Source organism: Molossus molossus, unplaced genomic scaffold, assembly GCF_014108415.1.
Source record: "Molossus molossus isolate mMolMol1 unplaced genomic scaffold, mMolMol1.p scaffold_m16_p_8, whole genome shotgun sequence".
NCBI classification, from domain to species: domain Eukaryota; kingdom Metazoa; phylum Chordata; class Mammalia; order Chiroptera; family Molossidae; genus Molossus; species Molossus molossus.
In genome coordinates this window covers 29,443,855-29,515,943 of record NW_023425402.1, presented here as the reverse complement: position 1 = coordinate 29,515,943, position 72,089 = coordinate 29,443,855, and the positions used below count along the sequence as shown (strand labels likewise).

Genomic DNA, 72,089 nt, shown 5'->3' with positions numbered 1-72,089 from the left:
TATTCAGAAACTTTGCATTTCTAACCTGGGCTAATCACTAAGATAGGTGCTTAGTTGGAATTAATTTATAAAGTCAAGATCCTATTATGACAGTTACAGCATGGAGTGGAGGACACACGTAAATCTTGAATACCACAAAGGAGCATAAATTAACGAGGGAACTGTGGGCAGGTCTCCCTTTCTTTAATATTTTACGAAATCATAGAATATTAAAATTAGGTGGAACCTAAGGGATCATCTTACCCCAGACCTCATTTTGCACGTGAAAGAGCCAAGGTCAAGAAAATTAGGTGATTTGCCTGTAAGAAACATGTTTTCATTTAGAACTCAGGTGTTCCATCTGCTAGCTGTTTCATGACAACAGCAGTTCTCAGGAGATCCCCCAATAATTTTGAAACTGTGCGGTCAAAATTATTTTCATAATAAAAATAGGGCATTATTTGACTTTTTCACTTTCATTCTCTCCTGCATGTACAGTGGGGTTTTGCAGAGCCTGCATTCATGTGGGGTTGTGAAAACAGATATGAGATTCTTGTGGTTTTCTATTTCTAGATATTTCAAAATTTGTAAAACTTTAAATGAAGCCAAGTTTCCATTACTTCTTTTGTTGTTAATTCTCATTCGAGGATATTTCTTCCATTGCTTTTTAGATAGAGTGGAAGGGAGGGAGGGAGGAAGAGAGAGAGTAAAACATCCATGTGAGAGAGACATATAGATTGGTTGCCTCCCACATGGGCATGACTAGGGATTGACCTGCAACCCAGGTGAGTGTCCTTGACTGAGAAGTGAACCCTTGACCCTTCAGTGAGTGGGCCAATGCTCTAACCACTGAGCTGCACTGGTCAGGGCTCTATTACCATTTTTTTATATTTTGAAAAATGTAGGTATTTTTCTTTAAAAGTGTGTTATTTATGTTGACATTTACTATGTTTATTATTATTCTATTTTAAAATGTGTTAAATATTGATTGCTATAACCCACATAAATGAAAGGTTTTGTGCTTCTTAGTAATATATAAGCCCCGTACTAGTAATTAGAATGATGTAATCAGTAAGAGAAAAGAAATACAGACACCAACTGTCAAATCTGTTAAATTAGTGATGTCATAAATAATGTATTCTGTGTCTCCCGGCTGGTGTGGCTCAATGGATTGAGCACTGTTGCATGGACTGAGAGGTCCTGGTTCAATTCCTGCTCAGGGCACATGCTTGGGTTGTGGGCTCCATCCCCAGTAGGGGGCGTGCAGGAGGCCGCTAATTGATCTTTCTCTCTCCCTTTCTATCTCTAAAATTCAATGAAAACATATTTAAAAAGAAAAGTATTCTGTGGCAGTCCCCTTCTTTTCCTAAATATAGTTCTGGCTGTTTTGGAATACGGTCTAACTCATTATATGTGAGTGCAAACTCCTCATATGTCTTGGAACTCAGAATTTCATGCTTTCATGGTCATGATTGATTTCATTTGACTTCATGAAGTTTGTGCTAAATATATGAATGCTTGTAGATATATGCCAATAATTGAAATGCTAAACTAAAGTAACCTGAACTAGTTTTTTATTTTATCAACTCTGCATGATTGTCATATACTTTTTTCAAGGAGTTACATTGTTTTCTACAAGTTGCTTAATTAAGTTTATTGAAAAAGCTGATGACAGGAGAAATCCCCCTTCCATAGCAAATGAAAAAGCAAAACAAACAAACAAAAAACCATACACACACACAAAAACCACAAACCCCTCCCAAACAGAGCACAACTTCCCATTTTCTCTGCCAGTGTGTATTTCTGCTCATTAATGAATTCACTAATATTCTATTCAGCCCCACCCAAGCCTCTTCTTTTTTTCTTTCTTTCTTCAAATGATGCATTTAAAATCTCAATCCTGTAAACAGATCTACTGTTTCTTTAGAAAATTAGCTGTTTCTAGGCAGAACTGGGGAGAGGTGGGTGCTGGGTGTGTGGCGGGTACATCTGGGAGCTTTGTCATTAGCTGTTCCAGAACTACTAGGAGAGCTCACATATTACTCTTCACATTTTTTTTTTTTTCCACATTCTCTTCAATCAAGGGAGTCCGTCGCAGTCTTCTGGTTGTTTTCATCATGACTGGACACAGATGAAAGAGAAGCAAACCCATGCAGCTTCTAGAGCAAGCACATGTCTGGAGAAAGTGACAGAAAGGAGATTCCTTCTGTCACTGTTGTCAGGCCTATGTTGACCTGAAACCATAATTTTGCAATTTATGGACGTGGTGAGAAAGACCATTCTTTTCTACGGACTGATTTTTACAAATCGGTTATTCCCGTCATCCCATTGGGCATGTTCTATCCTATGTCTTTAGCAGTTAGTGCTGGAAAGACAAGAACTTTGCATCTCATACATTGTTTTATAACATATAATGTACACAAACGCGAACTAAAAACAGAGTCATTGTAGTTTTATTTTCTTCCACTGTTTCTCCTACAATGAAGGAATCGATTTAATCTTATACTTAATTTGCATCCCTTGCTCCTCCAATCCTGTTAAATAATTCATAAGAAGGCAGTAACTGAATGGTGAACAGCAAATTGTTTCCCCTTCTTGGTACTTAGTAAACTTTAGCTTGTGCAATCTGTTTGCATAAAATGAATCCCATCATTTCTTTAATCATATTAGTCACTCTTCTTTGGATCCATTCAATTAGATTACGTATTTCGATAAGAGAAGTACTTGGTTTTAACAGTCTTCCCATATGTTATCTTCGAAGAGTGGTGAGAAAGACTTGAATCTTATTCATGGCTCAATCAGTTTAACAAGTACAGGCCGGATATAGTAGGTATTGATCGCACGCTGTGAATGAGAAACTTTGAATATAGATTTATTAATGATTTACTTCCCCCCCCCTCTACATTGGTTTCTTGAAAACTGATTTTAAATAACGGTAAGACTTTTAATATAGCTCATGCTAATGTCATGGATTTAGTTATATACCATATGTCTAAGCACAACAAATGATTCTGGTAACTGCTTGTGGAGTTAGTTTATGATGCAGCTATTAGCCATGCATATATCGAACCAACCACACTGACAACATGAATAAAGCAATGAATGAACAAACTAGGAATGCAGCAAAAATTTTCCAAAAAGACATAAAATATATGCACATAAATGTGTGTAAGTAAAATAATGGACTTTATTATCCACACAATTTGTTTCTACTTTAAAACTTTTAAGAGGGGTGAAATTTAACATTTTCTGAATTCTTAATATAATAAAATTTTATGGTTAAAATTACAATTGTTCTAGAAAATTTACTTGATTTCTTGGAACTTAAATAACACATTTTTTTCAATCAATATTTTAAAGAACAAATCATAAATCACTCTGAGGAAGAAAATGTATAAACCTCATAGAAGACACAAAGCATATCAGAAGAAAGGAAATTGTGTTAGGTATAGTATTTATTCTATTTGCTGACTCTAAACAGAATACGAGGCAATGTGTTAAATAAGAATTCTACCAGGAATACAGACCCTAATGAGAAAAGATTATATAAAAAAATAAATTTACTTTTTTTCATGTATCTTCTCTAAATATTTTATACTTATTTAAAAATGGTAGATAATATGTATGGACTATATTACATACTTTTATGTAAAAATATGAAAACAGAAAGTCTGTTAAGGGAGATTACAAAGTATAAATGTATATATTTGTGGATCAAATCCCCTCTATCAGAGGTTGGCGCCCTGGTCACTGGTTAGTCTGCTGTCTGTTTTTGTAAAGAAAGTTCCATTGAAACAGCCACAGCAATTTTGTCTGTGGCTGCTGTCAGTCTACAGTGACAGAGTTACATACTTGCAATGAAGACCACGTGACTCACAAAACTTAAAATGTTTACAGTGTAACCTACACAAAAAATGTGATGATGTTCTTGGTGAAAAAAAACACAGGTTTATTATTTTAAATTAAAAACATTTAATTACAGTTGAGAGTCAATATTTTACTGGTTTCAGGTGTACAGCATAATGGTTAGACATTTATATAACTTACAAAGTGATCCTCCAATAAGTCTAGTACCCACCTGGCACCATATATAATTATTATAATATTACTGACTGTATCCCCTATGCTGTACTATACTTCTTAATCCCTTCACCTTTTTCACCCATCCTCCAACCACCCCCTCATTTGACAATCATCAACTTGTTCTCTTTTCTATGAGTTTGTTTCTGTCTTGTTTGTTCTTTTTTTTCCCTTTAGATTCCACATATAATTGAAATCATATGGTATTTGTCTTTCTCTGTCTGACTTATTTCACCTAGTATAACACTCTCTAGGTACATCCATGTTGTTATAAATGGTAAGATTTCATTCTTTTTTATATGTAACCCCTCTTCTTTTTCCAATCCTATTGATGGCCATTTAGGTTATTTCCAAAACTTGGCTATTGTAAATAACTCTGCAGTGAATATAGGGGTACATATATCTTTTTGAATTTATGTATTGCATTTCTTTGGATGAATACCCAGAAGTGGGATCGCTGGGTTATATGGTAGTTCTATTTTTGAATTTTTGAGGGACATCCATACTGTTTTTAACAGTGGCTGCAGTAATTTGCAATTCCACCAACAATGGACAAGGGTTCCCTTTTTTCAGATTTATTCTTAAATTCACATGTGCATGTTAATTATATTTCAGTAGTTTCTTTTAAACATGTCTTTACCCTCAAGAGTTTTTCTTTCTCTTTGAAAAGTTGAGAAAAAAATCAAATTAACAATTTTTTAAAAAAATGACACAAAAATATGTGCAATACATTTTCGTCTCAAATTCTCTATAAATACCATTCTAAAATTTTCCTGTCAGCTATCACTCACTTTCTACAGATGAAAAACCATCATTGCTTTTATCTGGAATCTTCAGTGTTTAGGAATACTAAATATATGATATCAAATACCATTCCTAAAAATGAAAAACCACCTGTGCCCTCCAAAAATAGATTGACAATTTGATATTTGTTGCAAGTGGTCAAATAAATTCTCCATTCAAATCAGAAAATTTTAGGCCAAGAAATAAGACCAGCCGAGTTTTCTTTAACCAGTGTGACATCAGATAGGCTCTCACAAATGCAAAGGGACAAAGGTTATTGATGTTCCCTCACGCTATTTATATATATTTATGTTTCTTAAGTGCTGCATTTTTTTTAAAAGCATGAATTACCTCTCATCTTGCCCTTCTGGTTGAGGGTGTGGACTTGGTCCAGTCTATTGGAGTTCAGATCCTTGTTTTACCTCTTACTAGCTGTGGGGCTTCAGCAAGACACTTAAGATTTCTGTGCCTCAGTTAGCCCATCTGTAAAATGGGAGTAGTAATAGTAGTAATTTATTATTATTATTATTTTTTGAGATTGAGTTAGTACCTGTAAAGCACTTACAAGTTTATCTGTATACACTAACTTCATAAGTGTCTACTATTTTATCCACTATAAAAAGGTAGCAGCAATAAATATTTGTAAATTTTGTGAAGATTTTGTTGTAATTATAAACTTTTACAAACTGGAACAGAGGAAGCAGTATGGACATTCCAGCTTTAGCTAGGCCACAGTTCCAAAGTGAAGAGATTGATACACATTGTGCTGGCCAAAGGACTTTCATTAAGAAACTCAATGAGCCAAAGAAAGAGGTATTTTTGAAAGGTTTATATTTTTTATTTGTTTCTTTTCCTAAAGTATGTTTGCTTAATAAAGACATATTACTTTCAAATTTATGATGCCAACAGAAATTTATTTGTGACGTAACATAAAACATACCAATGGACATGAGATATATGCCATTTAGATTATCACCCGCCATCCTTTATACTGGCCAGTACACAATGGAAACCAATTTTTCAAATGAGCATAGGCCTTATTATTCTAGTGTTTAGTATCTTTATTGGAATTTTTTATTTTATTTTGTATATAGACTATAAGTCTCTCTGTTTTATAGAATAAAGTATTTATAAGTCATCTAGAGTCAGGTAAAAGATACAACTTATCTTTAATTCTATTATCTTGGAGGAAATGTGATAGGAATATGGATTTCAATTTCTGAATCAGTATTTTTTTTTAGTTTTTAAATCTGTTTTATTTCATGAATGGAGAGTCACATTCTGCCTAAAAATACAATAGGTGTTTTTTTCAAGATACAAACAAAAGGAAATAAAAAGACACACTGCAGGAAGACCACCAGGAGCCTCGGAGATAACTCACAATTTCTTCTTCTTCTTCTTTTTTTTGTATGTCTATTTATTTTTTTAATTTATCTTTATTGTTGAAAGTATTGCAGCTGTCTCCTCTTTTTTCCAATTTCTTCTTAAAACACTATTTAACATTATGGGCAACATGCATGTTCATACATAAAAAAGGCTAGAATAATGGAAGGAACAAAATCCAGACAATTTCCTGACTGTTTGCTCAGAATTTCTATTGTACGTTTAACTTCCATATTCTTTTTAAAAAATGTTTTTTATTGATTTTATAGAGAGAGAGGAAGGGAGAGAGAGAGATAGAAACATCACCGTGAGAGAGAAACATCCATCGGTTGCCTCCTGCATGCCGCCCACTGGGGATCATGTGCCCTGACCGGGAATCTACCTGGGACCTCTCAGTCCATGGGATGATGCTCAATCCACTGAGCCACACTGGCTGGGCTAACTTTCTTATTCTTTATGTATTAAATGCTCCATGTGAATTATTCTTAATTGAGCCCCCCTACACTGATTCTCAATAAACCTGCAACAGGTGTAAATAGTATAAATTAGTTTCTGAAATCAGCAATGTAGTCAGAGAATATTCAAGTGTTCCGTATATAAATTGTGTGAAGGACTTTGACTTAACTTAAAAAATAATCATGAATATAAATTGTTATTTATGGGTGAAGCTGTCAGACAATAGATGTTTTCAGTCCTTTATCTCATAGAAAGAAAGCACTCATGATAGCTTCAGTGGCTGCTCTGATTGACAGGAGCATAGAGGATATCACTTGAAACCAAGCCATCATAAAAATTTGATTTAGGATGGCATACGAGACTATATGTTCTTTGGCCATACATACTTAATTCTTATAATAGAAGTGTGAGCATTTTCCCCCAGATAATAAATTTAATCTCTCTCAGACATCATTCACTCATTCAACAAAAGTATATTGATCTCTTATGAAACAGGCAGTGTTCCAGGTGCTTGTGTTACAAACAGACTCCAAACCGTCTAGAAATTTATGGTTTAGGCGGGAGATATAAAGACAGGTAAAAAAAAGAGTATAACATGGTAAGCACTATGTAAAGTTTGGTGAAAGCCAGAGGATACAGTGACTAACTGTACATTAAGAAATTAATGACATTATCAAAGAAAGAAAGAAAAATAAAATAAAAGATCAAGTAAATACAATAATGGAAAAAACTTTTTGAAGAAGGAATATAAACAATTTATTTTCCTCCTTCCACTTTCATGTTTATATGGCCATAGCTTGAAGAGTTGAAGTTCCTCACTCCGCTTCTGTCCCAAGGCAACTCCTTCTCAATTTCTTTAGCTGGATCTTTCTGTTTTAACTCAGTATCTCTAAAAAATTGTACACAGATTACTATTGTTGACATCTCACATTGAATAAATGAGGATTTAACTTTTTTCCTCTCTTTTCCCTGAATGCCCCCACACACTTTGAATTCTCCTAATCCTCCTAATAAAATAATATTGTAATTTTAATATGATGACTATTTGGTATTTACAGTATTATGACTATGTACAGCTATTCAAAATTGATCCATGTAATATTCTTATATTATTATTTTTTCTTCCCCATGTAATTTTTTGATTTCCATGGAGTTAATTGCTTTTGGTCCAGTTACTTAGTATCTTATGTATACATTACAAATTCAATCTTAATTATTCTCTGAACATTCAAACACAAGAGGTATATTATTAATTTATTTTTCTTGAAAACTCTTACTTGGGCCTCTTGGTCCTGAAAATATCTGTCAGTACTTTTAGTATTCAGCTATTCTGAGATTTTGCCATATCAATTTCCGAGGGGTTCTCTTTAATCTCTCCATGTTGGCTCTCCTGGTACTTGGATCTTTTGTTTCCCTCTGTATTGGTTTCCTATTTTTCAGAACCATATCCTTCATTACTTTTCTGAGAAAGGGTTTAGGAGTGGTATATGAAACATCTCTCTCTCTCTCTCTTTTTGTTTTTTGTTCTTCACTTGATTGATAGTTTTGACTCACTATAGAATTATGTGTTAAATATTTTCCCATAGGGTTTAGAAAACTTTTCTCATTGTCTTCCAGCCTCTAGTGTTACCATTAAGGAGTCTGAGGGCATTCAGATTCCTCATTCATTATATGGGTTAGTGTTCTAAAATTATATGAAGGCAAGTTTTGATGTGTATTAATTTTAATCTATTTAGCTAGGTATTCAGTGTATTCTCATGTTCTGGAAACTTGTGCCCTTCAATTCTGGGAAATTAATATATTTGAATATTTCCTCCTCTCTGTTTTTTCTCTCGTTTTCCTGAAACTACTATTATTCATATGTTAAATCTTCTGGACTGGTCATTTTTTTTCTTGTTTAATTCTTTATATCTCATTTTGGGTTTTTTGGATCTTCTTTTACTTATTTTTGGAAGGTCTGTGATGTACACTGCACTGATTCTTGGTTTTCCTCACTGATTATTTAGGATTCGTTCTCTGAGTTATGTTAAAAGTCTGCTACAGTTTTTTTTACCTGTTTTCTACCATTCAATTATTTTTTCTGTTGCCCCCATTTACACCTTCTTTTGGGGAACAGTCAAAAGTAAGTGCATGTGTTAAAATCTGACATCTCTCCCCAAATGGCTTCATCCACCTTTTAAAGAAAAGTTTATAAAAACAATAAAGCTCTTTTGCCGTAAACAATGAGATAAAACATTGGTTGGTTAATCAAGAAAGTCAGTTGATGATGAACAAAACAGATCTAGAGACATGGAAGTAGGGAACAGACTGACAAACCTCAGAGGGAGGGCAGGAAGAGATAAGCCAAAGAACTTATATGCATATATGCATAACCAATGGACACAGATAACAGTGTGGTGAAGAAGAGGGATGGGATCAGGGTGGAGGGTGTCAATGGGAAAAAAAGGAGGGACATCTGTAAAAATTTAATAAAAATGATAAAAAAGCTGATATAGGGATTCATAAAAAAGAGTGCACACTTTAAATGTACTATTTTAAGTTGTCATACTTTGCATTTATTAGCCAGTCTATTGACTTTGAACAATGCCTTTTTTGAGCATGCATTCATTGATTTGAATCCCATATTGTCTTTTTTGTATAAACCATTATCATAGTGCATTATATAAGAATAATACAATTTTTATTATTTTTATAGTGCAAAAACATAAAGACCATTGTAAGACAATCTGAAAGAATAAACCTTAGTAAATTTTCTTAATTTGTTATGATTGTATCATCTGAACTGAACTTTACAACGATTATTAGACATGTACTGCTATAGACAGAATCGTTTCTGAATGGAATTAGGGCCCTTATAAAAGAGACTCCAGAGACCCCCTTCACCTTTCCTGCCACATGGGTACCCAGTGAGACACGGGCTATGTGGCACCTTGACCTTAGACTTTCTCACCTCCAGAACTGTTAAGAAATACATTTCTATTGTTTATAAGATACCCCGACTATGGTATTTTTGTTATAGTAGCTCACACTGAGACATGCATCATTTTCAAATCTTTTAAAAGCATTGAGCTTAGTTTTGAAAACATAGTGAACATCTTTTTACATTACTTGACATAATATTAAATTAAACTGTTATTTGCAGTAAACAGCAACTAGGATAAATACTTTTGAAATTAGTGCTACTGATTTTTAAGAAGTATAGCAACCAGACTGGTGGGAGAATTCAGTGGAAACTTGTTAAAATAGCTAACCTTAAGGTTCCAAGTCAGGAAAGAGTCCAGTGAATATTTATAAGCCATCTAGAGTCAGGTAAAAGATACAACTTATCTTTAATTCTATTATCTTGGAGGAAATGTGTTGGGAATATGGATTTCAATTTCTGAATCAGTATTTTTTTTTAGTTTTTAAATCTGTTTTTATTTCATGAATGGAGAGTCACATTCTGCCTAAAAATACAACAGGTGATAATGAGGAGGGGCTAAAGACAATTTGAGAGGAGGTTAGGGATGATGGGGCACAGGTCCAGTGAGGATGACAGAATTGGAAGGATGCTCAGTGAGGAGGTTGTCACTGAAAATGAGCACCTTTGATTAATGATTGTGCCACTAATGTACAGAAAGAGTTTTGTGACATGAAAACTCTTCCAAATGAGAACTAAGTAAAGTCTAACAACTTAGTAACATCTAACTGTTTATCTGATTTGTTTGTCAGAAATGGACCAATCCCATGTTTTATGATACAACAGTTTTTTCCATTTCATCTCAAATATTAGAATTAGGATCCATTGTTAATTTAAAGGAGTAAGGAAAGAGGGTGTGGCTATGGATGCAAGCAACTTTTACATTGCTGTGTTTTATATAAATAATATTGATTATTGGAAATTTCAGCTGTGTTTTACTTTGTCATAATTCTATTAAATAAATAGATGAGTTAGAAGGTTTATAAACCCATCAACATTTGGATTAGGATATAATTATTAAAAATCAACTGAATGAATAGGTAAATAAGGTCAATTTAATATTTTGGTTTACAAGAGAAAAATGGAAAGCTTTTCAGATACTTAGTTTTGTGATTAAGAATAGGCAACAGAGATTCCAAAATGGTGGCAGAGTGAACGGAAGCTACACAGACCATCTCCCAAGACAAAACTGGAATTACAACTATAATAAAGAAAAATCATCAGGAAAAAGCAACAGAAAATCAGCTTATGAGGACCATATAACCAGAAACACTGAATCAATTCTGGAAGGATTGTGGAGGCATGAGAGGAGGGCTGGGAGCCATGGGCAGCAGCGGTCTTGGCTGTGAGCAGTGCCCTCAGGGTTAAAATCCCAAGCCCACTCCACAGTGCAGAGGGCCGGGACAGAGAGCTAAAATAGCCACAGCCACTCACCTTGGGCTCCGGCAGAGGGAGAATGGACTGGACTGGAACTATGAGGGGACACTCGGGATTGGGAAGGTGCTCAGAACTTTTGCTGAGTTGCAGCCACACAGGATGGTGGCTGTCTTACTCCTCCCCAGGGCTCTGCAGAGAGGCAGCAGTCCTTCCCTCGAAGATTTAACCCCACCCAGGTGGGCCATTGAAATGCAAACTGAGGCCCACTAACAACCAGCATTTGCTCACCCTCGGGAAATCCTCTTACTTTGAACACCTGAGGAAGTTTTTTCATTCAACTGAGAACCCAAGGCTCTTCAAGTAACCACCATTAATAGCCTCCAGGTAAAAAGTTAGAGGATAACTGAACCTTTCCTGGGCTTGCAAATCTACCCAGGAAAGTAAGACTTGACAGTGGTGTTTAACGTGGGTCCTCCTACACTTATCCAAACCCACTAGAGGGAGCCACAAACAACAGAACACCAACACCCACAGGGAAAATTTGGCAGGCTCCAAAACCCATGGAAATAGCCAAAAGGATGAAACAAAGAAACAACTCCCAAATGAAAGAACAAAAGACCTCTACAAAAGATGATATCAATGAAATGCAGTTAAGCAAGTTATCAGGGGTAGAATTCAGAGCCATGATCTTGAGGAAGCTCAAAAGCATGAGTAAGGACATCAACACCATGAGTAAAGATACAGAAACATTAAAAAACAACCAATTGGAAATGAAAAAACACCAAGAAGAAATGAAGAATGACATAGCAGAAACAAAGAACACATTGGAAGGACTAAACAGCAGAGTAGAGGAAGCTGAGGACTGGATCAGTGAATTAGAAGACAGAGTAGGAAAAAATCAATCAATCAATCAGAAAACCAAAAGGAAAAAACAATTAAAAAACCAGAAGACAGCTTAAGAGAACGGTGGGACAACTGGAAGCGTAATAATATTTACATCATAGAAATCCCTGAAGAAGAAGAAAATAAGCAAGGATCAGAGAATATATTTGAAGAAAGCATGACAGAAAACTTCCCTAATTTGGTGAAGAATGAAGGCATTCAAATTCAAGAAGCACAGAGAGCCCCAAGTAAGAAAAACCCAAACAGGCCCACACCAAGAGATGTAGTCATTAAAAGGCCAAAAATTAAAAACAAAGAGAAAAATCCTAAAGGCAGCAAGAGATAAGCAAACAGGTTACCTACAAAGGAACCCACATAAGGCTATCAGCTGACTTGTCAACAGAAACACTACAGACCAGAAGGGAATGGCATGAAGTAATCAAGGTCAAGAAAAACAAAAATCTGAATCCAAGACTACTCTATGCAGCAAGGCTATCATTTAAAATAGAAGGTAAAATAAAGAGCTTCCCAGACAAAAAAGGCTAAGGGAATACATTAGCAGAAAACCAGCACTGCAGGAAATGTTAAAAAGACTGCTGTGATTAGTAGAAGAAATAGGAAGAAAAATATAACCACACTAAACAAAAATGGCAATAAATAAATACATATCAATAATAACCTTAAATGTAAATGGATTGAATGCTCCGATCAAAAGACACAGAGTAGCTGATTGGATAAGAAAGCATGACTCATGTATATGTTGTTTACAAGATATCCACCTCACAACAAAAGACACACATAGGTTGAAAGTGAAGGGTTGGAAAAAAATCTTTCAAGCAAATGGAAAGGAAATAAAAGCTTGGGTAGCAATACTCATATCTCATAAAATAGATTTCAAAATGAAGGCCACAACTAGAGACAAAGAAGGGCACAACATAATATTAAAAGGATCTATCCAAAAGGAAGATATAACCTTGGTAAACATATATGCACCCAATATAGGAGCACCAAAATATATTAAAAATCTTCTGGAGGACTTCAAAGGAGAAATCGACAGCAATACAATCATAGCAGGGGACTTCAACACCCTGCTGACATCACCGAATAGATCCTCTAGACAAAAAATTAGCAAGGGAACAGAGACTCTAAATGAAGCACTAGACCAAATATATTTAATATATATCTACAGAGAATTACACTCCAAAACTACAAAATACACATTCTTCTAAAGTGCACATAGGACATTCTCAAAGATAGACCACATGTTAGAACACAAACTAAGTCTCTACAAGTTCAAGAAGACTGAAATTATATCAAGCATCTTCTGAAATCACAATGGCATGAAACTAGTAATCAATCATAACAAGAGCGTGAAAAGACATTCGAACACATGGAGGCTAAAAAGCATGTTATTAAACAATGAATGGGTTACTGAGGAGATCAAGGAAGATATTGAAAATTTCCTGGAAACCAATGAAAATGACCACAACAACACAAAATCTTTGGGATGCAGTGAAAGCAGTTAAGAGAGGGAAGTTCATAGCAATACAGGCCTACCTCAAGAAATAAGAAAAATATCTAATAGACTATCTAACCTCACAATTTAAAGAACTAGAAAACAAACAAACAAGCAAACAAACAAACAAACAAACAAACAAAACCCCAGAGCCAGCAGGAGGAAGGAAATAGTAAAGATCAGAGCAGAAATCAATGACATAGAGACCAAAAAAACAATTCAAAGTATCAATGAAACAAAGAGCTGGTTTTTCAAAAAGATAAACAAGATTGATGGATCCTTAGCTAGACTCACCAAGAAACAAAGAGAGAGAACCCAAATACATACACAAAATCAGAAGTGAAAGAGGAGAAGTAACAAGTGACACCACAGAAATACAAAGGATTGTTAATAAATACTATGAACGATTATATGGCAACAAATTCGACAATCTGAGCAAAATGAGCAAATTTGTAGAAACACATAGTCTCCCAAAACTGGACTGGGAAGAAATAGAAAGCTTGAACAGACCAATAACAACTAAGGAAATTGAAGAGGTAATCAAGACTCTCCCAGCAAACAAAAGCCCAGGCCTGGATGGCTTCACAGGGGAGTTTTACCAGTCATTCAAAGAAGAACTAACACCTGTTCTCCTCAAACTATTTCAAAAAATTCAAGAAGAAGGAAGACTTTCAATCTTGTTTTATGAGACCAGCATAATTCTAATTCCAAAACCAGAAAAAGACACTACAAAGAAAGAAAACTACATGCCAATATCCCTGATGAACATAGATGCCAAAATCCTGAAAAAAATACTAGCAAATTGAATCCAGCAATACATCAAAAAATTATTCACCATGACCAAGTGGGATTCATCTCAGGGATGCAAGGATGGTACAATATTTGCAAATCAATAAATGTGATACACCACATAAACAAAATGAAAGATAAAATCCACATGATTATATCAATATATGCTGAAAAAGCATTTGACAAAATCCAGCATCCATTTCTGATAAAATACTCAGCAATGAGGGAATAGAGGGATCATATCTCAACATAATAAAGGCCATATATGAAAGACTTATGGCCAACATTACACTCAATGGGCAAAAACTGAAAGCATTTTCCTTAAGAACAGGAACAAGACAGGAATGCCCACTTTTGCCACTCTTATTTAACATAGTACTGGAAGTTTTAGCCACAGCAATCAGACAGGAAGAACAATTAAAAGAGATCCAAATTTGAAAGGAGAAAGTGAAACTGTCATTATTCGTGAATGACAAGATATTATACATAGAAAAACCTAGAGATTCTATAAAAAATCTACTAGACTTAATAAATGAATTTGGCAAAGTAGCGAGATACAAAGTTAACATCTAAAAATTGATGGCATTCTTGTACACCAATGATGAACTCACATAAAGAGAAACTTAAAAAACAATCCCATTTACCATCACAGCAAAAAAAATTAAGATACCTAGGAATAAACTTAACCAAAGAAGTAAAGAACCTAGTTTTTTGTTCTGCAAAAAACTACAGGACATTAAAAAAAGAAATAGAGAAAGATATAAAAAAGTGGAAGCACGTACTTTGTTCAAGGATTGGAAGAATTAACATAATTAAAATGTCCATATTACACGAAGCAATCTATATATTCAATGCAATCCCCATCAAAATACCAACGAGATATTTCATAGAACTAAAACAAATATTTCAAAAGTTCATATGGAACCAAAAAAGACCCCAGATAGCCACAGCAATCTTGAAAAAGAAGGACAAAGTAGGTGGGATCACAATACCGAATATCAGGTTATATTACAAATCTACTATAATTAAAACAGCCTGGTACTGGCACAAGAACAGGTATATAGACCAGTGGAACAGAACAGAGAACCTGTATGGGAGAACATCATTGCCAATGATACATCAGATAAGGGGTTAATTTCCAAAATATATAGAGTATTCATATAACTCAACAAAAGGAAGACAAAGAACCCAATTAAAAAATTGGCAGAGGAACTAAATAGACACCTCTCCAAACAGGACATACAAGTGGCTAAGAGACATATGAAGAAATGCTCAACATCACTAATCATCAGAGAGATGCAAATTAAAACAACAGTTAGGTAGCACCTCACACCTGTCAGAATGGCTGCCATCAACAAATCATCAAACAAGAAGTGTTAGTGAGGGTGCAGAGAAAAGGGTACTCTAGTACGTTGCTGGTGGGAATGCAGACTGGTGCGGCCACTATGGGAAGCACCATGGTGTTACCTCAAAAAATTTAAAATTGAATTGCCATTTAACCCAATGATCTCTCTTCTAAGAATATAACCTAAGAAGCTTGCAACATCAATCAGAAAGAATATATATACCCCCATATTCATAGCAGCACTATTTACAATAGCTAAGATCTGGAAACCACCTAAATGTCCATCAGTAGATGAATGGATAAAAAAGCAGTGGTACATATACTCAATGGAGTACTATGCAGCTGTAAGAAATAAAGATCTATTATCCTTTGAGATGAGATGGAGGGTCCTGGAGAGTATTACCCTAAGAGAAAGAAGTCAAGCAGAGAAAGACAAGTATCATATGATTTCACTTATTTGTGGAATATAATGAACATAACAGTCTGAGGAACAGGGTAGACCCAGAGATGTGGCAGTAGGGTACAGACTGACAACCCTCAGAAGAGGGGGTGAGGGTTGAGGGAAGAGATTAACCACAGAACCTCTATGCACGTACACATAACCAATGGCCATGGACAACAAAGCTGGGGACGGGGTAGGGGGAATGGGGAAAAAAGGAGAAACATCTGTAACAAAAATAAATTTTTAAAAAAAGAATAGACAATAACATTTGTCAGCAATATAGCAACTGCTATAAACAGTATGTTTGAATTCTGTACTTTGGTTTGATTAGAAGGAGATACAGAGAGTTAATGGAGAAGAAAATGAAATTCATAAGGTAGAATAGAGAGACAACGGGAGAGATACGTGGACACATGAACAAAGAAACAAAGGAAAAAGCAGAGTTGTTTATAGCAAACATAAAATAATGACTGAGCAACTGCAAAATAGAACAAGTGAGCCGGACCTGGCTGGCTGGCTCGAGTGTTGGCCTGTGCTTCCTCAGGCCTACGAGTCCCAGACAAAAGTGACCAGCCATGGAGACTGTACATTCATATATGGAAAATGCTTAGAGGATTTAATTTCATTCAGAAAAAACCCTCTTCCCTCCTTTTCCCTCCCCCTTCAACTACTGGAAACTGAAGGCAGCAGAAACTTAGTTTTGAACTCCCTTTGAGAAAGCTTCCCCTAGTCCTCTGACTGAGTTAGAATTGTTAATGGGACCATGTAGGGCAGCTTGTAGATAATTCTATGCTCAGTGTGGCCAATTGGGAAGGGCTGGGTTTGTCAGAGACTAACATTTGGAGAATTGGAAAGGCTAAAGAAAGATGGCTGCGGTTATATAATGAAGGACCGGAATTAATTTAGAGGCCAGAAGGGACCCTAAAAAGGAAATAAAAATGGGAATTGCAAATGAGTAGATCTTTGCCATTGGTAAAAATCTGGGTCACTGACAGCTTTTTCCATTTGTGCTTTTGTCTGTGGACTTTGCGCAATTGTCTAATAATAGTTCATTATCTGAGTCTAACAATAGATTTCATTCCAGAATACAATTGTTATATAACAAAAATTCAGTATGTTGGAGAAAAGTCAATCAACATAGTTTTCAGCTTTGTATGCCTTTGTCTGTAGGGAGTCAGGCATAAATGAGCATTTGTCATTCGACTTTTCTAGTGCTTTTCCAGCACATTGTGCTGTGGGCATGACACATCAGAGTCTGGTGTTTATCTTTTATTACCTGCCAGACCCCTCTGGAAAGAGCCTCCATGGAATTCATCATCTACAGTGTTGGTTTCGGGTATACATATAAATACATGTTGAATGCATTGGCTGGGGATATTGTGGTTTCCAAAGGCGACTTAAATAAAAAAGTGTGAGATGAATAATGAAGGCGACCTTCTGCAGGAGGTATGAAGTTAATAATTAAAATGTTATTTACCAAAATACTGACAGAAAAGCTTTTTATTGTTGTATGTCAACTATTTGAGTGCCAGTATGAATAAGCGCAACATGATTATACTTGTTTAATGTCTGCTTTGGATAAGTTTGTGAAGAAACTCTGTTCTCTACTACACTCTGAGTTTATAAAATATAATAAAAAACTAAATCCGGAATTTGCATTAGGAAAGCTCACTTAGTTTTAATAATCATTTAAAGTAACTTCATTAGGCACTGAGTTTCAAAAGCATAAGGATGCTATAAAAATGTTTATGCCTGTTTTGATTGTTATGGAGAGCACGGTCTTTGTTTTTCTCAAAGCATTTGTCTCATTCTAATAAAAATGTTTTGCTGCCTGGCCCGTGTGGCTCAGTGGATTGAGCAGCATCCCATGGACTGAGATGACCCAGTTTGATTCCTGGTCAGGGCACATGCCTGGGTTTCAGGCTCAGTCCCCAGAAGGGGGCATGCAGGAGGCAGCCGATAGATGTTTCTCACATCCATGTTTCTATTTCTCTGTCCCTTCCTCTCTCTCTACAAAATCAATACAAACATTTAAAAAAATACTTGAGCCCTGGCCAGTTTGGCTCAGCGGTTAGAGCGTCCGCCTGTGGTCCGGAGAGACCCGGATTCGGTTCCCGCTAAGGGCATATACCTCGGATGTACCCGGCCCTGGTTGGTCGTGCGGGTGGCAGCCACTCGATGTGTCCCTTTCACATCGATGTTTCACTCTCTCTCTCTTCCTCTCTCTCCCTCCCACTCTGTCTGTACAAAAAATGGAAAAATGTCCTCGGATGAGGGAAAAAAAAATACTTGAGGTGAAATGATCCAAGTTGAAAAAACTGTGGGGGCTAAAAAAAATTAACACCTTTCCTCCACCTTCTAAGTTCTAGCTGGGCAAATAATCAAATTAGCAGACAGAATAATAGGAGAATATCAGATTTTAATACACGCACATGGAGAATTTACATAAGCATGAAAATTTCCAAACAGTGATGCAAAATTGGATACATATGACATTTTGGACAAAGGAGAAAAAGTGGAAAAAAAGGGTATTAGACTACAGAAATGGGAATGGGCTGGAACACAGAAGTTCTTGACAGGCAGCTCAGAAGCAATGGGCCATAGAGGGGTGGGGGTAGGGATTTAGCTGACAGGCCCTGCCTGAAGCCCTCCTGTGTACCATGCTTATTTCACATTAGGCTAAGGTGACATCCTAAGATCTCTTTCCTGAAGCAGGTTTCTCTGAATCTCTTGGGTAGAAAAAGGGGAAGGGCCAGGGTTCTTTCTGAGTCTTTTTTTCTTTCTTAATAAATAGCCTAAAATCAATATCTTAAAAAAGGAAGCTTCAGGGTGGCAAAATTTTGGTCCCTTTCAAAACCCAATTTCAAATTTTCAGCATTTTATTTTAATTTTTTAAAAAATATTTTTTATTGATTTCCTGTGGAGAGAGGAAGGAAGAGGAGAGGGAGAGAGAAAGAAACTTCATTGTATTTTTGTTTTTATCCTCACCCGAGGACATTTTTGCTTTCATCTTTAGCTAGGGTGAGAGGGAGAGAGGGAGGGAGAGAGAGAGAAACATCAATGTGAGAGAGACACATCAACTGGCTGCCACTCACATGACCCCAACCGGGGCCGGGGACAAACTACAACCAGGGTATGTGCCCTTAGCGGGAACCGAACCCAGGTCTCTCTGGACCGCTGTCCTATGCTCTAACCGCTGAACCAAACCAGCCAGGGTGAATATTCAGCATTTTAAATAGCCACTCATCTGCTCTAGAGTATATTAAAATACTCAATTGTCAACATGTAGGATTTCTCAATAGTTCTTAATGTGTATGTACCCAAGTTCTACTCTTGTTTTGCCGACAGATTATTCTGAAAAGCTGAAATGTAGCCTGGGAGGCATGCTGTGGTCAAGTCTTGGAGGGTGTGCATTTTCTTTAGATGAAGTTAAGAAAATATAATGCAAGAAGCACACCTATTTGCAAGGCATAGTGGTAGACCTATGTACTATTTAGAATAGTGTAATACAGAGAATAGACCTGATCCTTACTCCTGCCTCATCTAGTGGAGAAGACAGATAAAAATCTAAGGAAGAATGAGGTCACTGCTATGTATACTGAGTATAAGCAGCGTGCTTTGGGATGGAGACAAGCACGAGTGCACTTTCTGTGAGGAAAGGAGGTAACACTACGTGAAGAAGGGACTCACTGGAGTGTAGCTGTGGCTTATCAAGTAGTGACCTACCATTGTCAGAGGCATCAAATGACAGATGTGTTTGTGTAAGACAAGCAATTTATTGAAAAATAACTTTGTAGCTGCAAATGATGTCTTAGAGAAAGTAATTATTATGCATATCATCAGCTTTATGAAATTTTGATTTCTAATTACTTTGGAGTAGGTTTAGCTACTCCTGAGCTCATGGTAGAACTGTATTTTCTCTTCAACCTCAGACAATTTTAGCCAAGGATTCCAGGTGACCCAGCATTTGTGAAAACTCTTAAGAGTCACACTGTCTCCAGACCAGTCTAGACTAATGATGATTATTTTCTCTTAGGAGAATAGAAAAACCAACAATATAATTCTAAAGAACACATTTTTCACAGCAGGAGACATTCTCTTCTGTGAAAAAGTTCCTTGATAACTAGGATGAAACATTATATTTAATAGATGTAATAAAGGTGAACCTTGGCATCCACTTGATCCAACTCTCCACTGAATAACCTCTTTTGTGCTTTCCCGAGTAGGGTCATATTCCCAAGAAGAAAGGACATGGGAGGAGGGAAGGAGATGGTGTGTGACATTCTTTTTTCCACTTAACTGATGTCTGGAAAAGGACAAAGACTGTGTTCCATACCAGATGCTCTGGTAACGTGAGCAGTAGCAGCATGAGGTTAACTGCAAAAACATGGCAGCTGAACAAAGGCTCGATGGATTCAGAAGGGCAGATAGTGTGTGAAGAAAATCCGCTAGGATGATTACTTCCCCAAGCAGAACAAATTCTCCAGCAGAACCTTCAGTAAAAATGAATAGTTATTAATCTTAGATTTGGTATTTCCCTAAAGAAAATTTTACTGAGATTTCCTATTCAAAGCCATATTGTAAAGTTATATGTTCAGCTGGAGTCTTAGCAGTGGTGAATAGAAAATTGATAAAAAACACATATTTATTCCCAAAAGTAGACCTTATGGGTGCATGAGGTTGTGAAATTGAGAGAAATGGCAACATATCGTAATAATTAAAATGTATTTATAAAAAACCTTGTGTGGCACTGAGCTAGGTGCTAGGCCAAGCAAGTTGGGTAAGATGTCTTCTCTGCCCTGTAGATGCGTATGACTCATCCAGAAAACACCTGCACAGGTAGACACAGTGAGCTGCTGCTGCTTCCATGCTTCAGGAGAAATGCATGCCACCTGGGGCGAGACCAGAGGTCCGTTCTGCTCGGCAGCCTGTGTCTGTGTGTGTGTGAGGTCATTCATGCAGCTCTGTGGGAGGCTATGCTGACCTTCTAGAGGCAGGACTCAAGGCGAGAGTTTTACTTGCCCCAACTTACCCTACTTTCCCTTCTTGGTGCCATTCTCTGTGCAGCTCTATAAAAATTTCCTGATTCTATTTTTATATTTTAAATATGTTTCGTCCTTTAGGATTCAAAGTTCTGTTTTCAGATTTCAAATTTTTTAGTTCATTTGATATTAATTTTTATTCTCCTTAATTCTACCTTTTTCTAGTTCAAATACTTCTCTCAATGTTAAAAATAGGTTTGTGTTTCATGTGTAGTGGTGAAGAGCCCACTCACCGAAACCAGAATGCGTGTGTTGTGTTGTAGACTGACCAGTGTTATCTCCACCAAGTTTTTACTTTCACAGCCTTAAAGAGTTTGACACTTTTTCTTTTGCATAGTAGAACTTTACTTGCCCTTTGATATAATAATGACAACAATTATATGTGGTATACATTTACATAAATAAATAAATATCTATCCACTTATAGCCCATTAAGATTTTCCTAAGGTACAGTGATCAGAACTATATTTATTATTCTAGTTCTAGGCATATTATATTTTTAAAAGATAGAATGTCTTCTTCCATCATATTTAAAATATTCTCTTTGATCAGGCCCAGTATTTTTATCTGCAGCAGCCTATTAGTTGATATCTCTAGCAACAGTTCTATGTTTTTGGATCTTATTTCACACTGTATTACAGAATTCATTCATATATATATATATATATATATATATATTTAAAATTTTCTGCAATACCTTAACAATGTCACCCCAATAAATTCAATAAAATAAAAAAAAAGGAAAAAAATGTTCTGCAAATCTTTTCTTACCTTTGAAGCATATTTGTTGCTTTTCTGCCCATCCACAAAGCTTTCAAAAATTACTTTGATCCTCTCTACACAGATCCATACATTTTTAGCCGCAAAATCTGAATTTCTCTGGAAAATATGAAAATTTATTTTTCAGTTCACTTATAAAAAATGCTAAATAAGACCAGTACTATCACCAAGCTCAGGGAATTGACCAAACTCTTTGCTTCCTTTGTTATTTAGCTTCATCTTATAAAAATAACATGGTGCTCTACCTGTAGAAAATCATGTTTTCCCCTTTTCTGAAACTATCGGCCAGGCACATTTCATGCAGAGTGCTCTGGGGAGGGTTTTGCACGGACTTGCCCCAGAGGTGAGGTTTGCTCTGGGCTTGGAGCAGCTGCTGTGTATGTTGCCCTCTCACTGGGGCGGGTGTCGATCCAGAGCTCTTTCCATGAGCAGCAGCCACATCATCTACCTTGTGACGCTCTCTCACACAGAGGCTCTTTATAATGACAGTTTCTCAGTAATTCTTGTGTGGATGTGAATATATAGCGGGGATAGGGTGCCACCTAATCTGCCAACTTGCATCTAGGCTATTTTATTGTAGAAGTGGTGAGCATCTCTGGTGGTAGAACTGGAAACTCTTTGGTGATCCCTGACATTTGATTATCGAACCGTTCCACAAGTGTGCCTGAGGATGAGAAACATGACACTTTCCCAAATAGCCCATGCCATTTTTAGCTCATTCTATTAAGTAAAATTCTAATTATCTGTAACTTCCAAAAAAATATCTGCATTTTCCTTCTGTGCTTAGTTTTACCTCAAAGGACAGAGATGCCGCTAAACGCTAAATTGAAATGTAGAGTTAAAAAAAAAGGACTTGAATTTCCTGCTGCCTTTTATATAAAACTATTCAGCGTTTAGATTTCTTAAAGGAAACATCTTTAGTTTTTAGTATTTTGTTGTCTGTAAAGTTTGTAAGTAACATGAGGAAATGAAAGTAGAGTTTCAAATCATCCATTTGGATTCTGTACTTTCTGGGTGTGAAATTAGGTGAGTTACTGCATCTTTAAGAGATAGCTGTCTCATCAGGAAAATGGTTCTAGTAGTACCTTCCTCATTTATAAAACATGTATGCATACACCTTTTTTTTTTTATCATGTATTATGTTATGTTCCATGAAACAACAAGTAACTCATCTTTAGTTCTCCTAGAGCATCTAGTCTTCTAGGTATTCACTAAATACTTGTTGAATTAATGAATTAATTTTATACAAAGTAGAGTTGTCCCAGTAGGTCACTTGTCAACAAGAGATGTGAATAACTATTCTCTTTAATTTCTATTTTTGGTATATTTTAAAATACGTTTGGCCCCAATCAATATTGACACTTTAAATCTTTACTAGAACCAGCTATTAAATAATTTATATTAGAAAATGAGCCATTATAATAATCATTTGTAGTAACAAGAAACGACTCTTTCTGAAAATATTTACCTGTCAAAAATCTGAACGTTAAGGGAAAACAAAAAACTTTTATTGTTTTATGTTTAGTTTTTTATTTTACTTTATGAGTTTCTATATCTTTTACTTTTGCATTGAGGATTATTGCATTTGTAATAAAGGACAAAGCACAAAATAAATCTCCAGAGATTCATGTATTCAGGTGGAATTTCTCAAAATGCAATAGAATTTAAGGAATAAAATTCTTTATAAATATATAGAGGAAGGTCTAGTTTTCAGGGTAAGTAGCTCTATGGGTAATGAGTTCCTAAGAATATCTCATTTTTTGTAACTTGGTGGTCTTTTTGGTCCTTGTGCATAATGATCTCAGAGATTTCCTGATTCTGTGTAAGACTAAAGGGACTTTGCAGAAATAATTTGGTTGAATCACTTACTAGACCATAAATAAGTGTTTATGTTTTCAAATAAGCTCCAAATGATGTTTATTTATTTGGCTGGTGAACCAGATATGTAAAAAGGAAAATATTTTGGGCAAGGTCTTAAGTAAGATTGAAATAGATCAGTGTCTACAAACATAGTTAACTACTATGACTGAATAAGTATTTTGTAATTGGTTCTTTTTAATGTCTTCAGATTTTCTTTAATATCGTTCCATAATGTTTAGAAAATTATCTTGAAATACCAGCATGTTTTAGTTATGCTATGAGGAGGTATAGAAAATAAGATTATGCCCACATCTTAAAGGGAGTAATTATATCCCTGGTGAAAAGTTGTGGTTTAGGGGATAAATATAGTGAAAAACAAACAAACAACAAACAAACAAAAAATCCAGAAAGAAAGGTGGAATTAATGGGGTAAAGAGACAAATTTGCTGTGGAGCAGCTTTTTCTAAATCCTTCTTGAGAAAAGTTTGAAGGAGTCCATGGGATATTTTCTCTAGGAAAACTCTTTTGATGACATCAGCTGATTGGGTTACTACCAGATCCTGTTGGCCATTCAAAGAAATCTCATTTGAAATACTTTATGAAGGAGAGATCAGAGTCAAATGTCTCTGTATTTCAACATGGTAGGCCTTAGTTGCCATTCATTCATTAGAAAATATTTATTAAAATTTTAATTTATTCTAAGCAATAGATTAAGCACAAGTTTACCCTTAAAATGCCACCTTCTAGGAATCTCCAGTCCGTTGAAGAATTTTTATTTGTCAGTCTTTCCTGATTTCACTTCCTATCTATCTATCTTGGATTTCATAGTTTATTATTATAGTCTCTTACCTGCCAATATCCTCAACTTAACTTTGTCATTGTCTTCCTGAGCTTGTGTCCTCACCAACTTCAACCCTGTGTTTTCACGTCTCCAACAGAGCTTTGCTAGAGAAACATTTTGACCTGTGCAGTATGGATTAGTGCCACCACCTCAAGGTGTCCCGTTCCTGTGGGGCACGCAACAATTTTGTTTCTTGAGTTGGCTCTTTCCCAATCTCTGCTATGACACTGTCAAACCAGTCCCATCCTTCTTACAACTTTAGTTTTCCATATCCCCACTGTCCGAGCCTCTCCCACCTGAAAGATGAATTTGGAAGCTCCAGAACTGTCCACCTTTCTTACCCAGACTGGATACGAAATGGACCACCTTTCCCTTCTAGAACAGATAAGAAAGATCAAGGCTTAAAATTAGTTGTAAATTCAGATTCTGCCACTCAAGGGACCTTAATCTCCTTGAGACTCAGTTATGCCATTTAAAAAGCACTCATTAAATGTTGACAATTTCCTTTTTCCTAATTCTCCCCTTCCTCCCTGTTTTTTCCTCCTCTTTCCTTCTTTTAACATTCTCTCTTCTTTTCTTTCTCTTATAGAGGAAGATATAGTAAAGTTCTATATCCAGTTAAACACCAAACTGCTACATCTACCTCACAATATATCTGTAGTATACTCATTTTTTTTTTCTCATCCCCACAGCCATTATCCTAGTTCAGGTCAATATAATGTCTACCACAGATTGACCAAATGAATATTGGGGATCCTACTTAGTTCCATGGTTTATAGCTGTGGTGATTCTTACCTCCAGAAGGGGCACCTAAATATAGACGTGGCATTTAAGGAATCACAATACTTGAGCTAACCTAATCATTGCAATGTTGTTTAGAGGAAAAAAAGTATGTAGATGAAAGAAAGCTACTTTAATGATATTGAGAATTATTTTACAAAGCACTGAGACCAGTTTACCAACTGTGGTGAAGAAGATAATAATTATGGTGTATTTGAACAGAGGATTTATTTAAACTTCTTATTAGATGTTTAATAAGGGATCTATTCTCACTGGGAATTTAAGAAAATTAATCATCTTTGAATGGGGTGGCTATAGAAAATTGTCCAGAGAGTTAGGTTAATCTTGAGTGTCGGCCAAAAGAGTAGATAACGATCCGCTGGGTTAGGCTAGATAATCAATAATAGCCTAGGCAAGAAGGAAACAATGTTGGCCACAGGAATGATAAAACTAGTTTTGTCAAGACCGAAGTAAGGTTTGTGGGTGAAAATGACCAGCCGTGGAGCTTGGAGAGATCGATGAGAATGGGTTATGAAGTGCCCCAGATAGTACTAATTTGAATTTCTCCTGAAGGTGGTGGGAACTTGTGGAAGTATTCTAAGCAGAGCAGAAACGAGATTGAAACAGGACTTAGAGAAGTACCATGGGCAGCAGTCTGGAGGATGGCGGGAGAACAGTCTGGCAACTGTGGCAATCCCGGCGAGAAGGTGGGGAGTGGAATCTCTCATTTCACCAAACACTATTACCAACATTGTATTTAACGCATCCCCCTTTATGCTGCTTTCAAGATTTTACTATTATAACAAAGGTGGCACTGGACATGCACATAACTTTACATATTTTGTATTCTTTTCTTAGACCAGGTTGCCAGAAGTAGGAATAGGAGTTAGTAGGTGTGGATATTTTTAGATTAGTTGATACAAGTTTATGATGTGCTCTTTGAAATATCTCTTCTGTAAACATTGTAAATACATTTCCCTCCCTTTTTCTTTGAAGAATATACTTTAAGAAAACTGAAGACATGTTCCTTTTGGTTTGACATATTCTTTTAAATTCTATAATCATTGATCCGTTTCTTCCCCATTATTTCTAACAGAGGTTAAAACTTGTGAGACTTCCCTGGCTTGCTTTCTCTTTTTGTGCACCTTTATTATTAACAAAATCAGAGTGTATGAAGGATTATACCTCAGACTATAGACAGTGTACAGGGGTCAAAACAAAGGTTTTAAAAGTATTGACATTAAAATGCTGACTGTTAGAGAAAATTAAAAGTAAATGAAGAAATCAGTGATATTTAGAATGTAAATAACACTGGTTACTTTATTGGAAGGAAACTTATTAGGTCAAATTAGGGTCTATATTTAATGCTTGGCAGAATCTTTTTAAGTTAAACCTCTTTTAGTTAATTTGATCAAGCCATTGAGTAGAAATGCAAAATGACAAAGTTATATTAATCCATATAAACAACTTTAAAAAGCAACACTATGATGAGAAAAACATGAATTGTGAAAATATCTTGTAACAGAAAACATTCTGTAAGGCCATTCCTGTGTATGAGACAAAGTAGCCACCTGATGAAATGACAGGAACTTTTCTGAAATGGAAAAAGCTTCTTGGGTGGAAATGTCAAAAGAAATCAGAATCAACCTGTTGCAGTAGAATTGTGAGGTCATCTACATTAAGCATGAATTAGATTTGCATATTTATGCTATGTGATCAAAATGAAAGTAAGTATCAGTGCTTATGCTCATGTTTCTCCAGTCTGGTTTACTTCACCCATCTCTATCTTCAGCTCAGGAGATCTTTTTTTCTGCTTAAGCTTGGCCTAGTTTCTCTGACTGTCTGAAGACTCTATTTCTAAAATATCCTGCCTGTTCGATAATAGCAGCATTAGAGTCCAAGTATGAGAAGAGTCCAAGTATGAGAATGTTGGACCCACTGCTCCCTCTGAGAACCCTCAGACTACTTGACATAACCTCACCTATCTGAGTGGTTCCTCTAATTTATTGAGTTCAGAATCTGAAGCTGCTTAGATTAGAAATTAGAGCCTTCCCTGGTTGTTTTTCTCAGCGGTTAGAGCATTGGCCTGTGGACCAAGGGTCACAGGTTTGATTCCTAGTGAAAGTCATGTACTTGGGATGCTGGTTCGAGCCCCAGTCAGGGTTGTGTGGGAGGCAATCAACTGCTGTGTCTCTCTTACATCGATGTTTCTCTCTCCCTCCCTTCCACTCTTTCTAAAAATCAATGGAATAGTATCCTCGGGTGACAATTAACAAACAAAAAAAAAGAAGAAATTAGAGCTTCATCCAATGGAGCCATGTAAGTTAGGGCACCATGAGGTAGCCTAAAATGAGGCATCTTCTCAGCAGAGATCCATAGTAATGCATGGTGCCTGGGTAATAACAATTACGACTGACATCTGTTTAGTACTTACCATGCACCAGACACTGCTTGGTGCAACGGAAGATTTGTCAATTGCAACTGCATTGCTGACTGCTTGAGGAACATTTCCAAATTAGTAGGTAAACAGCTGCAAAGAATCTCCCCAAACCCTCCAAACTTCTCTAGCTGTCCTACTGTTCCCCTAGGGCCCTTGGGCCTGTCCACAATCCATGAACCAAGGAGTTAACACCTGGCCCTGCAGGAGCTCTCTAGGATTCTGCTCTTGCCTCCCAGCACCCCAGCACCCTGGGCATTCTTACTGACAGTGTACGTTTAGGATGCATTAAGTACTTGTGCTCTGGTGCCAATTACTTGGGTTCAAATTCTAGCTCTACTAGTTACAAGATGTGTAATTTGGGGCTACCTAGTCTTTCTTTGACTCAATTTTTCCCATCTCTAAAATGGAGATAATAATGTATCTATCTCAAAGGATGGTTTTGAGCCTAAATGAATTAATATAGACAGAGCATTTAGAAGAGACTTGACGCATTATAGGTACAATAAAAGTGTTTGTTATTTTTATTAGCTGTGCTAATGGTTAAGTATTTTGGGCATCATCTCTCAGTACCGTATTAGATATTGCTGCAGGGGGAAAAACGGTTACTGCCGCTGTCACTGTGCCCAGCGGCCCTCTGGAACTGCTGCAGATTCTGAGCAGCCTTCCAGCCTTTTTTGAGATCTTCTATGTGGTAGTTGAGAAATTTTCTTTTTTTCTTTATTCTCTACTTTATACTTTAAATTAATTGTCAAGATTTAAAAATAATAAAATTTAACATAAAAAAAAAATCCAGATTTCTGGCATTCCTGGGAGATCTGGAAAACTGGCATCACCTGGGCCGCATTTTGTCATGGCAACAACTGGCTAAAGCCCCGTGTGGGCTTCTTCTTGGAAAGAGGTGTCTGCTCTGGTCTCCCCATCTCGTCCATGATGTCTCTCTGTTATCTGCCTGGAATTTGAGTTTGCTATCCCTGAACTCCCTGAATCGCTTTTCTTTGCAACATGGAAGCCTTTAACTCCCTTAACTATACTTTATTGCCTGTTCTTGATTGTAAGATTCTTTATGAAGGGATCATATTTTATTTATTCTTATGTTTTTGCCTTTGCCTTACCCATAGTAGGTTACCCAAAGCCCTCATTATTTGGATTGATGAAGTTTAAGCTGGTGGTGAGTTAAGATGGTTTAAACCCTTTTACAGGAAAGAGTTTAAAAACACACACACACACAAAAAAAAACATTGTAAAAGAATATGTAATTTAAGAAACTGAGTGAATAAGTTTTTATGAGTCACACAGATAACATTAGAATTGGAATTTTATTTGATTTAACTGTCAGGCTATGGTGATGAGGGAAGCTCCCTAAATAATTCCCATTCCTCTGTGGTAGTCTATGACCTTGAACAAATCACTGAACTCCTGTGGACCTAGTTCTGCCTTGGCAAAAGTGTAGGTAATAGCAAATGTTTCCTGGGTGTGTTGTAAGTATTAAATGAGATAAAATATTGTCTGGTTATGAAATACTTGTAAAATGTTAATGTACTTGCTGAGTATGATGGTGTTTATCGCAGTGTTTCTAGATGAAAACACTAAGGCTCCAGTAGGACTTGCTATTCACATGAAAAGTTAGAATTAGAACCCAAAACACACAAATCCTGGCTAATAGGTTTGTTTTTTTTTAATGAAACATTATTCATATTGTAACTAACGGTAATGGAAAGATTTAGAATAAAATTACTCTACGGGAGGTGAGAAAACCAGGAATCCCCTAAATGTGTTTTAGCTATTATAGCTGTCTATACTCTGATCATCCTAATATATGAGAGAAAGTCAAAGGACTGAACTGAATGTATTATTCATCTGACAAAAACCTGTTTGAACATCTATTATGAAGTCAGAGGCACATACTATGACTTAGTTCTTGAGCTTTTACTGGTGAAATTATTAGATTAGTAATTAGGTAAATTATCCCCCCCCCCTTTATTGATTTTAGAGAGAGAGGAAGGGGGGAGAGAGAGAGAGAGAAACATTGATGAAAGAGAACATTGATTGGTCACCTCCTACATGCCCCCCACTGGAGATTGGGCCCACAACCTGGGCATATGCCCTGACTGGGAATCGAACCAGCGCCCTCTTGGTGCATGGGTCGATGCTTAAACACTGAGCCATACGGGCTGGACACTTCTTTGTTTTCTTAAGAAACTTTTTCTTTTAGTCTGGGTTATATGAAGACAGGCGAATGTTACAAAAATGAACTTTCTCTGGGTTTGAATCTCTGGCATTTCAGAAGCACAATGGCATTTGGAAATCAGAAGATCTGTTTGCAAACTGCATCTCATTCACTCCTGTGGCCTTGGGCGAGTTGTTCTGGGTCTCACTTCCATCCTTTGTAAAGAAATTCACCCACCTTGATGGGTATGCTGAGGAAATGTGCCTGACAAGTGCTCAATTTTAGCGTGTTCTTATGTCAGTTTCATTTTAGAGTTTGAAGCTGGAAGAAATTTTAAAGTTTATCTCATTTGATTTCTTCAATCTATATATGAGGGAATCCCCAGAGAGTCCAACTAGTACAAATGTTAGTCTGCTCAGTTTTCTTTGATATTTATATCCCTGGCTAAATATTTCATTTTCTAAACAACAATTCTTAAAAAAAAAAAAAAAAGAAGCAAAGACATATATTTATAAAATTGTTTACCAAAAACACAATGACATAATGTACATTTCTGGCAATGCCATTTTAGAAATGATAAATATGCACAATAGGCTAGTATGTTTCTATCAGAATCCTATCAGAAGTGTATTGGGAAATTTACACCAAATATCTAAATAAAATCATAAACTACTAGAAAAAAACTCTCTCACAATAAGTATCATACATATGATCTAAGTATAGGATTATCTGGAGTGAAAGAGACCACAATATTATAAAGTGTGAAACTTTAACCAAACAGTTTTTATCTTGTGAAATATATCTTTGCTAATATAGAACCAAATATAATATATCATAATTATATATAAACACACACAAAAAAATTCCCCTCTCTTTCAGTCTTCAGAGACTGAACTGGTTTTATTGACAAATGGATACAACTGTGTCCCAGCAGGCACTCTGGTCATGTATTTGTATAACTCACCCCCAGATATGGAACTTCTCAGAGCTTGCCTTTCAAAAAGGAAATAGTTCAAACATTTTAGAATGTAGTTTTTGACCTGAACACTGCCACTTTCTTTCCCCTCAAACCATAATGTTTTTGTAAGGAAAAAAACAAACGACCAGTGTCAGAAAAAAACTCACGACGCTTTAATTAATTAATTTATTTTTTGGTATTGACTTTGTGTCCTGGGGCTCAGGGGTGATTCTGTCCACTGCTGGTGGCCACGCCCAGCCCCTGCTTCACTGTTCAGTTTCCTGTTGGAAAGAACCCTTGACGGGTCTCTCAAGGGATCCTGTCAAAGATGGTAAGTAGAGTGTAGGCGGTTTGGTTATTTTGTTTAAAAATGTTTTTCTTTAAATAGCTTAAACTACAAAACAGTTTGGGAAGACATTTGTCTTACACATACAAAACATAGTCACAAAATTGTATTTTATGTAGTGCTTTTTAAAAGTACACTAAATATTGATGCAATAAGTTTGAGGTAAGAAAAAAAGAGAGAAGAGAATCAAATTCTCAGGTACTTATGCCTCTGATCAAAAGCATTAGAGATCCCAAAAAAGAAATCATAAAAAGAAGACTTTTTAGTTGAAATGCATTTGGTAAAATTATTTAGAAATAAATAATGTAAAATAAGGATAGAAATCTTGACTAGTTGGACAAGATCTTAACTTATTTCATCATATTTTTCATACCACTTATGAAAGTGGTACAAAATACCCAGTCTGCCTGCAGAATGTTGGGCTTTGTAATTTTGAATTATTCAAGTGGATTTGGAAATGACAATTTACTTTGTTATAAAAGTCTCCTATACTCATTTTAAAATTTAGCTATCCAATCATCATACTTTCTTGATAAAGAAATTTAGTTGTGTCATGATCTCTTATTGGACTTTTTTGTTTATTAATTATTACAGGGTGCAAGAGATGGAGGTAATGAGACAGAACGCAGCAGGATGAATAAATTAAGAAGGACAAGAAAGAAAGTCACTGAGTCACATATTTGTTCAACTGAAATAGGAGAAATGAATATATCCAACTCAAAAGGTATCTAGTTTAGTTGGTAAGGTGTGAGACTCTTAATCTCAAATATCTTGCTACTATTATCCCTCAAGAATAGGTTGTCAATGACAATCTCTATTTGGTCCACATTTTCTTAATACATTTTCTTTTTTTCCTGTGGAAGAAACAAAAAAAGTAAAATTTATTTCTACATAGGCAATATAAAAGATGACAAATGTAGGCTTATGATGTACCTATAGGAAAACAATCAGCCAAAACATTCAGAATTTAAAGGGGGCAGAATGAGGAGCTATGGTGGGGAAAAGAGAACATAACAGAAGAAACATATAAGGAGAGAAGCACACTTCTTTCTGCAAATGAGTACAAAGATCATTACTGAAGATCTGGGGGGCCACGATAAAGTGTGGAGCAGGTTTTCATACCACATGTTGGAAGTTCAGCCAGACTCGAATGAATCTGGAACAGTGCTGAAGTGAGGAGTTAATGTGGACAACAGACTCGATTCTAGGAACTGGGGTGTTTTCCAAGGCAGGTCAGTAGGAATGGCCAGTGCATGGCAATGATAAAATACAGTCAGACTTTTTATAGATTTTTAAATTATTTTTAAATTCTCTGGAGACAATGCACCCCCTTGTTGCAACCAGGGTGTACTATGCCTGCTGCCTCTTAATTGGTATGTCACATTTCTCTCCATATTATGTTGAATGGCAGTTAAAAACAATGGCAACATGCCTCGCATTTTCCTGTGTTACTACAGAAAGGATCGAAAAACAAATGGTGTGTCACAAATTGGGGAATACGAGCAAACCAGCTGTGGGACCTGGCTCTGCTGAATGTCATCTGCCACGAGATGAGAAGGACTCTCAGGACCAGACAACAGAGGTAAAACCCTTGCCTCTCAAAACATCAGCCAGTGCTCCTGGTGGTGAATCCAACCCAGACTCCAGCTGTACTGGTAAGGACTCAGAGACAAATGGGCCTATGGTTCCAGCCACTAATCCCAAATTTGTATTTCGGTTAGAGATAATATGATATTGGATGAGGAATGCTAGCCTGGGAGTCAGAATACTTAAAAGAATTTATACAGCTATCATTTATAAAGTGCTTTACAGTTTTCTTTACACACGAGACTGCTCGTTTGGAAAATGGAAGGTTGTAATGGATGATCTTTCAAGTCTTTTCTACAAGTGAAATTCTGTTATTCTAAAGTTCTGGCTTATTAATAGTGATAAAGCTGTTTTGGACTATGAGTGTACTAGTTAAAAATCTCCGAGGTCCAAATGATAAAACTAGTTCAAAAGAGGTATTTTTTTTTTCCCCTCATAAGGAAATCCATGATGAAAGGGTTGAATAAGCAAGGTTTGGAAAGTCAGATATATAGCAGGCTGTGAAGTTAGAGGGACAGTAACCACTAGGCAATGCTTACTTCTGACGCTAATTGCATGCTTGGGAGTTCCCCAAGATTAGTTTTAATAATTCACTATAAGGACTCACAGAAATCGCTGAGTATAAAGTGATTATACTCAAGGTATGGTTTATTATAAGGAAATAATACAGATTAAAATCAGCCAAGGGAAGTGACTCATGGGGGAAGTCCAGGAAAGTTCTAAGCATACAGCTTCCACTTGCTTCCTCCCAGTGGGCTCATGGACAACACCATTCTCTTGGCAACAGTGTGTAACAGCATGTCCACAGGGTTGTAACCAGGGATGCTCACTTGAGTCTTGGTGTCCAGACTCAGTTAGGGTTTCACAGCCAATTGGCCATGTGACTGACCTGCGTTTTCAGCCCCACTGGGGAGGTCAAGTTGATACCACATGATTCAATAAAAAATGACATTGCTAAACTTTCTAGTAGGGCCAGAAGTCCCAGGTAAATAAAGACACTCTTTTCAGGCAGGAAATTCTAAGACTTTAGAGATGACTTCCCAGGGGACGAGGGTAAAGGCCAGGGCTCTCCTAGGGCAAGGTGGAATTCTTTACAACACATAGGGTCTAAGGAGGAAGTAGAACCTGGGAGTGAACACTGTCAGGACTCCATATTTATATTACTTTTCTATTTTCACCATAACAAATGACCACAAATAACATCTTGAAAGAACACAGTTCATTATCTCATACTTTTGTATGTCAGCAGTGTGGGTTGGCTCAGCTTGTCTCTCTTTTTTTGGGTTTTGCAAGGTCAACATCAGAGTATTGGACCTCTGAGTTCTTAGCTAGAGACTCCAGGGACCATCCATGTCCAGTTCGTTCAGATTGTTGGGAAATCCAATTCCTTAGAGTTGTAGGAATGAAGTTTCTATTTCTTTTTGGTTCTCAACTTGGGTGGCCCTTAGCTCCTAGAAACCTCTTACTGGTTTTATGTCTCAGAGCTAACAATTCTTAAATCCTTTTCATGTTTGGAATCTCTCTGAATTTTTCTTCTTCCACAAAATAGTATTTTTTCTGGCTACAGCTGGAGAAAGTTCTCTACCTTTAAGGGCCCATCTGGATAATCCATAGCAATATTCCTATTTAAGATTTGTATATAGCATCTGCAAAGTCCCTTTTGCTATGCAGTTTGACATAATCTACAGGTTCCAGAGCTTAGGGTGTGAAAATCTTTGGGAGGTTATTCTGCCTATCACACCATCTGTCATCTCTGCATTCCTCTGTGCTTTTGGTTTCATTAATTTCTCCATGAAGAGCATGAGCATCAGGGATTATCAACATAAGTGCCACAGGGGCCAGGCAAATGATACAAATGAGTGAGGTGGGCTGGTATAAGAAAACAGGGAGTTGTGTTGGCCATGAGAAACTAGAGCAGAGGTTGACAAACTATAGCCCAGGGACCCAATTCAGCTTGCAGGCTGGTTTTTGTAAATAATAGTTATGTATTGTCTATGTCTGATTTGTGCTACAATGGCATAGTTGAGTAGTTGCAACAGATACCACATGGCCTGCACAGTTGCCAATATTTGCTATCTGGTCCTTTACAGATAGTATTTGCCAACCAATGGATTAGAGCATGCATGTCCCATTCTAGGCCACCTCAGAGCTCCAGCCAATGGTTGCTAGGAAGAAATATCCACTAGTGTTCCAAATCCAGCCTTATCAACAGAAACTTGAGCTCAAGATTTTTATATGAAATTTTTTGATAGTGAAGTGTAAACTAACTCAAAAAAATTTTCAAACCTTGGGAAGATTAATACAAAAACATCTGCTGGCCGTATTGGCTCTTCCAAGAACAGTTTCTAATCTTTAGCCAAAAAAGAGATGGAATTTACCATTTCCTAGTCTCAAGTCAAAAAAATCTGAGGAAAGAACTTGTGTCATGAGTTGTCTTTGCACAAATCACCTAAGAGTTTGGGTACCATTATTGATTTAATTTAGTTAATTCAGACATTCCCTCTCTGGCCCACAGCAGGATTAATTTTTTTTTAAGCCCTAAGCACCAAAAAGTTTACAACCGCAAACAAAGCAACTTCATGTATATTTTAAATACAAAATTAAGTATAAAAATCAGCCCGCCAAATAAGTGTAAAGAATTTCAGCATAGTATTTTATTCTCTGTGCTACATACTCTGAATTAATCAAAGAACTTAAAGGCTGATATGCATAGCCCACGGACACACACAACAGTGTGGGGGAGGCCTGGGGTAAGGTGGGAACAGGGTAGAGGGAGGCAATGGGGGAAAGTGGGGGTTAGCTGTAATATTCTCAACAATAAAGGTAAATGTGTAAAAAAAAATAAATAAAAACGAATATATATTTTTTCAACAGAAAAGCTCCCCCTCCCCTGTCCTCATTTCCACATTTTATTGTTTCTGTCCCTGTTTTGTACCAGGTTGTCACGCCACATGGCCAATATTGCTGGGCTAGCTGACAGGGCTGGAGGGCGGGGTACATTCTCACTGGCAGGGTGGCCTTCAGAGTCGCCATGTGGATGAAGGAGGGCTGGCCCTGGGAAGGGAGCAGGGGGGGTTATCCCTGGCCTTCTGTAAGCTGAACAATTACAGAGTACACCCTGACATGCACTTTTTCCTTTCTGAACTGATATTTCTAAAATCCCAAATGCCTACTTCATCTGCCTTTTATGTGATCATGGCTTGCTCTCTACAACTGAAATATGTCCTCATTGTCATTGAACACAGGCCTTCCAGTTGCTACAGAGCTTGGAGGTTTTTTTTTTTTGTATGTATTTTCTGAATTTTTTCTCCCAAAACACTCACAGCAGTAAAACTTCCTCTATAAAGCACATTGATTTAATTTATTAGTCCTCTGAGGGGATGGAAAAGGAGAACACCTCCCAGGAACCACACTTTAAGAAAAACAAATGAGCCCCTGAACCGGCAATTATCTGCCTGCTATTCATCATGGGCATCTGAGAAGGGCTGACCAAAAGGTTTAATTATAACTAACAAGTATGATTTATTTGAAGAAAAGAAATTCAGACAATGATGCGGCAAGATTAGTTACTGCCTTGAAGATGAAATTAGGTTGGATAGGGCTCTCATAGTTGGTGAAAGAATTAAACTTTTAAATGAAAAGTTGATACTTAAGATACATGCCAAAATACGTAATGCCAATTTTTACTTGTTAATTAGACAAGGTCAAATCACACAGCATGTATTGATTGATTGATTGATTAATTGAATAACATACACACTTATTAAAGCCACTGATATGTCTGCACTGCTACCGGTCCTACGCGTGGAGCAGCCAGCACAGCTCAGACCCTGCTCCCTTGGAGCTGCCATGTGAGGAGAAAGACAATACTGTGCCCACGATATGCAGGTGATGATTGGGACTGTGAAGGAAATGAGAACAAGAGGATATGTTGTCATGGACAAAATTGTGTCTCCCCAAAACTATATGTTGAAGTCCAAACCCCTAGTACCTCATAATGTGACTGTATTTGGAGATGGGATTTTAAAAGAGGTAATTCATGTTGAGTGAGTTGTGTAGGGTGGCCCTTAAGTCCAATATGACTGGTGTCCTTATGCGAGAAGAGATTAGGACACACACATACACACACACATAGAAGGAAGACCATGTAATGAAGATAGACATCTATAAGCCAAGAGGAGAAGTCCTCAGAGGAAACCAACCCTTCTGACACCTTGATCTTGAATCTCTACCCTCTAGAACTATAAAAATTTTTTTTCTGTTAAAGCTAGCTGGTCTGTGGTATTTGTTATGGCCACCCTAGCAAACTAATACATGTACTCTCTTTCTAGCCATAGATCCTAAACTAAATCAGTGGACCTGTGCACATTGTGATCCAATCTCATAGAATTAATATTTCTGGTGATTATGTTTTACTCAATTTTTTTTTAATCACCTTTCACCTTAAATATCTCAGCTTTGCATTCAATGGCATGTTTATTGTCTATAGTTCCCTCATTCAATAATACAAAGCTGTATGAGGGCAGGAATATTTCTGCTGCTTCCTAGACTATGTCCAGTATAAATAGTAGTGATAACTTAAAAAAAAAAAATCTATCTTGAGTGGATTGACATTTTTCTTATTTAAAAATAATACATATTTATTGTAGAAACTTTAGAAGATACAGATAAGGTGAAGAACTAAAAGGATTACCTGTAATCTTATTACTGGTGAACAAATAAAATGACCTTATTTCTTTATTAGGAGATGCATACTGGTTTTTTTATGTTGTTAAAATATTTATAGCTTATATATAATTGCTTATGATGTTTATAATAGTGATTATCTGAAATTTTCCATATTTTAAAATGCCTATAAATCTTATTTCTTTAAGGAGAATTATTTAACTTAGGTGGAATATCCAATAATTCAGAACAGGTTGGGAACACAGCAACTGCTACTTTAGCATGAAATACTATAATTGCTGCAGCTTAATTGTTTGTGTTAAATGGGAGGTAGTTATAAACCCTCAGGAGTCTCAGAGTAGCCAAATATATCAGTAACAGGACATTATCTCTAATAAATTTGCATAGGTGGAACCAGTAATTTGTTTTCCTCATGCTTCATGTACTTTAAATCTACTTAATCTATATTTTAAAACTGTCAATCTCTATGCTTATTTTTAAAGCCTAATTATATGTCAAAAAGGATACTCAGGTATCACTTTAAATTATAGCTGCTCAATGTCAGTGATGCGACAAATTGATGGGTGTTCAAATCAGATATAATCATAGTACCATTATTAGACTTACAGCAATTGTGCTCACTTTATGCATTGAAGAAGGACTTATATGGTGTTTACTGGCTTCCAGGAACTGCTAAATAACTTGTCTAGCTGTCATAACAAGCCTATATAGGTTTTAATCGTCATAACAAGCCTACTGGTATACTGTATCAATGAGAAAGCTGAGGCACAGAGAGCACTGGAAAGTTGCTGGGGCAAAGGTAGGATTTAGAGGGAGGCAGATGGGCTCCAGTGTTTGTGCTGAATCCTTACAGTGTACTATGTCTCCGAAAGGTTTGGACAGTAGTTAACATTTATGATGAGTGCTATATGCATGACCCTTCTATTTGTTTTGTATATATTTAGTCTTTTTTGTTGTTTTGTTAATCCTCACACAAGGATTTTTTTCCAGATTTTTAGATAGAGTTTCGGAAGGGAGGAAAGGAGAGAGAGAGAAACCTTGACGATTGGTTGCCTCCTGCACAACCCCGATGGAGGGTTGGGGATTGAACCTGTAACCCAGGTATGTACCCTAGATTGGGAATAGAGACAGAGACCTTTTGGTCTGCAATCTAATGCTAACTACTGAGCCAAACCAGCCAGGGCTATTCAGTCATTTTATAGTGATGAGCCACCCACTGAAAATCAAATGTTCAGACTCTAGTTTCAATTTTGGCAATAAACTGAGAATGTGATTTGGGGGAACCTCATAGTACCTCTCTGGGACTCAAGCTAATGAGTTGATTAGATTAGATTATTTATCTCCAAAATCCCTTCTAATTCTAAAGTTTTAGAATTTGAAGACTATATTAAAAATCTTGAAAATAATATTTTTTTGTTTCTGTTTCTAATTTTAGAGTGATTGTTGATATATGGGAACTTCCTATAGTCATTTTGTCATTTCATCTTTTCTTTTCTGGTTGTTCTGGGTTTGTAATTTTATTTATTTGTTTGTTTGTTTGCTTGTTTTATCCTCACCTGAGAACATTTGTCCATTGTTTGTTCAGATAGAGTGGGAGGGAGAGAGAGGAAGAGGGGGAGAGAGAGAGAGAGACATCGACACGAAAGGGACACATCAAGTGGCAGCCACCCGCACAACCCAACCAAGGCCGGGGACAAACTGCAACCAAGGTATGCGCCCTTAACGGGAACCGAACCCGTGTCTCTCTGGACTGCAGGACGATGCTCTAACTGCTGAGCCAAACTGGCCAGGGCTGGGTTTGTAATTTTAAAATTGAGTACTTAGTCCAGATTTTTCATCTCCTACACTCTTATTTTTGAAAAATATTTTGGTTTACTTATTTACACAAATTGTAAATTTGACAGGAAAATGTAGATGCTATAGATTCAGATGACATTTTAAAGATATAAAGTCCTTTTGGCTAACAGAACAAAACAAAACAAAGAAACATACAGGAACTTTTAATTTAGGTATTATCAGTTAGTTCAAGAAGCTCAAAGTGTTTTCAATGGCAGTCATCTATATACAGATTTATATGATGCCAAGGCTGTCCAACTATGCAAATATATTCTAATTTCCATAAGCAAAGGGATTTCAGTAGGTATTTACATATGATGTTGCTATCTACTTTTGTAAATAATGTTAAGTTTTACCTAGTCCAAGTGATAAACAATCTTTTAGGCTGTTTAGAGTTGGTGTTCTTGGAACTACGGGTAAAGACCAAGTAGGAAAGGTAAGATCTCCAACTCTAAGCCATTGACACGAATACCTGATGCTTTTGTTAATCATCACAATGAATAATGCACTGTTCTCTAGACTCCTTTTGTTTCTCATCTCATGATCTAATGCTTTAAAACGATTCTTTGTTTTACAGACAACACCAGGGACAGTGAACAAATTCCAACAGCACCTCAACTCTCCTCTAGAATGAAGCACATTAAACAAGAGATGGCCAAAAATCGCCTTCAGTTTGTGCGATTTGAAGCAGCAGATCTCCATGGGGTGTCCAGGTCTAAGAGTATCCCTGCACACTTTTTCCAAGTGAGTTTTACAAGCAGAGTTATGACTGAATGTAATTTCATGACCATTAGCAAGCAAATGGTCTTTATTATTCTTTTTTATTTTATTGTAATACATGCACCAAGTTCAGCCGAAAACCAATACTTTATTTTGTTTCTTCCATTGTTCCTCTCCAAACATATTATTACTCCCCAGAGAGCTGAACACATACTTTCAGTTCCCAAACAGCTATTCCTTTATCCAATAGAAATATAAAACTAATTAAGACTGGTAATTTTAGTCCTTCTGCTTTGAATAATTTCTCTCTACAGAATTCTCTTTTCTTTCTTATTGCAATTATGAAGATTATATTTTGTTTGACATGAGAAAATTGCAACAGAAGACCAAGGAGCAAGTATAAAAGGAAAAAAAATAATTAAATAGAAAGAATTCGCTGATAAAAAGCATATTCTTTTAATCTTCTAATTGTGATAAGAAAATACTCTATTGTTGGATGACTTAATGAATATTAAGTTCTTGAAAATAGTGATATCAAGAGATATTGTATTTTTGGATATGCTCTAAGATTTTAAGATTTTTTTTCCAGTTTATATCATGTGTTTATTTTAATGACAGGTTTATTGTGCTACTGAAACATCATTTATTTTTTTTTAATATGTCTTTAGTTTTTAGAGAGAGAGGAAGGGAGAGAGAGATAGAAACATCAATGTGAGAAACATTGATTGGCTGCCTCCTGCATGCCCCTGACTGGGGATCAAGCCTGCAACCAGGGCATGTTCCCTGACCAGGAATAGAACTGGGACCTCTCAGTCCATGGGACGATGCTCACTCCACTGAGTCACACCAGCTGGGCTAGCATAAACATTTTATTGTAACTCATTATACTTCATCTCAATTGGTGTTTATTCTTAACCCTAGTTCTCTAATACATTTCATTACACTTTTCATTACCTAGTTATTACTTTATTCTTATTTAATGATTATATTGCATCTATATATTTTTTAACAAAACAGTTCAAATTTATTTTGGAACTCTTGAAGGTATAAATAAAAATAAGTATTTGCATCACGAATATTTATAATTTAATACTAAATAATTCATTTTGGAAAATTTATCATGAACAGACATTAAAAATAGGTCCATCTGTGCAAACCAATTTAAGCATTGTGTGCTTGTGTGTGTGTGTATGTGTGTGTGTGTGTGTGTGTGTACAATTCTGTATGGGAAATTCATTAAACAAAGAATGGAATCAATAATTTGAATTTGCCAATGGCTTAGAGAAAAGTAATTTTAATCTTCATAAAGTAATTTTAAAACATTTTTTTTTATTTGGGAAAAATAAAGTATCAATTTGAAAATTATTGTTAGACCATGAAAGGCTATAACAGATAATTTAATCCAAGATTTTCATTCATAGATGAGGAGAGTAAGACCCAGGAGACTTATGAAAAGCTTTTAAAAAATAGTGCAGGCAGTTAGTGGTAGAATTGGGACGTCAGTCAGTTTTCCTCACTTTCATTCCCACTGATTTTTTTTTAACTGCAACTTCTGCCTCCAGCTCTGCTTTTATATGTTCTTTTATTGTTAATTGGAGCTGTGTTCTTTCTTATAAAATTGAAGAACAGTAATTTTAAAAAAACAAGCTATCTTCTAAGAACAGAGAAAAAGACTGTTACATAATTGGAAAAGATCAAATGGGAACCTCTGATAATTATGGTATCTTCTTTTCAAGAAAACTCACATGTGCCTGGCACTGTGCTTAATGCCTTACAAACATTAGTTTATTTAAACCACAGAAACTACCCTGGTCGATTTGGCTTAGCAGTTAGAGTGTGGGCCCATGGCCCGAAGGGTCCCAAGTCTGATTCCCCATCAAGGACATGTACCTGGGTTGCAGGCTTGATCCCTGGCCCTAGTTGAGGTCGTGCAGGAGGCAACCGATAGATCTCTCTCTCTCTCTCAACCACTCTCTTCCTCCTTTCCACTCTACTTAAAAATCAATGGAAATATATCCTCAGGAGAGGATTAACAAAAATAAATAAATAAACCACATAACCAACTGATACTGTCTATTCTACTGAAGGATTGGTTTATATTCAAATTATATGGAGATAATATAGATTCTTTCTATATTTGATTTAATCAAAACATGATATATTGATATAGAACAAATAACTTTGGTTATTTCAGAAGGTGACCTTTACTATGGCTCAAGTTTCAGTTATCATAGTTATTTGAGCTATTCTGTAAGAATTTTTATTGAGTCCCTGGTGATTTATATTGCAGTGTGAAGTTGTCCTAATGTTTATATTTATAAACATAATTTAAGATAGCAATTGTCATGAATAAGATCTATGTATATATATTTATATATTTCCCACTACTAATAAAGAGTAGTGTTCATTCTGAATGTTCACTATTCTTTGAGTAAAGAGTAAATGAATAAAGAAAACGACAGTTTTCTAATGCTCAGAAAAATACAAATTAAATAACCTGAAGAACAAAGCGTGACTTTTTCCTATTCTTTAAATTCATGAAGGATAAAATGGTAGCAAGCTGTTCTCTATTGTTCACAACCAAGTGAATGCAAACACAGATTTAAATTGCAGGAGCTCTTGGAAGTCTCATGAATAAAATACATACCCCTCATTTTAGATACAGATTTTCAAACAACAAAAAAAATTGACAAACTAGAGAAATCACATTATTTCTTACAGTGAAAATTTGAATTAAAGGATTTCATACTAAAATACTTTAAAAAGCTCACAATGTGTGTGTGTGTGTAAAGTTTATATATACAAGTCCATAAGTGAGTTGAAAGATTAAGCAGCAAATGAGCAGTGCTAGCTTTAGTCAGCTTTAGCACTCGTAAAAGCAGATTTGGATCAGCCAAGTTAAATGGCGTTTGAAAATATGTGAAGAGATGGTAGAGAGCTAAGGAGGAAGTGGCTCAAGGTCAAAGGCAGAAGAGTGGACTAGCAGATTTCATCTGCTAGCACCTGCACCTCTTTGGTAGCCATGCCCTTGAGCTTTGGAGGTAATATAAGAAACAATCTGGTTTGCAGAATGTCAGTATGTTTTATTAACCTCATAATGCTCACTGACATCATGGGAACCAAACTTTATAGTCAGCTTTTTCTCCACCCATTTATGTAACCTTCAACACATGAAGCCTTGTTGATATTCCTATTGCACAATTTCTAGAAATTGTTTTTTGCATTTGTTTGATTTTTATAACCTCTTTACTTTCCTGTTGTTTGGCACATAGACAGTTACACAATTGACCAAATCCATTGAACCTAAGAGATATATGGCTAGAAAGTACCTTAGCAATCACCTATTCTAACACTTCTGTTTCCCAGACATGGATGCCAAACTACATAGTCCAGCAACTTGCCTAACTTTACACAAACAATTAATGGAAGAGTCAGGACTAGGAGTCACATTTGGTGATACCGCTCCCACCTACTGCATTCTGACTTGAAGGCTACAACATTTTGGAAACAATAACCAAGGAGATACAGGTCCACACTGACGAGAAGGTTTTTGGGATGTCGTGAGACTGTGAAGTAGCTCACTCTTAGTGGGTTATAGAAGTGAAGGAAGAGAGGGACACGGCCGTTAGCAGACCGGGCTTCTCTGGTGTTAGGATGACCATTCTGTGTCCCGTAGGGCTGACTACAATCAGCTCTCTGGGAAGGACTGAGAACTCTTTACTGGAGACTTTTGAGAGTCAGTTAACTACGGGGATTACAACAGGATAAGCCAAAAGAAAGCCTCATCTGAAGTATTAGGAACTATGCCATAAAATAAAAAGAGCTTTAAAACGTACTTTTGGTTTTGATCTTTTAAAATAAGTCCATAAGGCTTTACTTTACGTTTATCATGTGCTATAAAGACATTTTCTTTATCATTACACTTTTATTTATGACTGCTGCTTTCAGATTCAAGGGCACATGAAGCGTATAAGGCTAAAAAAAATCAGTAGTTTATAAAAGTTCCATTGGAATTTTATTTCCAAAAATTAAAATTAATGTTAACTGAGAGATGTTAAACACTTGTTTTTCCCCCTCAGTAGCAAGCCCCAAGTCCTTTTTTTGTTTGTTTTCAAGTTTCAAAACCTAATTGCTCTATCCTTTTAACTTCTTCAGGAAAAAGTGATCTATGGTGTTTTCATGCCCCGAGGTTACCTTGAATTGATACCGAATCCCAAGGACAATGAAATGGATCACATAAGAGCCACATGTTTTAACAGTGATATAGTCCTGATGCCAGAGTTATCAACCTTCCGAGTTCTGCCATGGGCCGAGAGAACAGCAAGAGTGATATGTGACACATTCACTGTGACAGGGGAACCTCTACTGACTTCCCCCAGATACATCGCCAAGAGGCAGCTGAGCCAGCTTCAGGACTCGGGCTTTTCCCTGCTCTCTGCTTTCATCTGTGATTTCTGCATTTTCGGGGTGCCCGAAATGATCAATTCCAAGACCCTATCTTTCCCGGCATCAACCCTGCTGAATAATCACGACCAGCCCTTCATCCAGGAGCTCGTGGATGGTTTGTATCACACTGGAGCCAATGTCGAGAGCTTTTCCTCCTCCACCCGGCCTGGTCAGGTGGAAATCTGTTTTCTGCCCGAATTCGGCATCAGTTCAGCGGACAACGCCTTTACCTTCAGAACGGGTGTCAAAGAAGTGGCCAGGAAATACAATTACATCACCAGCTTTGTCGTGGAGACGGGCTCGTGCAATTCGGGAATTTTGTCTCACAGCCTGTGGGACGTGGGCGGGAGGAAGAACCTGTTCTGCGGCGGGTGTGGCAGCGGGCAGCTGACCCCCGCGGGGAGGCGGTGGCTGGCCGGCCTCCTGAAGCACTCGGCGGCGCTCAGCTGCCTCTCGGCCCCCGCGGCCCGCTGCCGCAGGCGGTTCTCCAAGGAGAAGCCAGCCCAGGAGGAGCGTGTGCCGACCGCGTGGGGCTATAATGATAACAGCTGTGCTTTCAACGTCAAGTGTCACGGTGAGAAGGGCACTCGGATAGAGAACAGACTGGGCTCGGCCACAGCAAATCCTTACCTGGTCCTGGCCGCCACGGTGGCAGCCGGTCTGGATGGACTTCAGAGCGGCGACGGGGGCCTGGTTGGTGGCGAGGACAGCACAGAGCTGTCTCTGTCGAAGCCTTCTGAGATCCCTTTGAAACTGCAAGATGCCCTGGTGGCGCTGGAGGAAGATCAGTGTCTGAGACAGGCTCTAGGAGAAACTTTCATTCGGTATTTTGTTGCCATGAAGAAATATGAGCTGGAAAACGAAGAAACCGATGCTGAGAGAAATAAATTCTTGGAATATTTTATTTAGAATAGACCCCGGAACTGTTCCTTTAGAGATGTGAGTTTTACTGAAGTAGCTGATCTACCAGAAAGAAAAGATTGAACTTTTGTCACGAAGATTACAAATGCGTTTGCTCTTTTATTGGGTCCCCATGGAATATTTGACAGATGCAGTGGTCTGCTGAGAGGATTCTGATAACAAAATAAAGTTGCGGTGGAGCTATAATATGCAAACTGACCATGTCTTATCAGTCGGTCATCATTTCCTCTGTGTATGTTGACCTAGACAGAAATATTCAGGTTTTTTTCCCCCCTCAGGCAACAAATATATTCACAAAATAAAAATATGTTAAAAATTAGAAAGTAAAATTAAAAATTTTTTTTTAATTAAAAAAAATTACTTATAAAAACAGAAATAATTTCAATTATATAGATAGGTTGTGACTGCCCAGGAGACAAACATACTTGCTAATATAATCTCACTAATCAAGACATACTGAGAATCTACTTTGCAAGCATCGTTGTGATATTTCTAAATAAGTTACATAAGTTGCAAAAATATGTCATGATGACAAGTCCACAGAAGTGTTCCCATATGTCCCTTCTCTTTTTACCCTTCTTCATTAGCTCCCCAAAGGCCAAGGAACTTCAAGGCTATAATATCCACGAGGAAAAAATCCACAAGAAATAGAATTCAGGCTGGGAACAATGAGGTCAAATATTTAAAACATATTTTCAAACAATGTCTCATAAGAAGCCCAGTATACAACATACAGGTGGAATGGGTATGTGGGCGTGGGTCAGCTCTGGGTGCTTTGCTCCCTTTTTTGAAACTAGAGATTTCAAAGATACCTCTGGTGCTTTGTGAAGTGTGAGAACAAATGCCTAGATAACTAGGGCTATGTGTGCAGCTTACATTTGTATTTAAATTACTGATTCTGCTGCCCACAGAGGTCGGTTCTCTCCAGAGTATATTTGTTCCAGACCTGAATAAGATAATACTGTAACTATCACTACAGTTTAACATCTTTTGGGAAAAAATCCAAAATCCACTTACCAGCAAATGAAAATCCTATTCTAATGCTTAGGATCAAACAGGAGATTTTGTGTTCAATTAAAACCAACTGTCTTCTCAATTTAGATAGCAAACACACAAGCAGAGGATTAGAATTAGGCTCAGACTCCCCTATTCAACTTTGTAGCAAAGTAGTCCCTCCTTATCTGTAAGATTACATTCCAAGACCCTCTAGTGGATGCCTGAAACTGAGGAGAGTACTGAACCTTATATATACTGTGTTTTTTCCTATACATAGATACATACATTTTCACTTCAAGGAAGCACTTTAGGCTTCTCTTTAGCATATCCAAATTATGGCACCACTACTCTTGTGCTTTGAGGCCAGAATTAAATACAGTAAGGATTACTTGCACACGAGCACTGTGATACTGAGACAGTTGATGTGATAACCCACTTGACTACTGAGTGACCAACAGGTGGACAGCATGTACAGCATGCATGTGATGGACAAAGGGATGATTCACGTCCTGAGTAGGATAGACTGGGACAGTGTGGTATTTCATCACGCTACTCAGAAGGGCATGTAATTTAAAACTTATGAATTGTTGCCTTGGCCATTCTGGCTCAGTTGGTTGAGCATTGTTCTGTGCAATGAAAGGTTGCCAGTTCAATTCCTGGTCAGGGATCAATCTTTCTCTCTCTCCCCTCTTCCTCTCTCTAAAATCAATAAAAATATATTAAAAAAAAAACCCGTATAAATTGTTTATCTCTGGAATTTTCCATTTAATATGTTCAGACTGTGGCTTGGATAAACTGAAACCATAAAAACCAGAACTGCAGATGAGGAGGGACTACTCTACTCAGTAGTTTAAATAGTGACAGTTGATCTACCCTTCACTGATTGCTTTCCTCACTTCTCCTTTGAGCAGAAATGTGTTTGAATACATAACAATGGATTAAGAGGTGAAGAGGGTGGGCAGAACAAAGAAAGGAATCTTCCCTGAGACCTCCAAGAATGAGATTCCCCACATTATATCATAGCAGAGGGGGGAGGGAGGAGTCCCATGGCAGCTTGCTGGTTGTCTGCCAGTGTTCATTCTCCCTTCTCTTCTCAGTGATAACACCTAAATATGTCTGTTAGGCCCACACTATGAAAAATAAAAGGGACATTTCTGAGTTTCTATTGTGGCTGAGTATAGCCATATCATTAGGTTCAGGCCAAAGAAATATAAGTAGAAGTGCTGTATGGTAGGTCTGAGAAATGTCCGTAAAGGACAGATGCTCTGCTCCTGGCCCTTCCCTTCTCTGTCTTCACCCTTCCTGCTGGCTGGGCTCAGGTAAGGTTGCTGGAGCAATGGCCGTGGGGATGGGGGCCACACAAGGTGGAGTCGAGACATGGACATTCTGCTTTGTGGAGCAGAAGACGATTTGCCCACATTCAGATTTTTATCTGAGAGAGAAGCAAACTTCTGTCTCCTTTAAGGAACTGTAATTTGGGGCCTTCATTACCTGTGACAAAACATATATTCTTTCTTACTTGTGTGTGTGTGTGACTGTACGTGTGTATATGTGTATATGTGTGATATGTCTGAGTGTATGTGTGTATGGGGGCAAATCTGAGGAAGTTGGGGAATGAAAGAATAAAGATATAAGTGAAAATTCACTTCCTCAATCTTTTCACCTCTTCAGAGGAGAATCTGAGTTTGGGTGATCCACATGCAAAAAACTGTATTGTCTCATTCCCCAACCAAGCTCTGGAGACTGTTCAAAGTCGTTGGGCCTTTATGAGATGTATCTCATGCTTTGGCTTGGTTTTACCTCAATGGCTCAATGGCGTAAAAGATGTAATTAAAATAACTCTGCTAATCACAGTGTTTGTGTTCTTTATTTTTTTCCTTATACATTTTATTGACATTAAAAAAAACGCCACATTCAGGATGTCCGTGTAAGGAAATGATGGTAATATTATCTTCAGGGCTCAGTGTAGTGAGCCATGTGTTACTGATCAGTTTATAACATTATGTTGGTGTGGTAATCTTCACGGAGATTTCATTTAGGTGTGTGCTGTTGTACATTCTTGTTCTTTAAGGCAAACCAACAGTAAACATTGGCCAAGAGAGTTTAGGGCTAAAGAAAAATTGGGGTAGAGGTAGAAATTCAGTTATTGGCGTCTATATCAGAGGACACTTTCTGCTGATGCTCCTACCTTCTTAGTCTAGCTAAGAGGGCCAGACAGACATTCAGCAGTTTTCATCGGGCACTTTTGTATGCTGAGTCTTCTGCTGAGACTCATTCACTAGAGAAGATAAAGACAAAGAAGATGAGTAGACAATCAAAGAGTAGTAGATCTGTGTATTTTAAGCAGAACAGAAAGAATGATTTTTGTAGCCCTAATGCTGAAAAAAAACCCCACAAAAATCCAACAACAACCTACTTCGAAGGCTGCTTTATGGCTTGAAAAGGATGCTTTATGAATCTCTTTACAGAAATTACTTTCTTATTTTCATTCACTATAATTGTTCTAATCAAAGCTTAGGGGAAAATGTGATTACTGAATTTAGAGTTGGTTATTAAATGAGTATACATGAGAAATGTAAATTAAAAACTATAATATTTTAAGACTAAAAAGTAAAACATTAGTATCATAGTAAGAAGTTTCTATTTTCAAGGACATTTTATGATCTAAAATTTCATTTTACAGTGAGTGTCTGAATAACAATGAACCTTGAAATGATTTGAAGGCAATGCAAGATCTAAAAACCAACTATGAATAAAAATTGAAAGCACACAGAGCAGTCTGAACTTATCAGCATCACACAACAGTCTATTGACATATCTCCAGTCACCTGGATAACAAAACAGACTTACCAATATGTTTGTGATATAGGTATTATCGAACAGTACTTTTAATCTTGGGTTTTCTATTACAGATGTTAGAATTTATATCTCTAAATATTACACATGTATACAGTGTCTGCATCTTTCCTGTTAAAGCTCTTCTCATGTTGCCTATAATTAGTGGTTTACGTTACGGATTTCCTAATTAAGACATGAGTTCCAAGAACAAAAAACACAGATCATATTTATATTTACACCTTATACCTATTCCTATGGCTATATATCTATATCTATTCATATTTATATTCACATATTTATTTAATTCCTTGCAAATGTTCTGGGATTCAATAACTTTAATCAATGGATTGAGCAATCAACCTATATGCTGTAAGCTTAATACAGTTCTATCCTTGTACAGTATAATACTCTTCATATCCCCAGAAATAGGGAGGGGACAGCTGAGAGAATCAATAATTTGTGGTTTGTTATTGGCCCTCAGCTTCTTTGTTTCTAGAAACTCCCAAGTAAACACAATTTGATTAGCATTATGGGGATCATAAAAAAAAAAAAAAACAGAGCAGAGTGAAATGGCCATGATCTTTTGACCATGTGAAACCCTTCAACAGCTTTTCTATGCTTGTGGGATTCCTCTCCTGTTGTCTCCTGCCTCCCAAGGTGGAAGTCAGAAGCTCACCTGTGCACTTTCTCTTGCAGCTGTGGTGTTGCAAAGACTCTGCCAATCAGATGCAATTATTCAACCATCTGGGCCTCCACTCTGGGTAAGCCTGAGGGAGGCGGCAGTGACAAGGGTCCCAGTAGTAGCGATTGTCCTGGGGTGGGACTGGCAGTACTGTGGCCCAGAGGCAGTGGCTCCATAGAGTCTCTATGGAGCAGTCAAGTGTGGCTTCCAAGACTGATTTTATTTATTAGGTTTTATGAATTACCTAATATCTTTTCTAAAAAAGATTTTTTAAATTGATTTTTTTTTTTTTTAGAGAGACAGAAAGGGAGAGGGAGAGAGAGAGAGAGAGATAACTACTGATGTGAGAAGCAACACTGATTGGCTGCCCCCTCCACACCCTCTACTGGGGATGAGCCTGCAGCCTGGACATGTGCCCTGACTGGCAATCCGGCAACCTCTTGGTTCACAGGACATTGCCCTTCCAACTGAGCCATGCTAGCCAGGGCCAGCATCTTTTAATAAATTCATTTTCTACTTAAACTAGCTGGAATTTGCAAAAAGAAGACTGACTGAAAAAGAGTATATAAAAGATAGACAAAGAGTTAGCAACTTTGATAAGGGGAAAGGGGAAGAAAGGCAAGGAGTGCTCCTTAGTCAGAAGAGTGGGAACAATTTAATGTTTATATGATATTTAAATGAAACAGAGGTTTATTAAGCTCCTTGTATAGAGCATACATCATGCCGATGCGTTCTCATTCATTGCCTTATTTGATGCTCCACAATTTCATGAGAATGGCATGCTGTTTATTTTTTAAAGTAAGAGACATAAGACTCAGAAATTAGTGGTGAAACAACAGGAAATCTAATGCAGGTTTCTTCCTCCTTTTGGTCTCACGGTCTCTATGCAACACTCAAAAGCCATTTGCCATACCACTCCAGCTGAGCACAAAACTGAATATGATGCTGCACATTACATTTCAATTTTAAGACTTCTGGGCACTAAAATGCAGGAGGATACTTAAATAATTAGACCGCTCCTATTTTTGCTAATATGCAGTTCCATTTAATGCAGTTTGACTGAGTTTTAGTTAATATGTTTGACTACAAACAAATCTCAGCAAACCAGAGGTGGAATTGTTCAGGTAATAGCTACCTGCCAGCTACTCTAACCAGGCCAGAAAATCTCATCACAAAAGAGTATTGGGCCACAACAGGATTTATTTCACATTTCTCAGAGAAGAATAGTACATCAAGCCTTAAATATTTTATAATTTTTTGAATATGAAAAATACCTGGTAAAAATTTTGACAGTCCTTGGAATTTGAATTGAAATGATTTTGTTCCATCTTCAAAAATATTCTTTGACAAATACTCAGCATTCACCAAGTACATAAAAGATTTGATACTTCTCTCCAGATGTTTAAGGAATAACAGATAAGAAAGCATGTTGATTTTTTAAAACAGGCAGCTTACCTGAAGGAAAAAGGTATAAATTATGGTGAAAAGAGAATTGGTTGAGAATATAAAACACAATGAGATAAGAGAGGTTTTTTTTCCTTTTTAAGGATTTTTCCTTTTAAGATTAATATGATTAGTTTGGCAACCGATCATATTAATCTTATCTGGAAAGAAAAGAGATGCACAGTTTTAATTAATAAGCATACAGAATGAATTGATGTAGAACTGCCAATATATAATTCATTGAAAAAGAATGAATGTCTATGTATTGGGCATATATAAGAGATTGCTGAAGAAATAGTTACATTGTAGGGAACTTTTCAAACATGAGCTAGAGGGCAGCAGCGTACTGTTAAAGAGTCAATGTTGGTGGCTCAGAATTCATCATAAAACCTAATATTAAACATGAAAGTAACCAGATCTTAAATGAATAGAAGTTGAAAAAGTGTATTAGAAATACTAACAGCAGAAATACATTTTCAATCACATGACTTACATGTGAATATGTTTTGGCTAACAGATATTAAGTACAGATTCAGTATTAGTGGAGAAAGGAGCATTGGAGGAGTATGACTGATACTGAAGGGTATATTCAAGAGCCATTAGAAATATGAAACCATGGAAACATTAGCTGCATTATGTGACACCTGAAATTAATCCAGGTTTTAAAAATTCTGGATGACTCTGCAATGAATTTGGAATAAATAGTTCTGTAAAGAAGAAATGTTTAACATTTAATAGACTATGAAAGGAATGACACAAACATCTATAGTTTTGTTTTTTTTAACTCATTTGTAGGTTCATTGAAAGACTGAAGCATCTACCTATTACATAAATTCTACAAAGTGCTAGTTTTCTTTCTGAGATTACTAGAAAACATATACGCCAATTCAGTTTTTAAAGGGAAATCAGAAATTATGATACTTTTGTGTCGGAAGTTAGAGAGGGTGGTTAGACTTTAACTTGTTATTAATGTTAGATAGTAAGTAGCATTTGTCTTCAATTTATTGAATAATTGTTTTTAAGAACCATTTGTGTGTCAGTTCCTGAAGAGGAAGACACAAAACTGGATAATGCATGTTTTTCTCCCACAGACAGATTTTCATTTAATTGAGGGAATTAGGTATATTTATAAATTTATGGGTTGAGGACCGACTATATGTGCTACAGCAGAGAAGAAAACAGCATAGAAGAGGGTGACACTGGTCAAATACTATGAAGGTCAAGTCTGAATCACACACTTCCTGGGCTCCAACCTCCTTTGCCCCAGGACGACAGGGGTTTGAGGGCTCATGTCTCCAGGACTTGGAGAAGGAAGACAAGTGTGTCTAGCAAGCAGAGAAGAAAACCAACACTAAAAGCGGTTGAGTCTTTCCACTTCCTCAGTTCCCTGATGGAGACCTGGCATCTTACCTCACCTCACCATGGCTCCCCCTTCCCTCTGCTTGTGATGCAACAGGTGTCTTCCAGGTGTTCTCAAGACCCCACCTTGCTGACCTTCACAGGCCCTGATGCTGTCAATTACCCCCTTTCTGCTGTACCTCTAGTATATCAACCTCTCGATGTTTCTTTCCCACGTCAATAGTATATTACACACTATGTTGACGTGTTTTCAATGTGTGTAATACGCACACATGTTCCAAGAGGAAGCAAAATCCTGTAGTAATCCCAAGTACCCTTCATACCCTCTCTCCTCTTTAAAGTCAAATGTATTGATTGGGTTAAACATATCCTTGTTCTTTCTGCTTCCTCTAACCAGTGACTCCTCACAGCTCCACACCAATTCACTCCAGCTGTCGTCGTCACCAAGCCCCCAGTGACCTCCCTCTTGTTAAATACATTGACCAGGTCTCATTCTTTATGTTTCACGACTACTAGACAGGCAGGATTTGACACTTTGTTGAAATGGGTTTCTCTTGAGTTGTGAGACTCTATAGTCTCTAGGCTTTTTTCTTTCTCTGACCGCTTCTCAACCTCCTGTGAGCTTCTCTCTTCTGTCTGATATTTGATGTTGAGTGTTATTCAGGATCCTTCTTTTCTCTATAAGAAGTCTTTTCCTCATTCTAAAATAAAATGTGTCTCCATAACATCTTATTTATTATTAATATTACTTTTCATTGATTAAAACTATTGATTTGAAGTAATGGAAATCAAATTAAACTTGATTAAATAAAAAACAATTTTTTTTTTGGTAGAGATAGATGGTTGTATCATGGACTCGAAGACTTTTGACACAGCTATGTTTCAGGGATGGACCTAACCAGGGGCTACAGAATTGTAAATAAACTAAAACATGTTTTCTCTTTGTTCTCATCTCTTTATGCCTTCTTTCTTGCTATTGACTGGCTTTCTCTGTTTATCCCTCTACACAATGGAAAATGGTTGCTGAAGCAACAAACCAGATTTATATCTTATTATAAGCAACATGATTGAAGTTGGACTTTATTAGTTCCAATTCCAAATTTCCTTCTTCAGTTTGAGCAATGTACCGTCTCCTCAACCAGTTAACTGTGGCCTGGAAGGGAGAAGCCACAATGTACAATCATGGCTATTCGCTCCTCTATCATGCGACTGGGACAGAGCAGGGGAATCCTTGTGGGAAGATGTGAAAACCCAGTGAATGTCCATGCTAAATTCCATACCTTCAATTTCTACCTACAAGCAGGTGGTTGTCAAATTGGTTTCTCAAAATGCACCTCTACTTGAACGTCCCCCTGATATCTCAAATTCAATATATCCAGTGTTTAACTCGTGACCTCTTGGCTTCAAAGTCTACATATTGGTACTCAGCTATTATTTTTTAAGTCTCACTGGCCTCCTTCTAGGAGAAATCCTTTGTCACACCTGGTCACTGGTATCTGTTGCCATCCATTGTTCAAGCCAACAGAGCTGGTGAGACCTGTGGTCTCTTCCCTTCACAGTTAGGGCTTCCCCCAGATCCTTCTCATCTGCTGACTCAGTCCCTCAGATCTTTCTGGCACTAGAGGTCCTCTGAGTCTTAGCCAGGTCTGCTATCCACTGAAGGATCTACACAGTCCTCTAGGCTGCTTCAGCTGTGGCTTCATCTGACTCTGCACACTAAGGCCCACAGCTGGTCTGCTGTCTCTATGTTCTTGGCACATGATCTTGGACAAACAACCCAATACATTTTTTAAATCTCTCAGATACAGTTTACTTTCAATATTATTATTGTTATTTTTATTTATTTTTTGCTTGTTTCAGGTGTACAGCATAGTAGTTAAACAGATACTTTATAAAGTGTGCCTCTGATATTTTCGGTACCCACCTGGCACCATACATAGGTAATATTATTGACTATATTTTCTTTCTTTTTTTTTAATCCTCACCTGAGGATATTTTTCCATTTTTTGTTCAGATAGAGTGGGAGGGAGAGAGAGGAAGGGAGAGAGAGAGAGAAACATCGATGTGAAGGGACACATCGAGTGGCTGCCACCCGCACGACCAACCAGGGCCGGGGACAAACTGCAACCGAAGTACGTGCCCTTAGTGGGAACCGAACCCGGGTCTCTCAGGACCGCAGGCTGACGCTCTAACCGCTGAGCCAAACCGGCCAGGGCTTGACTATATTTTCTATGCTGTACTTTACATCCCCAATAACTTAACTCCTTTTAACCACAATTGCTCAATCAATAAAATGAGGATATCCTTTTTATTCACAGTGGAAGACCTGTGACAATAATCCCTCCCCCACTTTTTAATCTTAAATGCTACACATAATATTAGATCACATTGATAAGAAGCATCACAAATATATTATGCTGAGCTCCTCGGGACATGCCTTTAAAAAATGTGACACTAAATGGATGATTGCATGATTTAATCATCTAATAGTGAGTGAAAATTTTGCTATGAATTGGATCAATAGTAACCTAAAGCTGAATGGAGAAAAAAGAAATGTCTTGACCAAAATCTGCACAGAACATCTGAATTGGACCCCACACGTAGTAAACTTCAAATCCTCTTGGCTTCTCTTTATAGTGTGAAACAACACCCTAAGGATTCAATTGGCAAGGTCACCTGCCAGTGTTGGAGTCATGGAGAGGGTGAGATAGGATTATTCCCCACTGCAGAGATACTCATTTTCCTACTCTGGCGCCCAGTTGAGGAAGCCCTATGCTGCACTGTGACTTTATAGTTTGTCTTGTTTTTGTTTTTTGGTCAGGGAACAGTGACTGTTTCGGCATGTCCTGCAGTTGCCAGAGCTGTTTCTCTGTCTCACTGGTATGAGAGAAGAGAATAAAGTAGTGAGAAAGAGAGGCAGTTTCAAGAATAATTGTGGTTACAAGGATGGCCCAAAACATCACAAAGCTGCTCAAAGGGGTCCTTGCAGCAGTAACAGCATCACCCTAGAGCTTTTTAGAGCTGTAAATTCTCAGGCCCAGGAGTGTGTGTGCTCACAAGTGCTCCAGGAGATTCCTCTGCATGCCTAAATTTAAGAAGTACTGCTTCACAAGATCAAGACCTGTCTGAATGTTCACAGAGATTTCCATAAGCCTTCAATCTAAGGGGGAAATAACATACACAAAGGCTTCTGCTGTTTTGAAGATGCTACTTCCATGCTTCTAGTTTCTTGTGCCCCTGGGCCAAAAGTTTGCTATTCCAAACTGCTACAGAAGCCAAACAGCTGTCCTTACACCTAGGATATCTTCTTAATACCCAAGGAAGGCTGTTACATGCTTCAGAAAAGTATGTTATCTGCTGTGCTATTAGGTACAACGGGATGCCTATTAATCAAATTTACAGCTAAGACTGTTAAACGCTTCTTGACATGTGAATGATTTCACTTCACTTCATCACTTACTCCTTTAAGGAGGGAGAAAGACTATAAAAATAGTCTCACCCTGGCCAGTGTGGCTCAGCTGGTTGTGTATCATCTTGTGTACTGAAAGGTGGCCGGTTCTATTCCCAGTCAGGGCACATACCCAGATTTCGGTTTGATCCCCGGCTGGGGGTATGCGGGAAGCAATTGATTGATGTTTCTCTCACACCAATGTCTCTCTCTCTCTCTGTCCTCCTATCCCTTCCTTTCTCTCTAGAAAATCAATTAAAAAACAAAACAAAACAAAAAGTCTCCAACTAAATGGCTTGCTATTGGTTTGGAGATATTTAAAAAAATATTTAAAAAATATATTTGTATTGATTTTTTAGAGAGAGACGAAGGGAGAAATAGAAACATCGATGTGAGAGAGAAACATTGATTGGCTGTCCCCTGCATAGCCCCCCTACTGGGGATTGAGTCTGCATCTCAGGCATGTGCTCTAACTGGGAGTCAAACCGGGACCTCTTGGTCCATGGGATGACACTCAATCCACTGATCATCACAGGCTGGGAGGTTTGGGGATATTTTTTTTTTTTTTGGAATGTGCCCCTAGCAGGAACTGAACCTGGGACTCTCTGGTCCGCAGGCCGACGCTCTAACCTCTGAGCCAAACCAGTCAGGGCTGTTTGGGGATATTTTTAAGAATAGAATTTTGACAGCACATTTAACCTTGTAGAGTTCTCTGATATCCCAGGAGGCAAAATTCTTGCATGATCAAGAAATCGTGTAGTATTTGTTCAGTACTGCTTAGGGTTGTGAAATGCTTCTTAATTCTCTCTAATTATACGCTCATTTTTTCCCCCATAGGACAGAAACAGCTATGTCAGGATATATACTCACAATAGAAAAACACATTGTATACAGTACATTTGTCCACATTATTCTTAAATTTCTGAAATGTATTATTCACATTAGATTCATACAAACACATGGTAATTGGAGAGATCAAAACAATGTATTGACAAAAGATCTAAACCTTTATATAAAAACACACACAACTGTACAATTTGAAAAAGTATGGTCATTATCCCTACTGGGGCCGTCCAGTGTAGAGTCTTATATAGCACAGCCTCTACGACTAGACTGCCTGGGTTGGAGCCCTGCTCTACCACTTACTATCTCTATGTCCTTGGGAAGGTTTTGTAAACTTTGTGTGCTCAGTTTCTGCATCTACAAAATGCAGTTCATAATAAAGTCTTAAAAGTCAAGCAAGGACTCCGTTAATGAAGGAAAAGCCCCTAAAATAGTGCCTGACATTTGTTAATCATGCAGTGAATATTTGCAAGTGAACTAGAGTATTACTCATTTTTTGTGACAAGAGAAAACATGGATTCCCTTTTAGCCTATCCATAAGGTTTGAGACCCCGCCCCCAGGCTGGGGATTATAGCTTTAAGAAGAAGAAGTTACCTTGGAGAGATTTTATGATGGGGGGGCGGGGTGTATAGAGAAAGCAAGTGTAGGGGACAGTTTATAGCATTTAACTTTGATGTCTTCTGGCTTCTAGGTTTGTTTTCCTTCTTCCCATTATGAATAATTTTCATCTCTCTGGACAGGATAAGAGAGCCCCCCCTCCCCTTTTTTGGAGTATATATTATTTTTAAAAATTTACTTTATAACTTAGTACACATCAGAGGTAATTAGTCTTTAACTGACAGAAGTTATAATCAATTCAAGCAGTCCCTCAAACATTGCTCTCCACAGTTATACTCTAGGTACATGTAAGAAGAGAACATTTGTAAATTGAAGTTTCTGGAAGAAATCCCATATAGCATGGATTTTCATCTACCTGTGAAGTTGAAAGGAATCTTTGTAGCATATTAAGTTACAATGTGTTTCTTGAACAGTACAAAGGACTAAAATGAATGACTATTCACTCATTTTCTTACTAGTAAGTACATTTTTTGTGTTAAGTCAAAGAAGAAATATGCAGGGTTAAGAGAAAGGCAGATTTGAATAATTTATATAAAGGACATAAACCTAACATACACAAAAAATGATGTTTGACACTGGGGTTTCTTCTGAAAAGAGCTTATTTTATTAGATTTCAAGGAAAGCAAGCTTATTCTATAGAGCCGCAGATTTATGATGACATTAAAATTTTTTTTTCTCATGGAGGAACATTAATAATTAAAATGTGAAATAAAATATTATACATTTATAACAGTCTTTAGACAAAAATATAATTTTACAATTTCTTTTATATAATTTTCAAATTTGAAAATCTTGGAAGATTTTTGAACAATCATCTCTAGAATAATAATTTATTTTATATTGTGTTACCTTATTTAGTTGTACATAGTTCAGATAATGATCAACAGAGTTTTCTAAATAAAAAAATAAAATATGAGCAAATTAAAATGTTCACAAGCAATCTCAAAGTATTTATAAAATATAGCTACTCCTAAAGTGAAAGAACACTAAAGATGAGCACATTGTTCTATCTCCTGTTGTATTTGGTATTTTTATACAATGGACCTTGATTAAATTATTTTTTGGCTGAGGTAAAAATCCTTGTTCCTTCTTACTAAGGGAAAGATTAGTAACATACCTGTCTTATGCCAGACACTGTTCCCCTGAGGTTGCTGTTTCATGAGTTAGTTCCATAGAGTAAGACTGTACTTGCCATTGTTCATGGTTGGTTGGACCCGCATCTCAGGGTACAGATGGGCCTCTAATGAGAAATTTACAATGGATTAATAACAATTCAAGTTTTGTTGCCATAGAGTGACACAATAAAGTCCTCTGTGATCCATATTGAACCAGTGCGTTTTGCCACTGAGGGACTCAGTTGTTTCATGCCCCTATATGGTGAATAAGAGTCTCCCAATGAGACCACACCATGAACTTCTACATATCATGCAGTAAATCAATAGTATTTTACAACAGAATTACATGGTGTGCATCTCTGTGCTTTACTCTAAATCAATGGAGATTCACAATAGAATTTACCTTTTAGCGTCTATGAATTGCGTGGCAAATCAAATGTCTTTATTTATTTTAAAACTGTGAGTTGCCATCACATTAGATAATAAAGCTGATAGGCATACCCTTTCCAATAAGAATAAAGCTTTATTTCTAAGACATGCCTCAAGATGTAAATTTTTCAAGAATAAAGGTAGTAGTTTCTATGATTTCAAATATTAGAGTCATTTGAAGGAAAAGAGCACAACTTACTGGAAGGAACAAGACAATTTTCTGAACCCCAAACTCATGAGGAAACAGGGCTGTGAAATCTCCTTAATGGTTGGAGGCCAGACGGGCAAAGGGTTCAGAGAGAATGAAGAAATCATGGGAGGGAAGGAGATGGGCTGGTCAAGCATTGATTGAAAAATCCTATCCATCAGTTAGTAATCATTTTATTCTTTCTTGCCAGAGAAAAACAGTTATTTTATTGTATAGTCTCTTTTCATTATAATGTTTTTGGGATTAAAGAAAAACTATTTTAAGAGAAAATATTCTTCCAACCTCAAACTATTGTCTCAAGTCTAGAAATGTTTTGCCTTTTCAGTACAATACTATTAATTTTCTGTAAATTAAATTTACATAGGGTGAACTCTGGTCAGTTTGGCTCAGCGGTTAGAGCGCCGGCCTGTGGACCAGAGAGTCTCAGGTTTGGTTCCCGCTAAGGGCATGTGCCTCGTTTGCATTTTGTCCCAGGCTTGGTTGGGGTCGTGTGGGTGGCAGCCACTTGATGTGTCTCTCTCACATCGATGTTTCTCTCTCTCTTCCTCCCTTTCTTCCTCCTGCTCTATCTGAAGATAAATGCAAAAAAAAAAAAAAAATGTCCTCACATAAGGATAAAAAAAAAAAACGTACATAGGGTGAGTTCAGGTTGGGTTTTAGTCCATTGCAGGGGGAAGGAAGTATAAGTATCACATTGAATTTTAAAGCAATTTCACTTTATAAAATAATCAAATAGTGTGGACCTTTCAGACAATCCAAAGTGTGAGGTTTCCAAGTAGATACAAAACCAAGCATTTTGGGAGTGTGAAAGATATCAATTATCTCTCATCTCTCTTTTCACAATAAGGAACCTAAGGCTCAGAAACTTTTATATGACTTGCCTAGGACTGTTAGATATTGGCAGATCAAAACTCTATCAGGATCCGCTCATTTCCAGTCTAGTGCTAAAAAAAAAAAAAAAAAAGCTATACAATATCAGCTTGCTACTATCTTATATTTAAATAGCATTTTTGTGCCATCACTGGAACTTATAAAATATTTTTACCCTTGAATCTGCCCTTTTATTTGCATTTTACCATGTTTTAAAGTCCCATTGGTTTTCTGCCTAGAGGAATTTTGAATTAAATTGACTTTTGGGTTCTAAATTTGTTTTAAAGCTCATTTTGAATCGGCTCATAAGACTATGAGCTTGTCCTGCTTGAGTTTCAGTCCATCATCTGATTTAAATGGACTTAGACATAAACTGGAGATAATTTCCAATTTTTCTCTACTTCCCAATCACCCGTCAGACTCTTGCTATCCTGTTTTACCGTCTTGTGACAGGACCTGAGAAAAGCATCTCGACCCTTGAGGTAATTTTAGAGTACTGTGGACCGGATTCAAACACATAAAGGGTGGGGAGGAAAAAAAGGGTGGTGGTAGATTTTAGATAAAAAGTAGATTCAAACCTGTTCCAGAAAAAAAACGCCAGCAGGTGTTGATGACTCATAGTCGTCCTTTATCCCCTCATTAGCTCTTGATTGATTGACCCTGAATGCTCATGGCTACTCATCGTCAGCTGCTGGCTTCCTATTTTCTCTCAGGAATGGGAATGATTCCCCCACTCAACATAAAGCTTTTACTGACCATGCTTTTTGGAAATTGGAACAGCAGAGAAATGATATGTAAGCATATTGGTTCTGTTTTGGGTATCTTCACCTCTAAACTTGCACTCAGGAGCTCCTAACACTTCTGGTCTCCTTTCTTCCTGTCACAATCTTGAACTACACAAGAGGACAAAGTTTTAAGTAGGGTTTTACAATAGAGATTACGTGTGTGTATGGATGTGTGTAAGCAGGCAAGAAATAGAAATTCACTTATGTTTCTTCAAAAGAATGAAAGATCATGTTTACTTCCAGCTTAACTATCTGTAGGGTAAATGCGTAAAATGAGGATACATTTTTCTTTCACATTTCAGCTTGGGACACATAACTATTGTGACCCAGTGAAAGACAGGCCAAGCAGAAGCTGCAGACCCAGTCCCCTGTCGCTGTTGGAGTTGAACTCTGGCTGTAGACAGAGGTGTCCCCTGTCATCTCATTCAGGTGAGAACTCAGCAACAGCAGCCCAGAGAGTGGAAGAAGAATCAGAGAGAGGTGACCTGGGGGGAAACAAAACAAAAATATGGCCAACGATTTCCGTCCCGTAAAGTAGTGGTTCTCAACCGTGGTTGCGTATTGTAGTTACCCAGAGAACTTTAGAAAAACATGGAAACACGGATGCTCAAGTCCCACCTCGGACATCCTGATGTGGTTGATCTGGAGCGGGGCCTGAGCCTTAGAGTTTTACTAATCACTCAAGGTGATTCTAATATGCAGCTGAGTTGATCTTAATCTTGGCCTACTGACTCTCAATTCTGCTTTTGATTTAGCCAGTAGTTCTCCAACCTGCCTGTGAGTGAGAATCACCTTCAGAGGCCGTTAAAGATGCAGATCCCTAGGCCTCATCCCAGCTCAGCTGAGCAAAATTACTTCAGGGTGGATCCCCTCAAATAGGCTTTTAAGAAAACATTTCCTCAGTGATATTTTATGCAGCCAGCCACTTCAGAAACAATTATTTAGCTGTTCTGAAAATGACTAAATAATTCCTACTGGCTTATGTCCTTAGAGTTCCACAGCTAACCTCGGCTGACATTACTATTCATAGCTGAGGAGGGAGAGGAGAGTTTATAGAGAAGTGGAAGTTATGCTGGAAATCACCTTCCAAGTGAAGAAGAATAGGAGGAAATATGGAAAAGGAGATGAAAATTTTGTGCACATGTAATACTATTTATCGATAAACCTACCTTCATTGAAGTATGAGTCAATCAAGTGACTCTCCAATGATGCAAAGAGCTTGATTTGTACCCTGGAGCTGCTACTCACCGTGTGTAAACTTGACAGATCCTTGTTTTCAGCCTTGAAATTAAAAATGGGCAAAAGACCTGAATAAATATTCTCCAAAGAGGACATACAGATGGCCAATAGACATGTGAAAAAATGCTCATCGTCACTAATCATCAGAGGTACAAATTAAAACCACAATGAGCCATAACCTCATGCCTGTTAGAATGGCTGCCATCAATTAAACAAAAAAAAAGTGCTGGGGAGGACGTGGAGAAAAGGGGACTCTAGTACACTCACAGCTGGTGGGAGTGCAGACTGGTGCAGCCACTGTGGAAAACAGTATAGAGTTTCTTCAGAACATTAAAAATGGAACTGCCCTTTGACCCAGCAATTCCACTTCTGGGAATATATCATACAAAACCTGAAACACTAATTTGAAAGAATATATGTATTCCTATGTTTATTGTAGCACTGTTTACAATTGCTAAGATCTGGAATCTAATGAACAAAATACGCTGATGAACAAAATAGAAACAATTGTGTAACAAAATGACATCTGTCAGAGGGGAAGGAGGTAGGGGGGCTGGATGAAATAATGTAAAGAGATTAGCAAGAAAACCTATATAGATAACACATAGACACAGACAGCAGTTTGTTGATAGCTAGATGGGTAGGAGGGTAAAGGTTAGGTGGATTGGGTAAAAGGGGGAGAATGGGGACAGAAAGAGACTTTGCTTGAGGAAATGAGCACATGATGCAGTTTGTGAATGATGCTTTATTGAGCTCTACACTTGAAACCTGTATGGTTTTGCAAACCAATGCTACCCCAACAAATTAAATTTAAAAAAAGAAATTAATATAAGACCAGATTTTTTGTGGAGTTATTGTGAAATAACATGTAAGGTGCCTAATACAGTCTTCCTGCGGATGCTACATAGTAAGAGGCAGCTGTTTTTATAGTGGACACATAAATTATTTTCTAAGCAATAATACATGTAGAGAGGATTACAAGGAGAGAAGGATAATTAAGCAGAAGCATATCAAGCCTGAAACAAATCATAAAATGTAATTGGCATCTATTAAGAAAAATAAAAATTTCAAGGTTGTTTTTTATTTCAGTCTTTTATATTCTTTAAAAAGTGTAGGTGGTCTCAAAAATGCAATTTTATTTTGAAACATTTTCTTATACTATCATTAGTGCCTTCAATCTAATCATCCAAGAATGCTTGTAATTATCACCACTGTTATAATCATCATCCACAGAATTGTTTTTTTTTTTTTTTAAATCTTAGTTAGATATGCAAAAATAGCCTGAAAGATCAATTTTGGCTTCACTATGTTGAAATTTTTTTCTATTTTCCAAACTCTGTAAGTTTCTTAAACAATAGAAAACACAACACAAAATTGACTCTGATGTTAAATAAGGTATCTATTTTATTTTTTATTGTTATTTATTTACATATTTTAGAGAGAGAGAGAGAGAAAGGAAGAGATCGATGTGAAACATCCATGTGAGAGAGAAACATTGATCAGCTGCCTCCTGCACGCCCCCTACTGGGGATAGAGCCCAGAACCCAGGCAGGTACCCTGACCCAGAATAGACCTCTCAGTCCATGGGATGACTTTCAATCCACTGAGTCACACTGGCCAGGCAATAGGGTAGCTATTTGATATGATATATCAATTTTAATATATTTAAGCCACTGAATAGTCTATGTGACTATAAACAGCAGGCTAACTACATTTCTTTTTCATTAAAAGATAAAGTCTGCCTGGCTGGCATGGCTCAGTGGTTGAACATCAACCCATGGACCAAGAGGTTGCCAATTTGATTCTCGGTCAGGGCACATGCCTAGATTGTGGGCCTGATTCCCAGTGCGGGACATGCAAGAAGCGGCCAGTCGATGTTCTCTCTTATCGATGTTTCTATCTCTCTCTCCCTCTTACTTTCTCTCTCTCTAATATTAATAAAGAAAAAACAAGATAAATTCTATGATTTTTTGTTTTTATTTTTCTTTATTAATTTTAGAGAGAGAAGAAGGGAGAGAGAGATAGCAACATTGATCGATTGGCCACCTCCTGCATGTCCCCCATGGGGATCTGACTCACAACCTGGGCATGTGCCCTGACCAGGAATCCATCCGGCGACCTCTTGGTGCATGGGTTGATGCTCAACCACTGAGCCACACCGACTGGGCTATAAAGTCTATGATTTTAACTGGCAGAAAGACTTCGGATAACTCCTTGTCTGGCAATAGAAAATCATCTCAACATAGCCTAGTTTCAGAGAGGAGAGAGAGAGAGAGAATATTGCAGACATTTCTTCCTTTTTTTCATCTGACCTCCACATACAATGCCCCCAAGTGGGTCATAATACAGTTATCCCTTTCTAAAAAATATAGTATCGGTGACCTATTTTTAAAGTATCATTGCTAAGTACCACAGCCCAGAAAATACTGAAGAAGAAGTAACAGAGAAAGAAGGCTGCCAAGGCCCAGTGGTAACAAAGATGTGAGCACCACAGACTTGTGTTCTTGCAGTGAGTAACTCCAGTGGGAGATAGGACAGAAAATACATGTTTCACTCAAAAGTTCAAGATTACTGTATGGGATGAAAGCTTCAAGTTTCAAGAGACATTGCAAAGCAAACATAAGATTAATTATTTCAAAGATAAGGTAAGAAAAAAAAAGACTTCAAATAGACTTCTATAGTGAAGGAAATTTATAATATTGTATAACATTATAATGTTGATTAGGAGTAGCTTATTAAAGGTAGTTTGTATTTGATCAGCCCTACAGAATAATTAGCTTAAATGAGTGATTTATTCTCCAATGGCTCACACTATTTCTAAGAGACAACCAGAGCGAGACAGACCAGAGCAATTATGTCTTAGGATATGCTAAGAGTACTAGGCACTCTTCTCAGTATCTGAGTAGCAGTTCATGGTGGGAACTTTCTATTATTATATATGCTTTCCATTATTCATGCAAAATAATAATATCTCTGAGGATTGGACTCATATAATTAACAAAAAGACAGATTCTTCCAGGCTGGAAAATGCAGTTCTTCTCAGTGGGTGAATTCTCCAGAGAAATTTTTGGGCAGAGTAATGAATAACCAGATGCCTATTAACATTTGAGGTCTCACAGGGTAGCACACACCTGGTCATTCATTTTGATAAGAGGAGGTAATTTAGGTGACTTATGTACCAATCCTGTCCTACATTCCCTGTTTTGGTTCTTGGATGCCAAAATAAGTGTGTCTTCTTATAATGAATTGCATGTGTTAATTTGTCAACATCTTATACACAATATCTTTTTCTCACTATTTATTTTTCCACGAATAATATGGACATTCAATCTTTCTTACAAATAGATCAGTCTTTTCAGATATAGTCCAGATGCTGTCACCCCCCCAACCCCTAAACTAAAAACATTAATGGCTCACGGCTGCCTAGAGAACATTTATATTTCTTAGTTTTTATCTATAGTTTGCACTCCCCTCTGAAGCATCGTAGGCCTCCTGAATTGGACTGTTCACAATTTCTTTTTTTCTATTTTGGACCTTCATGCCTGCTTTTGCTCTTGCTAGTCCTGTCACCGGAACTGCCTTTTATCCATACCTCACATGCCCAAATCTTCTACCCTTCACAAACTAGCTGCAACATTCTTTTGCTCTCCATCCCTTGTATCCTTCAGGCCACATCCTACATTGGAAATGTTTTATTTATTTATTTATTTATTTATTTATTTATTTATTTATTTATCCCAGTGTAGCTTTCCTAGTAGAAGATTTTATGGACCTCACAAACCAAAACCGCCATCGTGTGAGTAATCAAGGTAATATCTGGACCCAAAGGAGTAAACATTTTCTCACATCTAATATGGACAATCCCCATGCTAATGGTACAGTGTCTCTTCTAAAAGATTTATTAGTTCAGCTCCCTTCTCATACCAGAAAAACCTGAATTAGTCTATTAGTAAGAGAGTCAGAAATGGATGCAGATTGGAGGAAGCTTTTTAAAAAATTTCACCCAAGGATATGCTTTATTAATTTTTAGAAAGAGAGGAAGGGAAAGACAGAGAGAAATATCAATCGGTTGCCCACTGTACACACTCCAAACTGGGAATTGAACCTGTAACCTCTCTGTGTCTTGGGCAACTCAATAATTCAGCTTGTAAAACTTGTCTTAATGTATTTGCATTGGCTAGGTTTCCAGTAAGATTCCAGATGCTTCAGAGAATGTCTGAGATCTGGGCCTGAAGTGTTCTCCTCAGAGTATTATTTATTCTCCTCATGTCCACAATCCATAGATCAGTGAGAACCCGCCTTATAGAGACTCTGCTGAGCAAATAGGGCACAGGTGATAGGAGCTCTTCTAACAACTTGACTATAATTATAGGCTGTAAAATATTTCTAGACAAAACTGAATTCAGAAGGCCTTTCGTTTTCTCAATTGATAAAATGTAGGATAGTAGAGAAGGTGTTATTTATGATGAAAACTTCCTACCAGGAACCACAAAAGGAGCTGTGACAGGTTGGTCAGGGTAAAGCTTAAGGACTCTGCATGTTTAGCTGGATGACCGGATGGGTTCTAGTCTACACTTGAGTGTTCCCACGTAAAATCTATCAGAGAGCAAGCTCCTTGAAGACAAGCTTCACAATTTACTATCCAATTCCTGCAGCATGATGCTTTGCATGTCTTAGGCACTCAGGAAAGAATGATTGAACTGAACAATGAGAACTGATATTGCTGTATGGTAGGTTGGAGAAGGTTTGAGATTTTGAGTTGAGTTTCAGCTTGGTTATTTACTAGCTATATGATCTGGCTAAATCAGTTAGCCATCTGTAAAAATAAGTCGGTAATGTCGTTTAATTTACAGTTTATTGCAAAGATTAAAGTTTAATTAAAAAAATCCTCTCCTCAGCTTGTATTCATTTATTCAACATACAGTTAATGAATGCCTACTCGGTCCCAGGCATAGTTGTGTGATCTCGGGATACATTAGTAAATAGAACAAAGGAAAACTACTGCCCTCGTAGAACATGTATTACAGTGGGGAAGAGAGAGAACATTTTTAAAAAATCACTCAATCAATCCCTTGATCAGTCAGTTGTAGCAGATGTTGGAAAGCCCCAAGTGCTGTGGAAAGAAAATGGAGCAGAGGGAGGACACTGGAACCTTGTGGGTGGCTGGGCTGGGGACACATCACAGCATTGAAGAGGGTAGTTAGAGGAGGCCTCACGGTGAGGGTGAGATTTAAGCAGAGATTTGAAGGAGGTGAGGGAGTTGCTAAGAGGATACGTGGAAGAAGAGGGTTCCAGGGTCGCCCAGTGTCCTCAGGCAGGAGCAGTCTGGGGTGCTGGCGGCCTTCTCCGGTGAGGCTGTAGAGTGGTCAGTGGACAGATTGAGGAGCAGCAGATAAAGTCAGAGAAGTAAGGGGGCTGGGAGGGGCTCAGAACATCTGGGGCCTTGGAGGCCCCTGTAAAAAGTTTAGCTTTTCCTCTGGGTCAGACCAGATGCCACTGCACAGTTTGGGCAAAGATGGCGTGGTCTGACGTCCATTTAATTTGCGTTTACTGCATAGAACACAGTGGGCATCCAAGGCACATCTGATAATACTTGTGAAAGAAAATTCATATTTTAAATACTGTTTATAATTATTGCCAACAAACAGGCAGAAATTCTCTTGTTTATTATTTCACTTTGTTGACCACTTTGGCCTACTACAAATACAAGCCACATTTTATTCTCATTGAAGAAAATCATAATCATTAAACATACAATGAAATATTTTAAATGAAATATTTGGATTTGGATTTTTCCGAAGAGTTCGTTCTTAGAAAGTGAACGGATTCTGGCTTTTATAAAAGTCAGCATAACATTTCTTATCTCCTCTTCTTAAGTGCGCTGGAAACTTATGCGAAATTTTTGGAGAATTGAAAATACTTTATTTAAAAAAATAGTAATATTCTTTCTGTAAGGCAGCATTTTTCTGACATATCTGGTAGAAATGACAAGTGAGACATTTGTTCTCTAGTCACTGAAGTGATTTCACTGTGCTGTGCACTGTTTGGAGTTCCATTGTTTTTCCTTTAGCTCAAAACCGCAGGCCTTTCTGTTACCGGTACTGCTGGGCCCTGTCAGAAAGAAAAAAAATCAGATTCATCATTAGAACTTTCACAGAGCTTTTAATTTTCTTCTCTACTAACATGTCACTACTTTCTCCCAGCAGCTTCCTAACTTCTAATCAGAAAAAACAATTTAAATCATTCTTTTCTTATTTTCAAAGGGTCCTGAGGGTACAGTCACAACAACTATACTAGTTACAATTTAATCAAATGACATTCTTTTCTGAATAAATTACTGACATCCAGAGACAATTAATCTAATCTTTCAACGGTCTTTAAAAACTCAAAAGAAAAAAAGTTCTTTACAGAGTTAGCAAATAATCACAAAATAAAGCCTTGAACACCTTTATTATTAAAATCATTTTGTATACTTACACACCTTAGGTCCATCAAATAACAACATTCTCTAAAACTTATTTTATGCTATTTAAGAACATTGACAATGTATTTGATTTGGTGAAAAGATATGACCGACTTATTTTTACAGATGGCTAACTGATTTAGCCAGATCATATAGCTAGTAAATAACCAAGCGGAAACTCAACTCAACATCTTAAACCTTCTCCAACCTACTATACAGCAATATCAGTTCGCATTCTTCAATCATTGTTTCCTGAGTGCCTAAGTCATGCAAAGCATCATGCTGCAGGAATTGAATAACAAAATGTGAAGCTTATCTTCAAGGAGCTTGCTCTCTGATAGATTTTACGTGGGAACACTCAAGTGTGGACTCGAACCCGTCCGGTCATCCTGCTAAACATGCAGAGTCCTTAAGCTTTACCCTGACCAACCTGTCACAGCTCCTTTTGTGGTTCCTGGTAGGAAGTTTTCATCATAAATAACACCTTCTCTACTATCCCACATTTTATCAATTGAGAAAACGAAAGGCCTTCTGAATTCAGTTTTGTCTAGAAATATTTTACAGCCTATAATTATAGTCAAGTTGTTAGAAGAGCTCCTATCACCTGTGCCCTATTTGCTCAGCAGAGTCTCTATAAGGCGGGTTCTCACTGATCTATGGATTGTGGACATGAGAAGCATAAATAATACTCTGAGTGGAACACTTCAGGCCCAGATCTCAGACATTCTCCAAAGCACCTGGAGCTCTTACTGGAAACCTAGCAGGAGCAAATACATTAAGACAAGTGTTACATTGGGTTCCTTCAAACTTTCCTATGTTGCCACATCACCCCAACCTCTGCTTTTGTCACATTACTTTCTCTAACTTTGATCTTCTTGTCTCCCTCTTATAGCGATGCTTGTGATTACCTTTAGTCCATTCAGATAATCCAAAATAATCTCACCATCTCCAGAGCCATAACTTAACCACATTTGCAAAGTCCTTTTGGTAATGTATAGTGACATATTCACAGATTCACAGACTCCAGGGATTAGGGATCTTTGGAGAACCATTATTCTGTCTACCATAGTGCAGTATAAGTATTATCAAATAATTCACCAGTATTTTATTTCTATGGAACTAATTACAGAGATATAAACAATTTCTAAGTCTTATTTACCTAAATAAAAACGAATGCATGATACTTTGCTATTGTCAAAAGTCCTCAGGTCAGCTATTTCTCATTCTCTCAAGCTTGTTGTAAGAAAGAATAAACTTTAATTTTGATAGACTGACTTAAAAATGGATGCACATAAATAATATATATTTATTCTTCTTAATGCATTTGCCATAATTTACTCAGCTCTTTATTTTAGACATTTAGATTGATTCTTATTATTTACTCATATAAATAATGCTGCAGTGACTTCTTTATTCATTTATATTTGTAGTTTTTTCTTTAGGAAGAATTACTAAATCATAAGTTAAGAACATTTAAAAATGATATATAATGCATTTAAAAATGATATATAATGCTTCTTTGCTTTGTAGAAAATGTAACATTTGAATCTCACATCAGCAGGGAATAATGTTCTAATTTCATTGCACAATTGAAAAGACCAATAACTTGGTCTTAAAAATGAGTATTTAGAGATCCATATGATTGCATTTATAAAATATTTATTAATAAAAATCTGTGTCCCACAGTTTTGACCATATTGTCACTTAAAATTGCTTGGTTAAGCAACAGGACATACTTAATCAGGGTAGCTAAACTGACATTTTTTGAATAATGAACCAAAACACAAAAAATTCATTTAGGAAATCATGAATGAAAAAATTAATACTAAACATTTAGAATTCCATAAATTAATATAGCACATCAGAGTTTTCCAAGATATATATATATATATATATATATATATATATATGACAGTGACTGACAGAAATTTTGAAGCTCTGATGTAAAAGCAACCTGAAGAAACAAAAATTTTCAACTGATTATTTGAATATTTTTTAATATTATAAAGGTGAAAAATACCTATTTTGTTATTATGTTTAGAAATAGGTGATCTCTGTTTTTTTCCCCCCAGTAAAATAATAATGCCAAAATAACACAAAAATGTAATTTTAACCGTCAGCTTCTGCTGCAGTAATATAATCCCAACACATCCATGGTTTACAATGAGAATAATGTTTTCTGCTGTTCATATTACATGAGAGTTTAGGGTTTGGCAGTGGACTGTACTGAGCTGGACTAGGTTTTAGGCCATAGATCAGGTTCAGGTGTTCTCCAAAATTTTTTCCTTTTGGGACTGAGATAGAAGGAGTAGCTTCTCTCTAAGACAGGTCTTTTTTTTCCTGTCTGTGGTCACAGGAGCAAGAAAGGCCAAGTCAAACAAGGCAATTGAATTTGAAGCTTCTGCTTCAAATATGACAAATATTATGTCCACTCACCTCTCAGTGACAAAGCTGGTCACATCTGTGGGCTGGAAACTAAACTCAGCATGGTGAAATTGGCAAGAGAACAAATACCTGTGAGCAAATTATATAATTATTGCAGCAAAGCATTTTTGGCACATGGAACAAAGATGTAAAACTCTTATTAACTAAAAATTGTGTAACGATTGGAATAACAGCACACTGCAGTTGAGAATCAAAAGGCCATTGCCCGCCTCATTCTCAGCTATGTTACTGGATTTCTGTCATATCAATATGACTCTGTGGCCCCACCTTCTGAAACCTCACCTACAATATTAGGTTTCAGTTGAGAAGGCAACAGTTTTGTGTTGCTTCAGATTGTATAATGCAAGTACAAACCATGTTTATATTGAGCCACTACTTCAGTTACATTACAATTTCCAAACCTTTTTAAGAAAACACATGGAAGGGATTTGTAGAAATCAGTCAGTCTAGCTAAAGAGTAGGGTTTTTGTCCATCACTGGAAAATTAGTTTGGAAAAATGGGTCCAGATTGTGTAGGCTGGTCAGTGTCAGTTCATCTAACTTATTTGCAAGTAGCGAAATTAACAAAACAAAACAAAACAAAAACAAAAGCAACCACAAAAACCACACCTTTCATCCTCACCCTAATGGTTTACTAACTTTTAATTCAGGGAGAAAAATACAAGTTGCCTAACTATGCCTTCTCTGTTAAAACCCTCTCCTACTCCTGTTTCTTTCTCAAGGCCCTGTTAAAATGTGGCCTTTGTCACAGAAGCTGCCTCCAGGCCACAACAATCTTTCCTTTGCACAGGAGGCACAAAGACTTTAAACTTCTCAGTCTGAGGACTGTGCTTTGGTCAGTAAATGATGAAAGAAGAAAAGTTTGAGGAACTAAGAGAATTTATGAAAGTATGTGTCAGAAGCCAT

The 72,089-nt window shown here is 37.1% G+C and overlaps 1 protein-coding gene across 4 annotated transcripts; it reads left to right on the top strand.

Moving 5' to 3' along the window:
- The first annotated feature begins 17,346 nt into the window (after positions 1-17,346).
- LGSN (lengsin, lens protein with glutamine synthetase domain) lies at positions 17,347-45,595 on the top strand. 4 transcript variants are annotated; one of them, XM_036248645.1, is made up of 7 exons: positions 17,372-17,437; positions 20,797-20,900; positions 25,868-25,993; positions 31,800-31,929; positions 32,663-32,860; positions 39,892-40,058; positions 44,190-45,595. In XM_036248645.1, exons 2-7 carry the CDS (start codon positions 20,859-20,861, stop codon positions 45,387-45,389), a joined length of 1,863 nt encoding a protein of 620 aa, XP_036104538.1. In that variant the 5' UTR covers positions 17,372-17,437; positions 20,797-20,858; the 3' UTR covers positions 45,390-45,595. The 4 variants fall into 4 exon arrangements, with proteins under 4 accessions (XP_036104540.1, XP_036104541.1, XP_036104538.1 ...); XM_036248646.1 differs by having other exon boundaries at positions 17,373-17,437; positions 25,868-26,001; XM_036248647.1 differs by lacking the exon at positions 20,797-20,900 and having other exon boundaries at positions 17,347-17,437.
- The last annotated feature ends 26,494 nt before the right edge of the window (positions 45,596-72,089 follow it).

Bases quoted from the DNA above. Each gene is read 5' to 3' on its own strand.
- LGSN (XM_036248645.1), top strand. From the start codon at position 20,859: ATGCTTCAGGAGAAATGCATGCCACCTGGGGCGAGACCAGAG. The intron at 31,930-32,662 runs GTATCTAGTTTA...GTGTTACTACAG, and splicing joins GAATATATCCAACTCAAAAG to AAAGGATCGAAAAACAAATG. The intron at 40,059-44,189 runs GTGAGTTTTACA...TAACTTCTTCAG, and splicing joins TCCCTGCACACTTTTTCCAA to GAAAAAGTGATCTATGGTGT.